General features: G+C 42.2%; 1 protein-coding gene and 1 long non-coding RNA gene across 2 annotated transcripts; one reads left to right on the top strand and one right to left on the bottom strand.

Annotated features, from left to right (window-relative positions):
* Positions 1-22,807: 22,807 nt before the first annotated feature.
* On the bottom strand, positions 22,808-37,257 carry NPTX2 (neuronal pentraxin 2). The gene is made up of 5 exons (XM_048867439.2): positions 36,566-37,257; positions 33,693-33,909; positions 28,322-28,566; positions 26,366-26,545; positions 22,808-24,589 (listed from the first exon to the last, which is right to left on the bottom strand). The coding sequence occupies exons 1-5, from the start codon at positions 37,025-37,027 to the stop codon at positions 24,362-24,364; spliced, it is 1,332 nt and encodes a 443-aa protein (XP_048723396.1). The 5' UTR covers positions 37,028-37,257; the 3' UTR covers positions 22,808-24,361.
* Positions 37,258-37,543: 286 nt separating this feature from the next.
* LOC125643741 (uncharacterized) lies at positions 37,544-60,034 on the top strand. Its single transcript, XR_007358806.2, has 5 exons — positions 37,544-38,290; positions 41,936-42,003; positions 48,436-48,491; positions 50,251-50,398; positions 57,515-60,034. It is a non-coding gene; the product is annotated as an uncharacterized LOC125643741 (long non-coding RNA).
* The last annotated feature ends 12,055 nt before the right edge of the window (positions 60,035-72,089 follow it).

Consider the following 72,089-nt stretch of genomic DNA (forward strand, 5'->3'; position numbering starts at 1 on the left):
GCCTAGTAAAAAGGTGACTTTGTGTCCTAATTAATTCCAGCTTACCTTCTCTCAAGTTTAATTATTTATTAAACACCAGTAGTGTTTTCAGACCATTGATTGCAACTTCCAGAGAATGGGCTATCTGAGTAGTAAGTACTTAGCTAGGAAGGAAGGACAGAAAATTAAAAAAAAAAAACACCACACTATCTAAACATATACAGCCTCACTCTAAGAACCTAGGCACTAGGGTGATGGATGCATAACGAAGACCATGATTCAGCAAGGTGCATAGTTCCCCTGAAATCATATCCACAGTTTCACTCAACAGGACTCCTCATGTGCTTAAATTTAGGCAAGTGCTTGAAGACTCAGTTGAATCAGGGCCAAATGCCTTAAATAGCTAGGCAGACCAAAAGAGAAGATAAGCAATTGCAAAATAAAAACCAAACCACCACACACACATTAATCCTAGGTCAAAAGTTTGCAAAAAGCATTTGCGAAAAAAGCATTCCCTTTTTTCTCATTAAAAAAAATGTGAAGTTTATCAGCCAGCTCTATTGAATCTCCCTCTCAACATTAGTCTTCATTCTTTTCAAGTGAATATTAATAAGACAACCAGACCATATAGTGAAGGCTCAGTTATATTATTTGCTGCTTAATGTGAGCTGCACAAAAGAACAGTACACAACTCTGTTGAACACACTGTTTTTTGTTAGGCTTAAAAGATCCTTGAATAGCAATCAAGATGTAATGATACTAGCAGAAGAAACCCAAGGATAGATAGGGGTACAGGGATAGCCTAGGTTCACCACAAGTGTGTCATTTAGGGTCTCTAATGAAAGCCTGTGTCACACTGCTCACCATAATCATTCTGAGAGGTACTTATATATGCATAAGTATTTTCTCTAGGCCTCATAGTTAAGGACACATCACTCAGAGGTAGCACACCTTGAGATAAGGGTCTCCTGCCTGGAGAAATCTATTTTCCTGGCAGACCATTCCATGCCTTACAATGGAAGTCTTTTAGGATACTAACTCAAATGCTAATATAGAGCTTTCAGAGACTTCAGAAGGAAGAGGTAAACAGCAGGGGGATGGGAAGGACCCTGTTTTCAAAGCATAGTCTGGGATATCTGCAGGTGCACAGGAATCTGGCATCCTTCAGTCTGTGAAGACAAGCTGCCAGCAGGCTCGATCTTATTTCCATAGGGTACTTACCACTAGGGCACCTCCTTCTGGCCACCCTGGGAATTAACCCTCCACAAGTCTGATGCCTCCATCTGTCAGCTTCTCAACCTGTGGTCTCTATCTTTCTCTGGGATTCAGGGTGCTCCTTCTTCATGACTCAGCCCTCCAGCCAGATCACTATAGCTCTCCCCTTCCTGGGTATCAAAGTCCCATTGGCCATTCCAGTCAACCTTCCAGCCCAAGGCCAGGTCCAGTGCTGCTTTTCCAGCAGCCAGTAGGGAAACCCAGGCTCACCCACAACTCTGGGTTCCAGTCCAGGGAACCTTATACTTGGCAGCTATGGTCTGCTAGCTCCCAGATCCTGTTGCTACTTCCCTGGACTTCTTCCTACTTCCCTCTTTATCCTCTGGACCTCCTTTGAGTTTACCAGCCCAAACTCCCTGCTCTCAGGAAGGAGCTGTAGACGACACCATCTCTGGCTTCTTGACAGCCTCCGTAGCCCCAAACACACCTCTCTTCTCCCCAGGAGTGACTACAGACTACCTGCAACCCCCTTCCGGTCTTAGCTTGCTGGCTTTCTACAAGCTCAGCCTGCTCTGCCCAGGTAGGCTTCCTCATCAATTAGTGTTTCTGGCTCTCACCCAGGTGTAGGCTATCAGATTAATTGTCTTAACAAACTGCTCTGCCCAAGGGGGCTGGAACAATTTGTATAGTGGAGGTGCTGAGAGCCATTAAACCAAACTATAAACCCTGTGTATGATGGAAACCAAGCCAAACTTTTTACCCCATGCCCCCCCTTACTCCTGTTCAGGCTCCCCTGCCCCTAGATCTTGGGTCGGGAGCAGGGCTGTGGCTCTGGGAGGGGAGGGGAGGGGAGGGGGGACACAGACAGGGGTAAGGGGGCCAAGGCTGGGGACACAGCTTGGGATGGGTGCAGAGCCCTGGGTGTAGGGCTGGCAGCCGGTACCCCACATGCAGAACTGGGAGCGGAGCCCCACGTAAAACCCAGGGGTGCTACAGCACCCCCCACTTCCCTAGTTCCCACACCTACTGTGGTAAAGTGCTTCACAGACCTTGTACCCTGAGAAGTGTCACACTCACTCTGAGGTTTGGTGGAGAGAGCAGGGTTCAACTAAATATAAAAGAAGGAGTGCAAACTCTGATTTGGCAAGATCAAGCTTGATTCTGATTTCTCCCATTGTACATCAGGAGTAATTCCATTGAAATCTAAGGTATAAATCCAATGTAAGTGAGATCAGAGTTAGGCCCCAAACAGGCAAATATTTATAGGAGAATTTTTTTAAAAATTCAGACCATGTTCTCTCTTTCCCCAGTCTCCATCCCACCTCTTCAGAGCTAATCATTTCCTCAAGACCAGGAACTCTTCCATGTTTTAACAGTCAGAAATCCACCCAAAAATGCTGGATCTGAAACCTGTATCTAGAGCCTCATTTTTAAATGGCTTTGTCTCTGTGAGAGGAAGAACTGACCCTCCCGATCCAAACATTTAAGTGTTTGAAATCTGCCTTAGTGTTTTGTGATCTGATCCTATCTCTGCTATTTCACTCACACAGCTACTATAGAAGGCAGAATACCTCAATCCCCTCCCAAATTCTACTCACCTCTTTTGCAGTGCTTGGGGCCTGAAAATGAATTGACTTTACTTGTGTCCATATTGATTTTGTTGGGTAAGAAGATTTTGAGGAGACAAAGTCTACAACTCAAATAAAGATGATCTGATTAAGTCTGCAAATGGACTTATTGCTCCTGGATCCTTTTTTATTTTTAAAAGTGTTATTGATTTGGAATTTGTAAAAGACTTCAGAGTAACACCAAAGAATGCTGTGCACAAAGGGATAAAGTCCGGGAAGATTGCACTGTCTTACGCAGCATTCATCTTTCACTAGAATTACAAAATAATACTTGTCAAGGCATACAAATTAAGATATGCAGATCACACAGCCATGAATTTGTCAAATATCTTCTTGCAAATCATTGGGGGCCACATGCCCAGCACTGATCAGAAGGATAGATGTTGATTTTCACTTGACAGGTTTAGGGCTAACTTCTCCTTCATGTGCGTGCTCATGTCTCTCATCAAATGCAAGGACCGCCCAACAGTTTGAACACTGGCCTGAGATTTGGTGTTATGTTAAGAGTATAAAATACTCTTTCTGGAAGCTGCAATGTAACACTAATTTTTCTCAGAATCCCAGAACTATAACAGCCAGGAACCAAAGAGAGAGAGAGAGAGACAAAGCAAGCTGCTCCCTAAGGGAGACACAATTCACTCCATCTTGCTTTAGGCTGGCTCTTTGCAAACTGTCTGCTGAAGACCCCACCTTGCATGCCTCCCTACACAACCCACTATCCTGCAAACAGGACCAGGAAAACCCCATAGAATTTAAAGTGATAGCGTATAATGCTAACACAGTTTCCCCCCTTGGAAGACATGGATTCAATTCCTGTGCTGCCACAGACTTCCTTTGTGAGCTGTGGCAATTAATTTAATCTACCGGAGCCTCAATTCGCCACTTGCATAAGGGGAGTAAAATCACTCCCCTACCTCACAGGGGTGTTGTGGGGATAAGTGCATTACAACTGTGAGGTGCTCAGATTCTACAGTAATGAGGACCATAGCAGTAGAACTTGGAGTTCCCAAACTGAGTTCTGAGAACTACAGAGGATCTGCTGAGCACTTGCTGGGGATGTGCCATCTGCTGGCTAGTAATTCTGGTTCTCCTCCTTGTCTTTAGCTGCTGCATTTAATTAAAAGACAGCTAAACAGACACTAAAGACTTTCCTAGTGTAACTTTCCCATGACCGTAATTCATGTCTTTGCCACAGGGATACTGTAGGACCATGAATGGCAGGGAAAGCATCCCACACAATTTTAAATGGGATAATCACTCTAATGAGAAGTGGTGCAGGGTGTGAAACAGCGTGAAACTCCTGTTCTAGGCAAAAACCCTGCAGGAGACAATAGTTCTAGGAACAATTCTGTTCTCCTTATTCAAAAAAAGCTCTTTCTTCACAATTTAGAAGGAAATGACTCTTTCAGTGATTTTTTACCATTGTCATATGACGCAAACTGACTTGAAACCTTGGTTTACACAGTTTTACCATATAGACGGCCCAATGCTTTTCTGACTTGCACCAGTTTTACACCAGCGTAAAGCTATTAATTTCAGTGGAATCAGTCCTGATTTACACCAGTGTCGGAGAAAAGGAAATCAGGCCAATAGTGTTTCTTAATTAATAAATTAGATACTTAGAAATCCAGGGTATATTAACATAAATTGCTAGTTTACACATATGATGTATATATACATAGCACCTAAAGCACTTTGAAACTGGAGACATACGACATCACTGAAATGTAGCCATTTCTGGGATGGCATGCAGCAGCAAACTCAAGAAAAGCGTCATTGATTTCAGTGACGTTATTTGAACCTTTACATGCAACTTGCACAATTCACCGGGCATATACCCAGGCAGGAGGGTTCCTTAAAAGGTATAAGGTTTGATTCTCCTTCTTACACCAATATAAAACAGGAATAAAGTCCTGGAAATTAATGGAATTACACTGACGCAAAACCAGTCTAAGGCCCCAATTCAGGAAAGCACTTATCCATGTGCTTAAAGCTAGGCACGTGCTTAAGTGCATTCCTAAATCAGGGCCCATCTGAGATCAGAATGAGGCCCACAGTATTTAATAAAGCTGCAAGATACTACATGCATTCAAATTCCCATGAAAGACAGAGATAAGGCCACATACAGCTGAAGAGGAAAAGAAAGGATGATTGGTAAAAGAGTTCAAAGAGAAATATTGAGTAGATAGTCCAAACAGAAACCTGAATTCCCTATAGAACTCCCGCACAGAAGGTCAATTTGGAGACCTACCAATGGGGGAGGAAACAGTATACACTTTATTGATCGAGTTACCTAAGCTATCCAGCTACTGAAAAATGACAAAATAAAAGGGAATAGGTATTGATCTGCTCTCAGGGAAATGTGGAGAGGAAAAACTTGCTGCTACTGAAAAAGATTGAGATTTTAACTTTTAGTGTATTTATTGTGGTACTTAGTAGTTTCAAATAAAGCACCTGTAAATGGATTAAAAACTGGCTAACTGATATGTCTCAAAAAGTAGTCATCAATACAGAATCATCATCAAATGAGCAGTACTTCTAGTGGGGTTCCTCAGGGATCAGAATTAGAACCAACAGTATTCAATATTTTCATCAATGATCTGGAAGTAAATATAAAAATTTGCAGATGACACAAAGATTGGTGAAAGGGTAAATAATGAGTATAAGACAGGCATACAGGGGGATTTGGATCACTTAGTAAGCTGGGCGCATTCAAGCAAAATGGGTTTTAGTATTACAGCCAAATGCAAAGTTATACATCCAGGAACAAGGCATGCAGGCCACACCTACAGAATGGGGGAACTGTAGCTTGGAAATCAATGACTCTGAAAAGTATTTAGTGACCATAATGGACAAGCAAATGAATATTAGTCCCAGGGCAATGCTGTCACAAAAAGCATTAATGCGATTCTTGGATGTAGAAACAGGGCAACAGTGAGTAGGAGCAGGGAGATGATTTTACCTGTGTGTATGGCACCGGTGAGACCAATATGGAATACTGTGCATGGTTCCGGAGTCCACATTTTCAAACCAATATGGAAATACTAGACGGTGTGCAGAAAAGAGCCAAAACAATGTGCAAGTAAATGAGCCTCTGATGGTGTGGTTGGGTCCTATGATGGTGTCACTAGAGTAGATAGGGGGACGAGCCTCGCTTACACACAGCCCTCCAACCTGAAGCAAATACTCACCAGCAATTACACACCACACCACAGAAACACTAACCCAGGAACCTATCCCTGCAACAAACCCCGGCGCCAACTCTGTCCCCATATCTACTTTCATCAATTATTGGCCTTCAGCATTGGTTCTCCATTTGTAAGGTAACTCCCTTCTCTTCATGTGCCATTATATATTTATGCCTATATCTGTAATTTTCACTTCATGCATCTGAAGAAGTGGGTTTTTCTCATTAGAGTGATTATGCCCAAATAAATCTGTTAGTCTTTAAGGTGCCACTGGACTCCTCGTTGTTTTTGTGGATACAGATTAACATGGCTACTCCCTCTGATACTCAATCTGGTTAGCTTATCAAAAACAAAAATTGAGAGGTGACTTGATTACAGCAAATACCAAATACTAAAGAGCTCTTTAATGTAACAGAGACAGGCAGAACCAGAACCAACAGCTGGAAGCTGAGACCAGACAAATTCAAATTAGAAATTCAGCACATATTTTTAATAGTGAGGGTAATGAAACATGGAAATAAATTACTCAGGGAAGCATTAGATTTTCCATTTCTCATCATCTTCAGATCAAGACTGGATGCCTTTCTAGAAGATATATTTAAGACAAATGCAGGTTATTGAGCTCAGTACAGAGTAACTGGATGAAATTTAATGGGCAGTGTTATACAAAAGATCAGACTAGATGATCTAATGGTCCCTGGTGGCCGTAAATGTGATGCATCTATGAATTCCATACCATAGTAGTTGAATGTGTCCTGTCAACACCACAATTTAAGGCCGGATCCCCATTGAAGTCTATAGGCCTTTGGCATTGAGTTCAATAGGAAAAGGATCAGGCTGCTTGCTCATCAACCAACTTATTCATAGCTGACATATGGAGGAGGGATAGCTCAGTGGTTTGAGCATTGGCCTGCTAAACCCAGGGTTGTCAGTTCAATCCTTGAAGGGGCCATTTAGGGATCGGGGCAAAAATTGGGGATTGGTCCTGCTTTGAGCAGGGGGTTGGAATAGATGACCTCATGAGGTCCCTTCCAACCGTGATATTCTGTGACCTGGTTTACGTTTCCCCTGGGTTTTAGTTTTCCCTGTCTAATTGCCTTCCCCTCGTTTAACTATCATTTCAGGGAAGTTTATGAGCCCTGAACTGCAATGGACACTTGTTCAGCTGGTGTTGTAGCTGAGTGGTGTTAATTGTTCTGTCCCATGGTCCCATGTGAGCAGGAGGGGACACAGTGGCTCTGTAGAGGCCCTTCCTTGGTGCTGCCACAAGCCCTAAGTATTTCATGGTTTCCCTGTTTTCTTTGGATTTTTTCAGTTGCAGCTTTCTTCTGTGATCGTTTCCCTCAAAACAAGAGCTACAAAAGGATCTCTCAAAACTGGGTGACTGGGCAACAAAATGGCAGATGAAACTTAATGTTGCTAAATGCAAAGTAATGCACATTGGAAGGCATAATCCCAACTATACATATAAAATGATGGGGTCTAAATTAGCTGTTACCACTCAAGAAAGAGATCTTGGAGTCACAGTGGATAGTTCCCTGAAAACATCCATTCAATGTGCAGTGGCAGTCAAAAAAGCAAACAGAATGCTGGGAATAATTAAGAAAGAGAGAAGTAATAGGACAGAAAATACCATGTTGCTTCTATATAAATCTGTGGTAAGCCCACATCTTGAATAGTGTGTGCAGATGTGGTTGCCTCATCTGAAAAAAGTTATATTGGAATTGGAAAAGGTTCAGAAAAGGGCAACAGAAATGATTAGGGGTATGGAATGGCTTCCATATGAGGAGAGATTAATAAGACTGGGACTTTTCAGCTTGGAAAAGAGATGGTTAAGGGGAGATATGATTGAGGTCTATAAAATCATGACTGGTGTAGAGAAAGTAGATAAGGAAGTGTTGTTTACTACTTCTCATAACACAAGAATTAGAGGTCACCAAATGAAATTAATAGGCAGCAGGTTTAAAACAAATAAAAAGTATTTGTTCACACAATGCACAGTCAACCTGTGGAACTCCTTGCCAGATGATGTTGTGAAGGCCAAGACCGTAACAGGGTTAAAAAAAAAAAACTAGATAAATTCATGGAGGATAAGTACATCAATAGCTATTAGTCAGGATGGGCAGGAATGGTGTCCCTACCCTCTGTTTGCCAGAAGCTGGAAATGAGCGACAGAGGATGGATCATTTGATGATTATTTGTTCTGTTCATTCCCTCTGGGGCACCTGGCACTGGACACTGTTGGAAGACAGGATAGTGGGCTAGATGGACCTTTGGTCTGACCCAGTAGGGCCCTTCTTACGTTAAATCACAAATGCCTCATTTCAGTCTGAACCCTAGTATAATGAAGATTTTTGTCTGTGTGTGTATATGTGCACTGTTAATTAATATAAACCCTGGATACAGTGCATGTTATTAAAAACTCATAATAAATATTATTGCCAGGTGCTGAACAGCAGATGTTAAGCAGTATTTAAAGATTACGGGACCAAGGTAGGTCAAGTTATTTTAGTTCCACTCTCTGGAATCTAGGGCCTTTTAAGCAGATTATGTGAGGGGAACATGATTGCCTGCTTTCATTACCAGAAATTCACCATATCTAATCCCCTTGTTTTATGTGGCAGAGTGTGCTGAGTGACATTTGAATACTTCTTCTGGTTCATTTTAATCCACCATTCATAGTGATGGTCAGGCATCTGGGCACTCAATTGTTTGGACTAATTAATATATTAATATGCACCAGCGGGCCGTAAGTGCGGAAAATAATTCTGTAAAGATGATGAAGTCGGTGCTAAAGCCACTCAGACCTGTATGAAAGTACAGCATTTGCTCAGGCCACCCCTAGGAAATGTGGATCATTAAAAATGATGGACAATAGAGATGAACTAATGCAACTTGAAGTTTAATGGACAGGTACGCAGACTGCGCACTAGCTGCCAAGGAAGCTTCCGAGATGTCCGTTCGTGAAGGTTGTGTGTATCCTTTGCTCTGAAGAAGCAACAAAGTCCCAGGTTCATCTGGAGAGCGGACTGATGGGCTAGTGCTTCGATTAAAAGGCTCAGGTGAGGTCTACACTACAGACCTTACAGCTGTACAGCTGCAGCTGCACTGCTGTCAGGTCTTTTATTATAGCCGCTCTATGCTGACGGGAGAGAGCTCTCCTGTCGACATGATTCTGTGTCTGATGCTCTCCTGCCGACATAAGAACGGCCATACTGGGTCAGACCAAGGTCCATCTAGCCCAGTATCCTGTCCTCTGACAGTGGCCAATGCCAGGTGCCCCAAAGGGAATGAACAGACAGGTTATCATCCAGTGATCCATGCCCTGACACCCAATCCCAGCATTCTGGCAAACAGGGACACCATAGGGACACCATTCCTGCCCATCCCGGCTAATAGCCATTGATGGACCTATCCTCCATTAACTTATCTAGTTCTTTTTTTGAACTCTGTTATAGCCATTGATGGACCTATCTTCCAAGAATCTATCTAGCTCCCTTTTGAACCCCGTTATAGTATTGGCCTTCACATCACCCTCTGGCAAGGAGTTCCAGAGGTTGACAGTGCATTGCATGAAAAAAATACTTTCTTGTGTTTGTTTTAAACCTGCTACCTAGTCATTTCATTTGGTGGCCCCTTGTTCTTGGCTTTTGTCAGTGAAACTTATGTCAGTCAGGGGTGTGGTTTTTTCACCAACAAAAGTTTTACCGACAAAAGTGCTAATGTGGTATAGACACAGGCTCAGTTGTCCCCCTCAGAGTGTGAACAATAGCTCAAGCTGTGGGTTTGACTGCTAAAGCAGTGCTTCAGGGCGGTTTCTCTGCTTCTCAAAAAGAGAGAGACAATGAATAAAAGATTCTAGATGGAGACATTGAGCCAGATCCCAAGCCCATTGAAATCAATAGAAAGATTCCAATTGGCTTTAATGAGCTTTGGATCAGGCCCTTTGTTATCCTTATATTTCAACCTAGGTTTGCTTTGGTTGGTCTCTTTAATCATTTGGATTCTGTATTTCAAGTCCATTTCCATTCTCCTTTCCTATTTTAGTAGCTCAGCTCTTATCAAGTCTCAGTCTGTAAATAATTCTTTTCTCACTCCCCGTTTTTGTTAAAACTGAAAGTAATAATATCCAAAGGGGGACGGGGAGGAGGATGAGAGGTGAAGTGGAGGCCAATGTGACCATCTTTGAAGCATGACAGTCACCATTATCTAAGAAACCAAGGAGTTACTCTTAGCTCTGGGTAAGCTTAAGCAATTACAATAAGAGTTCATTTGATAGCAACAAAATCCTATTTTATCCACTATTTAAAGATCCATCACATTGCATCACATTCAGCTGATCAGATAGTAAAGTTATAGTCTAGCCCTATCTGCCCTGAGTCAGGGGTGGCATAGTAGCTCTATCGCACCAGGAGAAACCCATGGACCAGGCACTGAACTGTGACTCAGAATTCCTCTGCTGCTCCCCCCTTGATCTGAGGGGAGACTAATGGCAAGTCTACACTTAAAATGCTATGTTGGTGCCGATGCTGTAGCTCTTTAATTAAGACACTCTAAGCCGATGAGATAAAGCTGTCCCATTGGTCTGGTTAATCCACTTCCCCAAGAGGCGGTAGTTATGTCTCCTGTCAACATACCACTGTCTACACCAGGGGTTAGGCTGGTATAACTGCATCCTTCGGGGGTGGATTTTTCTCGCCCTTGAGCAATGTAGTTATACCAATGTCAGAGTATAGTGTAGACCTGGCCTGAGTAAGGGCAGTGAGATTCTAGCTCATAAAAACTAGAGCTGAGCTAATAATGGAGTTTTTGGTTCCTTGACTATTCTGAAAAATCTGAAATAAAAATTATATTGGGTCAAACTGAAGATGAATGTTTTAGAAATTTCCAGCATATCAAAAAGTCAACAACAAAAAACCCAGTTGTTTTGGATAAAACAAAACATTGTGTTCAACCTGAAACAAAAACGTTTTGTTTTAATTTTTTAGACTTAACATTTTTAAGTGTTTTAAAATAAAATGAAAGGAAATGTGTCTTTGTTCCCACAATAACTTCTAATCCACTTGTCTTCGTTATCGTTGGGGTTTATTAGCTAGATCAACTTCCATGAGCAGTTCGCTTCCAACACACCAGGACAAATTATTTGTACACTTCAAAATTCACCCCTGTGTTGAGAGCCACTACTGATGTATGCACTGCTTAGCTCCCAGTTAAGCCCTCTGGACAGAGATGAATTTTGCTCAGAGGAATTACATAAAAATTCTGGGGACAGATCCTCAAATTGTGTGAATCTCTGCAGCTCAACTAAAGTCAATGGATCTATGGCATTTTACACCAGCTGAGGATCTGGTCTCAGAAACTAACTACACAATTATAAACTGGCTGTCCAGTTTATGGCTATTCTGCTTTAGCCTCCAAGGCACATCTCAACAGATATTTAAAGAAAACTTCCCAGAGCGTTTCGCTGGCTTGGAAGTCTTTTTTCCGTCTTTATAATCACTGGGGAGAGGGGGGGGAAAAAAAGCCTTTTTTCATTCCATGTGATTATGCAACACACTTCAGAACTAGGCTGTGAGAGCTAAAAAGCCTGTAGGTCTTAGACTGGGATCAATCTGACAGCCACTAACCTAACATGGCTGTAATCTGATACAGCAACATAATCATGGAGGAACATATCAGGACTCCACAGATCCCTGCAAACCTCGACTTAATGATTTCAAAGCCAAGACAACTGTTACAATCAGGATGTATACATGAAATATTCTTAAAAATCCATATTCTCATTAGTATTAATTATTTTTCTAAAGTACCAGCCAGAAGCTGCAGGCTGGTCCGGGGCCCCACTGTGTTAGGTGGTGACATGGTGCCTGCCTCAAAAGGGTTGCAGTTTTTATACAGTGCAAGGGAATATGATGCATGATCTGCATGCAGTTCTCTACATGCAAAATGGGGTCAGCTGCCTCCAGGCAGCATTCTGCTCTTCCATGGGCCAGAGGCCCATTCAGGGGAAGTAGGGACAGTGGACAGGCCATGGAGGAATGTGTGAGCCATGTGAAGCAAGGGGATTCTTGCCTAACAGCCAGAACACACAAATATCATTTCCCCCGCTCCCCATAGGCCAAGCTTACTCACAGAGTCATATTACAATGTGATGCTGTATTGATTCTCCATACCCCTCCTATCCCATTCATGGCAGCTCTGGCCAACTGGCCATGGGACTTCTTGACAGTACAGCTGCAATGGAACCATACTGCTAGCAAATCTGTATAGGGGGAAGTCCTGGGATACTATAGCCAGCAAGGAGGCATAAATTCTCTATGCTGGTGGCCCTGGTTCCTAGGTCTTTGGCAAACAAAAAATATTGTCCCAGAGGAACCATTCGGTAGGGACTCTGCGAGATTTCCTTCTCCGCAGCTCCCTCCCATGTGTTTTACAATGTGAGAAGGGATCAAGCCCAGAATTACGCACTTTATCATACAATCTCTGCTCCATAATGGCAGCAAAATATAAAGCAGCTGTTACTTTAGTGACCATATTAAATAAGTTTTGTCTCTTAGGGGATGTTTCAGAAACTCAGCTAGATCACAAACAAAGGCTCTGATTCTCCCCACCCACCACCACCACCTCAAATTCAGGAAACGTTTTAAATTCCAGGAATGCTAAATTGGCCTTTTCTCCTCTCCTTCCCAGCTAATTAGAGTTTAATATTTGGTGCTTCTAGTCTTTCATTATTAGAGAACAGAAAATGTTGTGAATCACTAAAAATCAAAGAGCTGTACTCTGCTATCACTGTTTACCCAAACCTGTACCCATCTCAATAGCAATTTTGCAGGCAGAAATTCTAATGATGGCAGATTATGGCCCAACACTAAGATGAAAATAATATAGATAAATCTTCATTTGTGGTTATGTCAGTCAAGTATTTCACGTCTCAGGAGGGTTCATTATAGAAATCCAGGGCTGGGACAAACTGAAGAATAACCTTTCCAGCCTGTTCTAGCGCTTTAAGTGATGTAATCATCACAGCCGAAATTCTGTTCTGTGAAAATCCAGAGTGACTTCGATGACTACCAGCAACATTTACATCTTGGCCAAGAAAGTATAATGGGTTCGCAAACACAATGGCTACCTGACGCCATTGATTTTTAACCAAAGATTTATTGCTTAAAAATTGAGGGTGCAAAGTATCCCAACATCTTTTCTGGAAAGAAAACACAGTTTTTTCCTCTTTTCTTTCCCAACACAGTAGGGAAAGAAAAGGGGGAAAAAACTATTAGCCTTTTAATGTGATTTGCTGGGTTTTCAATCAAAGCCATTGCGGAATACACACTGTTTATTATTCAGTGCTCTGGGAAACTCATTTTGGGCCATGTTCTCTATTTAGAAGTATAATTTGATGAAACACAGGGTTTTTTTATATTTTGTGTCATGGTAAAGTCTCTGAAATTGTATTCAGACTATAGGAGAGTATAGTTATTAACCAAAGCAATATTGCATCCAGATTTGTACAACTAATTGTAACAGCATGCCTAACCCAAGAAGATAGAAATAGCATCTAAGGAACTGTAAGGTTACAGATGTACACGACAGTGCTTCTCAGCCAGTAGGCAGTGACACTCAGGGATCAGAAAAGACAATCAGGTGTGTCCTGAGACATTGAAAATGTCATTACAATCTAAAGCAAAGAAACTCCAACTCCCTTCCCACCCTCACCCTTCAAGGTCAGGTATTCTCTGTCAACCTCTCAAAATACACATACAAATAGATTATGTAGACACAACATTGTTATCCCGGATATATTTACTGTACGAGTAAGAGTAAAATCTAAGGGGGGTGGAGGGTCACAACACATTTGATTTTGAATGAGGGGCTGCCAATATGAAAAGGTTGGGAAACACTGGTATCATAGGGTACACTTTACAGTGGGCCCAGCAATAAACCTACTGAAGTCAATGGGATTCTTTCCACTGACTTCAGCTGACTCTGGGTCAGGCCCAGCACAGATCATAGGACATTCTTTGTGGTGGTTTGAGCTTTAAACCTTGTCTGCACTACAGGGTCTATAGCAGTATAGCCACAGCCCCATAGCTATGCTGGCATAAGCGAGTAGTGTAAACGCAGCCTGCAGCAACAGAAGGGTTTTTTCCTATCACTGTAGTAACTCCACTGATGGGTGGTAGCTAGGTCAACGGGAGCAGTCTTCTGTCGTCCTAGCTGTGGCTATACCAGGACTTTTCACACCCCTGAGTGATATAGCTACGTTGATTTGCATTTTAATGGTAGACGTGCCAGCCTTTTCAAGTCAAAACCTTTTCCTTGTACCACTGAAAACAGAAATAGCTGAAGAAAGATTTTACAAGTGACACAACCCTCAGACTCTACAAACAGCCTTTGCAAGTCTGACACAGATTTCTACAACAACCTGTTTTCACCTTGGCCTTTATTCAATTCAGATGGCTCTGCGGAGCTCTGGTCTGTCTCTGGAAAAGCAAATGATCATATTTCCAGTAATTACAAGATATTTTCCCCCCAGCCCATGGGATAGTATAATGAAAATAAATATGTCTGAAGCCAGCTGCTGCAGTATTGTTTCCCAAAACATGAACCTGACCTTCAGGCAAAGTCTGAGTGAGAGATAGTTTTTTCTGTACCCATGAAGATCAGAATGATTTAGATGTGTCCTGAAAAGCCAGTCGAACAGCCATTATTTCTGACTTCTACTGTTGAGTTCAGAGACAGCTTTTTCCCTTATCACATTTTTAATATTGTCACAGGCACTAGTTCCTTTCACAATTTTTTTCCATTCTTAATATAATGGATTATGTTATTTCATTTTGGATGATTTGGATTTTCATTTTTTTTCCCAGTTGTGACAATGTGGCTACTATAAGCTGGGGAAATTATTATGTAAAGAAAACTGCCACCGCTCAGATCAATAGCTGCTACTAAAATTAACATCCCTCACATGGAAAACAGTTGTGTGGGGTTTGCTCCTATGCATACTGATACAGAACAGAAATCTGGGGCCCAATCCTGCTCCCATTAAATGTTAATGGCCACTTTCCCATTACTAATTACAGGGGCTTTGCTTTTATTTTACTTTCCCACTCCAAATGACAGCAAACTCAGGCTCTCAAAACGCTCACTAAAAACAAAACCTTGTATAGAAAGTGTTTAACAGATGAATTACCATCAGCCTTTTTCCTCCATGCCTGAAAGTCAGCTCAGCAATTTCACAGCATCCAGCAAAAACAAAACACAAACCAAGGAATCGGAAAAGCTCCCTGACACCCAGAATGCGGATCAAAGGCAAATTGCCATCCTGTTCACCACAAAACAACCAAAAGAGAAAAAATTAGATGGAAACTAAACATTTTGGTAAAGATTAATTGCCTTCCTTTTTATTTCTGTAGTGAGTTTATATAAATTCCTTTTGTAATGCATTTGGTATACCAGGCCACTTTCTGATCCTTTGCGGTGATAATTATTGTACTCATCAACACTGGCACATTCCCCCTTTAACATGTGTAACCTATCTTTTAAAGAATCTCCGCTCCAGCACCATGCAGTCTTCAAAATTACTAGGTGTCAGAATAAAAAAAACAAAAACAAAGAATATAACAGAGCCTGGGTGATTCAGAGTAACCATTCTCCCCTGTGATTTAACGTCACAGTATATTTTTCACTTCATCCTTGTAACTTGTTTTTACCAGTATGCCTAGACTTACCATAACAAACAACAGCAAGCCTAGTGTCTGATCTCATTCACATTTAACTCAGTGGGAATTCTTCCACTGAGTCAGAGTGTGATTTTCACCCTGGTGACAGCTGGGTAAATTGACCAGAGCAATATAAAGGGGGTTCCCAGTGCAGATACTGGGAAGAAACCCATAAAGTTGTCTTTCAAGGGCCACTTTCAAGCCCTGCTGCAAGACACGTCCCATAGGGGCTACATTAACTTTGGGTATGCTTACACTTCAAGCTAGAAGGTGTAATTTCCAGTTCGAGGGAGATTCCCGCGCTAGCTCTGATCAAAGTAGAAGAGTAAAATAGTATGTAGCCATAGCGGTGTGAGCAATAAGAGAGGCTAACTGTCCTGAGTACATGTCTCTGACAGGCTAGCCCTTCCTGCCACCTATGCTACCACAGCTACACTCTATTTTCAGTGCCCTAGCTCCATCAGGGCTAGCATGGGTATGTCTCCTGGAGCTGGGAATGACACCCCGAGCTCACAGTGTAGACAAACCCTTAGACAGACAGACAGGGCTCTCTAAGTTAGCCTGCAGGCTTCTCCAGCCCCCAGAGCAGCCCAGCATCGGGAGGCTTAAATCTCACTCCTAGATGTCTGAAGTTGAGCACCCACACATCAAGGCACCCCAAACCGCCAATTAAATTGGGTTGAGACGAAGGAAATATTTTTCTGGTTCTTTTTTAAATCCCAAATATAGACAAAAGACAGCATCTTCTGTATAATGTATGAGAGACCAGGGCATAACTTAAAAAAGGAGAACTGCACACAGTCTTTATCTTCGATCTTGAATCCAGAGTGTAAAGCCCTGTTCCTAGCTGACCCGTAGAGTCAGTGATGGCTGGGTAACCATGGCAGCATATTTGAACAATGCCAAATGCTTGTAAACTGAGAGACAGAAGTCCAAGGAGTGAAATATACAAAACATGGAGCTGACTCTGGTGTAAACTAGAAAGAAGGCCATTGACGTCCCTGGATTACACCGCTGTGAGACCAGGGTAAGTGAGAGGGGAATCAGGCCTGCTTTGTTTCTAAGAGACTGAAATGAGGTATTTGAACACTGCATCTAAGATGTATTCAGCATATTTAAATCCCACTATAAGTTGTGCCCACTGGGCGAAATTCAGTAGTGGTGTAAATCAGAAGTCATGGGTGAGTGAGAAAATGGGAGTGATGGTAAAGGCTTGGTGTCACTGGAGATAATGCAGATTTTCACCAGTGTAACTGGTAGTGGAATCTGACCTTGGAACAGCTCCAGAATTGCTTTGATGGACAATGATCAACAAACGGTTGTTTGATCTGCCCACTTTCAATGCCGCTAGCAAGTCCTGATAGCTCCTCTCACCACACCATGAATAGCTATTTTCCTAGGTGTGACAAGGATACCGTACCCAGCCAAAAACAATCCTGGATGTACTAGACTATACCTTTGTGCCGCAAGTATTTACCTATCATAATTACCCCTGAAGCTGGAATCAGTTCCAAGACCTGATGAGCCTTGAGAAACCCCAATTAACGCACTACCATAAATAATTTGATCTCTTAGGACTATGTGCACTCTCTAAACTATAACAAACAGCTTCTTTAATGGAAAAAGGGATGATTGTATTGTCTGTTTTTCCCAGCCGCCTATAATTGGCCATAAAGAACCTGACTCCTTGCTTAAAACAAAAGCCAAAAATAAACCCCAAACCCCCCAGTATCCTGCCTGCTAGTCAGAGTGTGCTTTTGAAGTGAGTCCAGCCCTGCTCCACTTTGTTAACCAGAAACTTCACTACCTGCTTCTCTGGATAGAAGACATTATACATAGCATCAGATGAAGACCTGATACTCACATGAATTCGCCCAAGCCTCCTTCAGGACTAGAGGCACTGAAATGGTTGCACTGGGCCTTCTGCTTCCAACCTTCTGGAATGATTTGGGAACAGCCATTTTCAATCCATTTAGCCAGTTTTTAATCCATTTAATGTGTGTCATGTTAATTTGATTTCATTCTAGTTTTTTTAATCAAAAGTTAGGGAAGTCAGCAATTTTGAAGCTTTCTCTAAAATTAATAGAATCCAATATTTATTACAGAAATTAATAGTTTCCCACACATACTCTAATGCTGCATGGAGTGAGCTCAAACTGTGCATGGATTATCAGACAGAAAGATTCACAGAGCATACAGTAATTTAAGGGGGAAAGCAGATCTCTCTTTCACAATAAGACCTGTGCAGACACGGGCCTTTGTAGAGCATCCTGCCTATGTAACAATATTTGGCTGCATCTTTTGAACAGAAAAACCTTTTCTGGCTAGACAGTGAATTTACAGTGAATTCCCTCATAAATAAGAGATAAAAACTGACCTACATGATCTGTGCTTACTGATGCCCTGCACATTAGCCAAAATCCCATAAAGCATTAAGTGACATCATTTAGACATACACACTGAAGGCTAGATTCTCTGCTGTGCCCAATATCCACTAGACAAATCAAGTGGGAAGAGCCACAAACAAGATAGTCCCTGATCCAAGGGTTGGTTCTACACTGGCTGCAGTCCTGGCATACCGTGAGCGATGTCACCAAAGGGGTCATTTGCCAGGCAGGGATCAATGGAGCCCAGTAACATACTCCTACTGGCCCACCATTCCTGCCCCACACCCATGTCTCCAGTATGCACCTACACCATGGCTGAGATGGACGTGGTGTAGGAACCAACTGAGGACTGTTCCAACTCAAGGAGATCTTCAGCTGGAGATACCTAGCCTGTTTACAGCCCCAAAGGGGCCATATGAGGGACAGAGGCTGGCTCATGAGTACTTTCATTTCTTTGCTCACAGCAAGTTATAGCTTTGTGTGTTTTAAAGTGGAACAGATTTCATAGAAATCTGCATTATTGCATGTTCCAAGTGCTATAGCTGTCACTCAGCTCCCCATAAGTCATTACTTCCACATATTCAAAGCTTTTTGAGAAATGAAGTTTGTCATGTCACTTTCACACTCCATAAACAATATAGATGCCGGAATATGGTAATATTTACTCCTGTTTTGCCATCTGCTTATATATGCATATAAAATGTGAGACTCCCAGGAATCTGGAGCTGAAGAATCATATCCCTTTTAGATGCAAGAAAAAGGTTAAAAATGCAATAAATACACTTTCTTCTTTTTAATAAAACAATGTAGTATTGCACCCATTTAGAGGAAAGGTTATCAAACAATGTAAAACCACTCTCAGTGGATAATATGCTGTTCAGTGTCATGCCTTTGCTGAAAAGAACCGTTCTATAAAATAACACCATTTTAGTTATGTAATCAGTCAAAACACAGTGGAATACCAGTTGTTTATCTTAGGCAAGCAGAGACATATCCATCCCTGATATAATTCCATTGCAGTCAATTTATCCTAGGGAAGAGTTTCAGCCCTGAAAACACCCTTACCTGAGTATTGAGCCATCTCCTTTAAAATGCTAACACTTTGTTCTTTGATTTCTGCACTGGAGATGCAATCCAACCCCTTCTTTGTAGTTTTAGAATCTTTTCATTCCCTCCACTGCACAGCAGAGATGGAACTTGTGCAAGAAACAGTCAACAAGTAAGGGCCTGACTTTCAGAGCTGCTTATCCACACCAGCTCCCACTGAAGTCAGGAGCTGTGAGTAGGATGCCGCTGAAAATCAAATCATAAGTATGGAGGAGGCGGGTGGTGGTGGTCGGGGACTCTCTTCTCAGGGGGACTGAGGTATCTATCTGCCGCCCTGACCGGGAAAACCGAGAAGTCTGCTGCTTGCCAGGAGCTAGGATTCACGATGTGACAGAGAGACTGCCAAGACTCATCAAGCCCTCGGATCGCTACCCCTTCATGCTTCTCCACGTGGGCACCAATGATACTGCCAAGAATGACCGTGAGCGGATCACTGCGGACTACGTGGCTCTGGGAAGAAGGATAAAGGAGTTTGAGGCACAAGTGGTGTTCTCGTCCATCCTCCCCGTGGAAGGAAAAGGCCTGGGTAGAGACCATCGAATCGTGGAAGTCAACGAATGGCTACACAGGTGGTGTCGGAGAGAAGGCTTTGGATTCTTTGATCATAGGATGGTGTTCCAAGAAGGAGGAGTGCTAGGCATAGACAGGCTCCACCTAACGAAGAGAGGGAAGAGCATCTTCGGAAGCAGGCTGGCTACCCTAGTGAGGAGGGCTTTAAACTAGGTTCACCAGGGGAAGGAGGTAAGTAGGGATGTGGGATACAGGGAGGAAGCACGAGCAGGAGAATGCGAAAGGGGAGGGCTCCTGCCTCATACTAAGAAACAGCAAGTTATCTCAAGTGCCTATACACAAATGCAAGAAGCCTGGGAAACAAGCAGGGAGAACTGGAAGTCCTGGCACAGTCAAGGAATTATGATGTGATTGGAATAACAGACTTGGTGGGATAACTCACATGACTGGAGTACTGTCATGGATGGATATAAACTGTTCAGGAAGGACAGGCAGGGTAGAAAAGGTGGGGGAGTTGCATTGTATGTAAGGGAGCAGTATGACTGCTCAGAGCTCTGGTATGAAACTGCAGAAAAACCTGAGTGTCTCTGAACTAAGTTTAGAAGCATGAGCAACAAGGGTGATGTCGTGGTGGGAGTCTGCTATAGACCACCGGATCAGGGGGATGAGGTGGATGAGGCTTTCTTCCGGCAACTATCGGAAGTTACTAGATCCCAGGCCCTGGTTCTTATGGGAGACTTCAATCACCCTAATATCTGCTGGGAGAGCAATACAGCGGTGCACAGACAATCCAGGAAGTTTCAGGAAAATGTAGGGGACAATTTCCTCGTGCAAGTGCTGGAGGAGCCAACTAGGGGCAGAGCTCTTCTTGATCTGTTCTCACAAACCGGGAAGAATTAGTAGGGGACAATAGTAGCAGTGACAATGAGATGGTCGAGCTCAGGATCCTGACACAAGGAAGAAAGGAAAGCAGCAGAATACGGATGTTGGACTTCAGAAAAGCAGTCTTTGACAACCTCAGGGAACTGATGGGCAGGATCCCCTGGGAGAATACCTTGAGGGGGAAAGGAGTCCAGGAGAGCTGGCTGTATTTTCAAGAATCCTTATTGAGGTTACAGGGACAAACCATCCCGATGTGTAGAAAGAATAGTAAATATGGCAGGCGACCAGCTTGGCTTAACAGTGAAATCCTTGCTGATCTTAAATACAAAAAAGAAGTTTACAAGAAGTGGAAGATTGGACAAATGACCAGGGAGGAGTATAAAAATATTGCTCGGGCATGCAGGAGTGAAATCAGGAAGGCCAAATCACACCTGGAGTTGCAGCTAGCAAGAGATGGTAAGAGTAACAAGAAGGGTTTCTTCAGGTATGTTAGCAACAAGAAGAAAGGCAAGGAAAGTGTGGGCCCCTTACTAAATGGGGGAGGCAACCTAGTGACCGAGGATGTGGAAAAAGCTAATGTACTCAATGCTTTTTTTGCCTCTGTCTTCACGAACAAGGTCAGCTCCCAGACTGCGGCACTGGGCAGCACAGCATGGGAAGGAGGTGACCAGCCCTTTGTGGAGAAAGAAGTGGTTCAGGACTATTTAGAAAAGCCGGATGAGCACAAGTCCATGGGGCTGGATGCGCTGCATCCAAGAGAGCTAAAGGAGTTGGCGGATGTGATTGCAGAGCCATTGGTCATTATCTTTGAAAACTCATGGCGATTGGGGGAGGTCCCAGACGACTGGAAAAAGGCTAATGTAGTGCCCATCTTTTAAAAAGGGAAGAAGGAGGATCCTGGGAACTACAGGCCAGTCAGCCTCACCTCAGTCCCTGGAAAAATCATGGAGTAGGTCCTCAAGGAATCAATTCTGAAGCACTTAGAGGAGAGAAAAGTGATCAGGAACAGTCAGCATGGATTCACCAAGGGCAAATCATGCCTGACTAATCTAATTGCCTTCTATGACAAGCTAACTGGTTCTGTGGATGAAGGGAAAGCAGTGGACGTGGTGTTCCTTGACTTTAGCAAAGCTTTTGACACAGTCTCCCACAGTATTCTTGCTAGCAAGTTAAAGAAGTATGGGCTGGATGAGTGGACTATAAGGTGGATAGAAAGCTGGCTAGATTGTCGGGCTCAACGGGTAGTGATCAATGGCTCCATGTCTAGTTGGCAGCCGGTATGAAATGGAGTGCCCCAAGGGTCGGTCTTGGGGCCGGTTTTGTTCAATATCTTCATTAATGATCTGGAGGATGGTGTTGATTGCACCCTCAGCAAGTTTGCAGATGACACTAAACTGGGAGGAGAGGTAGATACGCTGGAGGATAGGGATAGGATACAGAGGGCCCTAGACAAATTAGAAGATTGGGCCAAAAGAAATCTGATGAGGTTCAACAAGGACAAGTGCAGAGTCCTGCACTTAGGACAGAAGAATCCCATGCACCGCTACAGACTAGGGACCGAATGGCTAGGCAGCAGTTCTGCAGAAAAGGACCTAGGGGTTACAGTGGAATAGAAGCTGGATATGATTCAACAGTGTGCCCTTGTTGCCAAGAAGGCCAATGGCATTTTGGAATGTATAGGTAGGGGCATTGCCAGCAGATCGAGGGGCATGATTGTTCCCCTCTATTCAACATTGGTGAGGCCTCATCTTAGAATATAATCATAGAATCATAGAATATAAGGGTTGGAAGGGACCCCAGAAGGTCATCTAGTCCAACCCCCTGCTCAAAGCAGGACCAATTCCCAGTTAAATCATCCCAGCCAGGGCTTTGCACCTGCTCATGCATATTATCAGTAGGTCTGGCTCCCTGTGCCACAGTGGTGAAAGAAAATGCCTTTTTACAAAAGACTTTACATGCCACTTAATAGTGACTGCAGCCACCTGGGTGTATAGGTTACATACACATGTCAGTCAGTGCAGGATTGGGGCTGTAGTTTGTGTGTCATTGGGGAATAAAGGAAATAGAAATATAATTTGAGAAGACCACCTTTTTTTTTTTAGAGGCACAGTTTATAGGTCTAAAAAATATGATTAAAATCATAGCACTGTGAAGTGTCAGATGGTACTTTGCAAGAATATAAAGGAAAGTAGTGATTTTACAGTGCATTTTTTAATTAAAAGTTGTATGAATTTTTCCTTTAAGATCATACTACATTAGTGGGATTATGTAACTTTATCCAACAAATGGAACTGTAACTATAGAGATTCTTACAATTCAAAACATGAAAAATAAAATATGATATTTAACTTTATAAATTTCCTCTTTTAAAAATCATTTTTCTTTAAATCAATAAGTATTAACTCTTTCTGGTACAGTACATATGCTATCTGCAAGCCACAAACCAAAGAGTCACTAAATACCAAGAAAATACAACTCTGTCCCCAAAGTATTAAGAAAAAAGCATAATAAAATATACTTTGTAAAGTCAGCTCAGTGCTTACAGAAGTCATGACAATTAACAAGAATTGAAAGCCAACACATTAGTCATAGCACATAGGACCATCATAATACAGGAAGTGTCTGCAATAGAGACTTATGTTGGAAAAATATATATATTAGTGATTCTCAGCAAATGGAAACTGAACTTTGGCACTTGCTTATAAAAAGGCCTTTCAGAGTAAAACAACTGAAATTCACTTAGAAATATTTTATATGTATTTAGAAAAGAAAAAGACTAGTGATTGAAATCAGAGAGAAATGCAGCACACTCATTAACCTACATAAAATACAAGTACAATCATTCAACCATCACCTAATCCATGGGAGTGGGGAGGAGCAGAGGGAACACATGCAGACTGGGGACCAGAACATCAGCTGGTATAAACTGATATAAATCAGCATAGCTCCATTGATTTCATGGAGCCATGCTGATTTACATCAGCTGAGTATCTAGCCTGGTCTCTGAATTTGGAGTGGAATAGCATTTGCATTGTATTATATAGTCCCTCATGACCTAAAAAAGAGGCAACAAGATGTGGGGGGGTCGTCATCTTTTATTGGACCAACTTCTGTTGGAAGAAGGTACAAACTTGTGAACTACACAGAGCTCTTCTTCAGGTCTGGGGAAGGAGGCAGAGTGTTTCGGTCATGACATACCACAAGGCAAGGATTCTAACTTGTCTAAATTGTAGAGCAATTACCTTCTGTAATGCGGGTAGTGGCTACTCTGCTGCTGCTCTCTGCAGATCTCAGGTGTGTTGAGTTAAGGTGTGGTAAATGCAGTTAAGGATTACCTCATTTCTTTAAAAAGGTTGTAAAAGAGTGTTGAATACGGGGGGGAGATTCAATACCAAGGTGTACATTTTGCCTGTTATCAGAGAGAAGCAATTTTCCACTTGATATAGGTAACATTTGCAAAAGAGATTCCCCTAGAAGAATTAATGTACCAAGCAAGAACCTGATCCAAAGTCCATTGAACTCAATAGGTATCTTTGGATCCACCTTAAGACAACTGCTATTTGAGCTTCTTTCATCTTCAGGATTCATGCCAAGAGCTACCAGCTTTATTTGTCCCCAAGCAGTTTACTCAGGATTTCCCCCCCCCACCCCGACCCCTCAATTCATTTGGTAGGGAAATAAGTGTGACAGACCTTACAAGGATTGTCCTAATAAAATGGGGCACTTAAATAGAAAAGTGATTGTAGCTATAAATCTAGCAAACGCTCTTCACATGTCTCCACAGGCCATTTAGTTGCACCTCCAAATACATCAACATTGTTATCAACCCAGGGTATGATGTTGCCAGGCATGTTGGTAGAGCAGTTAGCAATATTCATGATATCTTCTGCTTTTAAGACCCTGTCCCAGATATTGAACTGGCTCATCTCCCCAACGAAGGCTTGAGTTGCATCAAATCTGCCTCCAACCGTGTCCTTTATGAATAAAAAATAAAAGAATTAGATGAACAGGTTTTTCCATGTGCTTTAAAATTACAGAAGCCACCCACACTACCCGCAATAGGTGAAATGCAAGTGCAAAATGCTAGTCACCAAGATTTCTAAATGGTCTTTGTTTTACTTTTCACAAAATATTGCTCTTTCAAGCATTTAGAAGCTCATGTCTCAAAGAACTGGTGTGCTGTATCACAAGAGTGTGAACGCCATTTCCAATAGCAAGAGGGTGAAGTCATAAATCAGAGGAGCTACTCATGCTCACCTCTGGGAGCAAGGCATACAGATGCTGGCCTTAAAAAAAAAATATTAGAGCTGATTTAAGGCCTGATTGGGTAGTGCTTGCCCAGACTAGATTTTGTTAACTTCAGTGATACCTATGCATGTGTAAAGTGTGCTGGTTTGAGCCCTTATGCAATTATAGTAGTAAATATAACCATGCCCCTGGACCAGTCATCTGCAGGGATTGAACCAGGACCTCTGGGTTTAAAAAAAAAAAGTATAGCTTCTATTGCCTGTATTAAAGGACCAACATCATGTTGGAGGTAATAGCAGTCTGACTCCTTAAATGGTCCAGCCACTAGCAAGCGGCAAAGAGCTACACGGAGTTGGCATGATTATACAGTGAGTTGGTAGTACAGATTGGAGCCAAGTATAGTATGAGTAGGCAGAGGGAAAGCTTTACAGAAGAGCTCGCCAGTGCTTTAATGGTGAACTTGAGCATCTACTATGCAGCGACTGACATGAGCAAGGAGCAATTAGTTTACAGCCAATAATTTTAGTGAATCTCACTTCCTTTTCAATGGAAAAAGATCACAAAATCTGTCAATTTATTCCTTAGGTAATTTGACAATTTCATAGCAAGATGTCTTCTGTTTTACAAAAAATATTAGTAAAGGCCATTGCCAATATTCAAATATCACAATTTGCAGCGTGTTGGTTACATAAGTCACTGTATAGCGAGTGGTCGGATGACTTCTGATTGGAGAGCTCCGAGTACCACAGAGAAAAGTGGCCTATTCTTCCCCTTTACAAAGGCATAGCATGTGCTTCAGCCTCCAGTGGGTTTGCCTCTGGGACAGGGCAGGAAGGGACCCCGGACACAGCCACAAGCCTCTCCATTATGCCCCCTACTTGGGTTTAGTGCTCAGTTGCCATAATAGTTCGATTCCTCTACGCATTCATAGAGGAACAGTGCCAATATTCTAGCTATGAAGGGGGTGGAAGGAAAAGGAAGGGGCTCCTTGTGCTCTCCCCGAAAGAGGGCCAAATTGCGCTGGCCTGAAGATTGGAGGCACGGCAACTACTGTTGCAAGCAGTTGTCCATCACTATGTGCAGATGCATCGTAACTGATCCAATTCAGCCTATTTCCACAGAGTATTTAGCCTCCATATAGCTGCCAGCAATCAGTTTCAAAGGATTCATATCTGACTAATGCCTTGAATCACTGGCAAAAGTAACAGAACCAATGCTTCATATTTTAGCATTAAATTAAGACTTGCAATAGGAAATATTAAATAAGAGAAATACAGCATGGTAATAGGTACTGATTCCACCAAATATCTGTTGCTTTGTCATGCATCTCTCAGATGCTACACATGGAGCATGGGGAATGGTATTTTATAACTGGACAACGGCAGTCCTATGAATTCCAAATTCACTTTATTTGTAAATAGTAGGTTTTTCTTTAATTTCTGCTTTTAGAGAAGGGAGAGAGATTTGGTTATTTTTATAAGAAAAATTTTTCTTCAACTCACCTGCTCCTGACCCAAAATCAGGACCCCTCCAGGTTTAATTGGGTGCCAAGGGGCTAAATTTTCCCCAGTGCCGAGCTTCTCTCCATCCTGAAAAGCCTCCCACATTCCATCTCTAGTTGTCCACGTGACACAGATATGATGCCACTTTCCATCGCTAATAAAGAGAGGGAGCTGGGCAACCTACATGTAGATAACAATAATGAATACCGGAGACCTGTGTCTGGCAGTGCCAGCCCTTGAATAATGGCAACCGACCAAGGCTTTATTACTATTCTAGTGTCTTCATACACTGATACAGGACAGACATTCATTCCCACAGAAAATTTAAACAAGTCATTCTACATTGTCCCAGGTTTACAGCTACACAGCAAATGGCTAAAAAGAGAATCATCTCAATGAAAGGAGGGGTGGAGGTATGTTCAATGCACTGGGAATTCAGCAAGACAGACATGTTTTCTGCTCCAGTTGTGGCTAAATACCACAGGTACGAGAGCCTGGGCTACCACCATTCCTGCTGATGCTGCAGGTTAGTCCATAGCATTTCTTTGTTGTTGAAATCCCTTCATGCTTAGCTCTAACCTTCCATTCAGTTTTCGTGCTAGGATAGTCCTTCAATCCTGGGGCTTGCCTGTGGCATTTGTAGAAAATACTGCTGCACTCTACTTGCCAAGATCGATCTTGAGCCCCTCCTACTCAAACTGTCTATGGGACCTTTACTGTGGGCTTCCAAGGGCACAGGATTAGGCCCCTTTATGGGCATAATCCAACACAGAAGTCAATAGTAAGACTCACTGGCTTCAGTGGACTTTGGATCAACCCTTAGCGTAGAAGAATATTTTTAGCCTTGCACAAGCAGTTAACAGTGTAGGCTAACAAGCCTACAAATGGGGAGAACATTAGAGAGAACTTAACAACCTCCTTTCCCCCTCCCCCCACATACACAAGCCAAAAATATTAACAAGGTATTTTTAATAAGTATTTCTTAACCCACTACATGGACTGTGAACCATCTGAATTGTACTGTAGGTATCTTAGCAACCCTATCACTATACTCCCAGGGATTAGGTGTTTATGAGATTTCCACCCCTCTGTGCACACAGTACAGTGCCTGATGCCAAGTTTTGATAAAACTCACTTCAGCCATTGTTGAACAATCTAGTTTTTACTCAGGTAAGTAGTGTAATGACATAATTTGAGGTTTACAAGTTCTAAATCAATTTCTTTTGACAGCTAGCCCAAACTAGGGGTGGGGGTCAGGGGAGATGTTCAGGGTACTTAATTTTGAAAAGTTGGGTTTTAGTATTTCTTCTCAGGCCTGATTCTGCAATGTGCCGAGCACCTTTACTGTGTGTTTGACACTTTGTAGGAGAGGTCCCTGATAATTAAACTTCTTATAGACAAAGACAACAGTTGGAAAAGTTTGACATAAATTGAAGACCTAGTAAGTAGAATACTTTAAAAAATAAAAAAATAAAAGTCTGACATATGCCTTATTCTCTTTGCTCTCAGAATGAAACTGGCATAAAATTAACCTGATATATTAAATTCCTATTAATTTAAAAAGAACGTAATTGGTTTGACTATGATCTCTTTTATACAGGCTCTAAACTGGTTTAACTTCAAAGAGGTTACTCCTGATTTAAAATGGTGTGAATGAGAGGCGACTCAGACCCAGGATTTCTAAATGTTTGTAATTGTAATGTACAAGCATAGGTGAAGCCTATCCAGCTATACCACATTACCTATTCTCATGAACAAAAGCATCACCTAATTTTATTCAAAGCCATTCTGTGAAAGTACGTACATTTTTTATTTTAAACTTTAGTGCCCTGATCTTGCTGCCATTGAAGTCAGTCGAAAAGTTACCTGAGATTTTTTATAGTGCAGATTCAGGCCTTAAAATATCTCCGTTTACCTGGGCTGTCTATTCTAGACAAGAAAGTAGTTAGTTCTCACCTTGTCATTAATTAGTAATTCGATTGGATTATTCCCCCATTCTATCAGCACAATTTCATTAGCCTGCCCAGGGACAGCATAGGAGAATGGTGTTCCAATTCCAGGAGAAGCACTTGACCTCAGCCACAAGCACACAGTGAAGGCATACAACTCTGGCAGAGTCTTCTTGATCTTCCCATATAAATAATTTGTGCGAAGAGGGAGACCGACCTTGAATTCGTCTGGTGATTTAAAAGCACTGCTTCCTATGGTTATAGAAAGAGAAAAAAAGCTTTACATGTGTTTTAAATGACTTCTTATCTAAAGCTGAACTCAGTTAAGACAGGTTATTTTCTAACTGACTGATTTAAGGAATTACACACAGGCTATGTTCAAATAGCATGTAGGTTGCACAAACCTACATTAAGGTTGAACAATTTGCCTCCCTTGTGTGTCTGTTCTAATAGAGTCTTTAATTATATGATCACATACTGTTTTTCCATAGGATTCCTGCCTCATTCAGTGCACAGAATGAACAGCGCTCAATAAGCAGCTATTTATATTTTGAATTCTCCTTGTTGTCCAGTGTGTGGCCTAGACCTAATTTACTCCCCATTATTCAAAGGCAGCTCTAAAAACTAAATTATTTTCCCCATGGCCTTTTCTATGGCACTCACCACTTTAGTATCTGAGTGCTTCACAAACATTAATGTATCTTGACAAACCCCCTGCAAGATGAGATGGTATCATGGTCTCCATTTTAGAGATGAGGACCAAAAGCACAGAGAGATTAAGGGGAAGTATTCACTAGGTCTGGGAGACCAATTTAACATGACTAGATCCAGATCTCAGAGTACCTACTTTCCAATCAGGCCTACTATTTCCATTCTGTGGAAGGTGGGGTTTTTTTGTTTTGTTTTGTTTTTAAGATTCATTCTGAACTGGAATGAAGAAAGTTTGAGGCTTATTGTAGAATTCACAAAAATTGGCACTAACAAGACACTTCTCTTTGATAATTTTGGTTTATTTCATCTTTTATTATACAACATAATGTAGATATATTAATGTAATACAAAAGTCAAAACAAAATTGACTTAAATTATTTCAACTTTTTCCTGTTGAAAGTTTCATCAGAATCAACATATTACTACAATAGGTTTTGATTTTGACTAAATGGTATTGTCCAGTGGAAAATTGTGTCCAAATGTTTTTGATGAGCTCTAATACTTAGCATTATACAGCACTTCAAAAGCACAGCTCCCATTGCCTTCTGTTACAGCCCTGAGTGCTCAGCAATTCTGCTAATTAGACCGCAGGGTCCAGTTGGGCACCCAGAAAGAGGAGGAAAACAATTCATGACTCCCTGTGAAAAGATTGGTTTGACTTACCCAGCATCACATATATAGGAAGCAGGGATCGAATCCAGTTCTCCAGGGCAATATACAATTGCCTTATCCATCATACCTTCTTTATTCTTCCTGAAGTCCTCTGCCTCATTTACTCACCTTCAAATTTCTGTAATAGCCTCCTTCACTACACAACCCCAATTCATCCCCAGAGAAGGTCTAGTCTGTGCACTGAACAAGGCAAGGATCATGTGGAAATAATAATATGTGAGCATGTAATTAAAGACTGTATCTAGCACATTATGCACAAGGGGACCAAATTAGGGTTGCCTGTGCAATCTTAATTCTGGTATTTCCTAACTTCCTTGACTTTTAACATGAGTTTTTGTAATTTCCTAGGTTTTTTTTTAAAGCAAACTGGGGGAAAGAAAAAGAAAAAGAAAAGAATAAACCTCAGAAATTCTACCTGGCATCATAATCAGCAGGGAACTTTTAGATCCACCACACAGACCTCTGCCACTTGTGCTAACAAAGTAACTGATAGCAATAGTAGGAACCATCCACTATGTGGACCAGCACTGGAGAGGGTTGAGACATACTTTGCCAGTGTAGGTCACAGATATATGCTGCCAGCAGGGGAATGGCAAGACTCAGGAATGTTGGGTTCCATTCCAGCTCTGGAGGGGGGGTGCTCTAGTGGGCACAGACTCTTCTGTGCATTTTCCCCAGAAGCATGACCCCCTTCCCTGTCCTACTCTTCCCCACCTCTGGCTCATTCTCCTACCATTCCCAGTCTTCATTACTCAAGATTTGTGTCTCAGCCCTAATCTCCTTGTCCAGACAGTTGTAGGTCTCAATCACCCCCTCACCCTGCCGCACAAACACTCCTAATCTCCCCCTCCCTACACTTAGGGCTAGTCTCCTTGCCCAGCCTAGTTCCTCCCCCCACCAACTCCTCTTCTGATCCATCTCCTCCACTGTCTCCCAGGCCCAGTCTCCCTCTCCAGGTTCCTTATCCAATCTCAGTCTTGCCCCTACCCATAATCCTCCACAGCTTCTTGCCCCAGTCTCTTGGCCAGACAATCCCAGTTCTCCCCCACACACCAGCTCCTCCTCAGTTCGGTTTTCTCCTCCCTTCTGCCCTGGTTCCTTCCAATTCCCTGACACACTGATTCTCGGTCCCCTTGTCCAGCCAGACTCAGTCTGTGTTCCCCTGACCAACTGGTTCTGGTTCTTCCACTCCACCCCACCCCTCACTGCCTCCCAGTCCCACTCTCCTTAGCCAACCAGTCCTAGCTTTTCCCCTCCTTCCAGAGGGAGTCTCAGACTCCTTGCCCCAATCAACTCCTTTCCCAGGTCTGGTTTTCGTCCCCTCTGCATGTGGATCACATGGCTTCCTCCTCTACATTCCCCTTGATAGCAGCCAGGCAAAGGTGGGAAGGTCACCAAGAGCACAGGAGAGACAGGCTCCCCGCTCTTGGTTCCAGTGCCTGGCCCCAGCCATGACCAGAGCAGCTCGGAGCAATAATTACAGGGAAAGTCTGGCTTCACCCCTGTAGCTATGGGCTCCAGGGAGCATGTTCAGTTTGTCTGAGGATAGTGCATGCACAGCCTAGTCAGCAGGTGCTCCAAGGCTCAAGCATGCTCAGTGAGGATGGCATCTTCAAAAATGTAACTGCTACAAATCAAAGAATTCACCACTAAACATGTGCAAACTGATTTTTCAAAGACGTATAACTTGGCCAGACTTTCCTGGGGGCTATCAAAAGACACATGCTTGACAATGGTCATGCTTCTGACAAATTTCTCCAAAGCATGGGGAACTAGAATTTAACATGGCCAAATTAGTGTATTTTCCCCTACCCTCGATCTTCAAAATGGTTGATTTATTTATTTATATTTTTGAGAACTTCAGCCAAAGCCATTCAGCATGGCCTGGAAAATTGCAAACCCCAAACAGTTGTTTGGAAAAGCCAAAAGCAACTAAAAACAGGGTCTTATCCTGGGGAGTGTCAGGCAGCCTCTCATAGGTGGTGCTACCAGCCCTGACTATGATAACGAACAAAAAGAAAGACATTTGCAGCTGTAATGGTAGGTGCTAGGTTACATATACATGGTAAGAGACAGTGACTTGCAGTCTAACTAAACGTTCTCTGGCACATTTTAACATAGCACTATGTTAAAGTGTCCTATGGAGCCTTTGGTGTGCACCAGCAGGGTCTATACAGACTAATTAATGAGCCACACATCAGTGTGCTTTAGAAATCACCCTTAGTGTGCTTTACTTCACCAGGTAGGCAAGTCCTTGGAGTCCACAATCATCTGTTACACCTCCATATCAAAAAATCAAGAGCCAGTCAGAACTCTTCCAGAGTCTCCTACTACCCTTTACAAAAGATTCTTTTGCCAGGACAAATACAAGGTCCAGAGATTGTGGCACTGTGGGATGGTTGACAATCTATTGCCCAGAAATAGATTGCAAATGGACCCGCATTTTAAAGTTAATACTTGGCACTTGTACTGCTCCTTTCGTTACAGCATCCCAAAGGGCTTCACAAACATTAATGGACTGAATTTCTCAGTCTCCAGAATTAAACACAGCAAGTATTATCCTCCGCTTTACAGAAGGAGAAAAGTAAGGCACAGGAAAGGCTAAGTGAGTTGCATCAGAATTGTAGAGAAAAGTAACAATGCCAGGATAAGAACCTACATCTCCCAATTCCTGGCGCCAAACACATCAACACTTTTAAAAAAAGCTGATCTCCCAAAGATTTCTAAAGTTCTCTCAGCTGTTTTTAGTCCCCCAAAGAGTTATAAGCACTGGATATTGGACTCTTACTTCTCTCTGAAGACCTGTGTCCTATAGGGACACACTATTTCTGGCCCAGTATTACAAGTGTCAGTAAGTTTGCAATTCAAGGCACTTTTATAGACAGTCTTTGTTAAAAAGGTTCTAGAGAAACTTGTTAATTTGGAAGGGTTCATTGCTCCAAGCTTATTACATCTCAGACATTTTCACTGCAGCTCAGACTTCAGTTTTGATATTGGGAAAATGTTAAGTGACTAGTTAGACATCTTTTTGCACATTTTTAAATGAAAAGAATATGCCCAGTACTGAACAAATGGATCCATTAGTCTGTAGTTTAAAATTCATGAGATGTGTATGTTTGTAGTGGGTATATTTTCAAAAACGTGCAATTTGTTTTTAAGCAGACAGCCCATTCACCCAAGCAAGTTCTTGTCCAACCCTGCTGTTCTTATAAAGATTATTTAAGAATAATCTAATGCTATGCAATTCTCTGTTGGTATATTGTCCTTACCGACAGTTTCATTTTGTCGTTCATTGCCACATGCATTTGTAAGTTAAATAAATGGAGTACTCACACATGCAGTCCCCAGTAATAATTAATCTACATATCTGATTAAATGATTAGGATTAAAAGTCTCCCAGTGGCACCACGTGTAATCCATTGTAAAACCTGAAGGTTGCACATTTGGGATAGGACACATGCTTCAAGGTCTGCTGAATCTCAGAGGCAATGTTCACCACTAATGAAAACCAAAGGTTGTGTCTCAATGGTGTATTCAACAGAAAAAGTGGAGAGGGGCTAGTGGCATAATTAGTGCTTGCAGATCTAGAGGGTGAAGCTAGCTGCAGCAGCCTATGCCAATAGGCAACTTGTGTTCACTAACTTTATCTGCACTAAAATCATATGATCTAATAAAGTGTGTCAAAAGCACTTTTGAGGAGAATTGCCTTTTTCCCCTTCTCCATTTAGATGGCCCCCATATCTTAGCATCCAACAAACTTTAAGGGATCATCTTCAAAACCCTAGTATTTTTTCCAGTTTAGAGATGGGAAACTGTACGGACAAAGTCACTTGTCAAATAAGTCTGTGACAGAGGCAGGAATTGAACCCAGATCTCCAGATACATAGTCCAGTCCCTCAGCACAAGACCATGCTGAGTTCTAATACTGCAGCAGAAAAGGAGAAAAGCTAAACAGGAAAATTCAGGGAAGGATTTAAATTCTGTTTCTAAATTACCTTTCTCCAGTTCAGAAACTCTTTCTAGCAATGCACTCAGGGCTGTTTCTGTCTTTTGCCGATGGGCTGAAGTTTCATTATGAAGCAGGGATTTCTCATCCTCAAGTTCAGCCACTTTGCTTAAAAGCTGGCGCTCTAGATCTCCAAGCCTCCTTTGAAGCATCTCTCGAAGCTCATTAGGCAGGGCTGCATATGACACATTGGCTCGGAGTTGATGCTTCAAGGAAAAAAGAAAAGAAAGATTTCATGCCATATCTGAAAAAGCAAAAATTGTGAAATGTGGGTCTGCTCATGACCAAGGAAGCAAGCAGTTTTCAAACCCAGAACACTAAGCTCTCCTGAAAGTATAATAGAAATGCTAAAAAGCAACGTCATGTTCAAACCTTTCATCAGGCTAACGAAAGAAATAGACTCATTTCTTTAATACCAATGTATTTGTTTAATGCTTCCCTTGTTTCATATCAATGAAAGGTCATACATTTAAGAAAGATCGTTCAATAAAATAAATTCAAGAAGCCAAGTTTGATGTATTTCAAATAGCTACATGTTGCACATTTTCAAAAAATGAAAAAAAAAATGAAAAATGACATTACCAGACACTAAAGCAGAGTAAATTATACCAAGAAAATGTTTTGATTACTTTAAAAAAATCAAAATAGACATTTGGGGTATTTTAATTTGGTAATAGTGAATGATTTAACAAACAAGAGTTCAGATGTTTCATCAAATCAATTCTGAAAGTGACCCATTATGGAAGTTATTTGTTTAAGCTGTCAAAGTGGGCTAGCCTTTATCCCAAATGACTCTGATTTACTTAAATTACAGTTAGAAACCAAGAGTTTTATCTTCTATGGACATTTTAGTGCCAGAGCTTGTTTTCCCCACCAAAATTATAATGCCATCATGAGATGCTTCAATAAATAGCAGCATAATAGACTAATGTTTCACTGAACAGGAAAAGCTTTCAAAGTTGTCCTTGAGAAGCAGCCCTTTTTAAAATTTTATTTATTTTTTATTGAATGTTCTCTTCCAAAGAGAACAGGAGAACTAGAGAGAACAAAACAAAGAAACGGAAAGGGAGGGTAAAGAAAGAAAGGAATCGGGCAGAGGGGAGAAAAGAATGACATCTCAGTTTCCATCTGCTAGAAATTAAATCAAAGACCAAATCTTTTCAAATTTACCTGAGGTCCATCTTTTCTGAAAGATTATGTGCTCTCTAGCTGCCAGGTCAGCCGAGTCACTGTGCCAAGCATCTATCCCTGGAAGCAGTCCGGTCGTCCTCTAAGCAATGCAAGCTGTTTGGCTACAAGCACTGCTCTAGAGAACCAAGCTTTCCGTGAATTGGAGAGTTTCCAAGATGGTGGGTTAGATCCCAAAACACAGTTCTGGGAAGTAATTTTTAAGCAGATATCTATTACCATATCAATCCTCCTGCCTACTTCAAGCCAAGTGAATCATATTCTGGGACAGTCCCATAATATGCTAGACAGTGTGACTCCAGAAGAGCCTCATCTCCAGCAGCAGGCAAGGCCCAAGCACTGTAATCTATGTGGGGAAGTAGCCAATGAGGGAATGCCTTGAAAAATGTTTTAAAACCTATACTATTGGAGGTATTATTAAAACAGATTCAACAGCCATTCTGGTTAAAGAACAGCTAGTAATGGTTGACTAGACATGAACTTTTAATAAATCATTTTAAATCCTCTTGGGAATCACATACATCAGAATGGGGTGGGGGAAGAAAACACCTAGAATTCTGTCATGGTCTGGGGAAAAAACCCCAACACTCTGCTTGGAAAAAAAAAGTTTCCATCCAAGCAAACGTTGCCACAAGTGCTGTGTCTAACTGTGAGCCTGACCCAAGCCTTACTGAAGTCAATTAGAGCCTTTACACGGATTTCAGTAGGCTTTGTATTTGTACCGTTCTTTGAATGGCTGGCTTTCACTCTAGACCAGCTCTCATGAAAGCATCCTATGGTCTTTATGACCCACACTTCACAACTTTCTCAAGGGCCTTGCTGTTTTGTTCAGCACCCTATGTCAAGGTCATATGGCCGGACATGTCGGCATCATAGTCCAAGCCCTACGCAGGCACGTTCTCAGCACTAGCAGAGATTTAAAAATATTAAAAACAGATGCTAAGCTCATAACAGCAGGAAAATAAAACCCACAAATCTCTTCTCTTCCGTTTTAAGGGCAGGGACATACTAAGAGGGATACTCGATTTTCCATTAACTAAAAACAACAAATCAATTCTCTGTAGCCTCTCCTGCAGCGTCACTTCCCCTCCTCCCCCACCCTTTAAATAAACACATAAGGAATTCATTAACAATTTAACATGCACCCAGCACAAGGGCTTGCACCGCAGATTGCCGGTCTAAAGCACCCTTTTATTCAGAAAGTACAGTCCCCACATCCAGTTCTCTTCTCAAACCTCCCCTCCTATGCCTCAAAGGAAACGTGGGCCCTCGCTGTCACTACACTAGGGTATATATTTAGAGTCGCCCCTAAGAAGAGAGGGGGGAGAATAGATAACTGATTGACCCAGAAGTGGACTAAATAAAGGCTCTTGGCGAGCCCCAGCTGCAGGATGAACCATCTGTAGCTTCTGGGAAGCGATGCCGGTTCCTTTCAGTCTGTGACTGGGAGCAACTTCGTGAATTGCCCTTCCGAAAGAGGCCGTGTATTTTCAGTGGGTGACATCAGTCCCCCCCAGGGCTATTCGTTACAGCCTGGCGCTGCCGTGGACATGGCACCGCGGATTAAAAGTGCTATACAGACATACACAGCAGCCGCCGCCGCCGCCCTCTTTGCAGCACCAGGGACAGCTCCCCATCCAGCCGGGCTCTAGCTTGTCCCGGAGCATCTCCTACCTCCAGGTTCTCCAGCCGGTCCTTCAGCGTCTGCATGGTCCGGCTCAGCTGGTCGATGACCTGGGTGTGGTCCCGGGGCAGGTCCCCCATCGTGTCTTTGCCTTTGGCAAACTCTTTCCTCCACCCTCCAGTGCCGGGCTTGCCGTCGGGGCCGGGGAAGCTCTCGCAGCGGCTCAGCTTGCTGGTCAGCTCCCGGATGGTCTCCCGCTGGTTGCCGATGGTCTCCTTCTGCTGCAGGATGGTCTCCCGCAGCTGCAGCACGGTGGCTTTCAGCTCCTCCTCGGAAGGGAGGGCGCCCCCCTGCATGGGGACAGGGGGCAGCGGGCAGCCTGAGGGGGCAGCGTCCAGCGGCAGGGAGGTGCACACGAAGCGGCTCCCCGGGGGGCTCTCCTGGCCCCTCACTCCCCGCCAGCTGGCCCCGAAGGCGAGGGAGAGCAGCAGCCCCGCCAGGAAAGCCAGCATGCCGGCTCACGGGGTACAGAGCCCCCGGGGGCAACGAGCCCTTAAAGCTGCGGGGAAGGGGGTGGGGACCACTTGGGGGACCTGGTGTAGCTCAGCCCCCGCGCGGAGCTCTCCGGGGCGGCTGGGACCAGGCGCTGTCCACGCCCTCCTCCGAGCACGGTCGGCGGCGGCCCCGGACAGCTCGGAGCAGAGCCCGCTCCAGGACCTGCGCCGCCCTAGCTGCGGCGCTCGGCTCCGGCTCGCGGGCTCTTAAAGGCAGGTCGGTGGGGGAGAGGCCGGTGGGCGCTGGGTGAGGCGGGCGCTGGTTGGTCGGGGCGCGGGCTGACGCCACGCGGTCCCCCGCGCACCACGGAGCCGGAGTGGGTGTGGGAGGCCGGGGAGACTTCCCATTGGCTGCTCGTCAGGACTGGGAGACGCGCGAGCCCGTTCAGGCGGGCCCCAGGCAAGTCAAGGGAGAGCCCCGCCGCCTGAGTCATTAGCCCGCGGCTGGGGCTGGGGCTGGGGCTGAGGCTGAGCCTGGTGGGGACACGCAGGCGGCACCGCTGACGCTGCTTCGGGGGGCGGATTGCAGGCCGGTGATGAGTACAGGACGGCGCGGGGGCTGGCAGAGCCTCAGCTGGATCCATGCTGGACGCTCCAACAAAATAGCCCGCTCGGGGGAAAAGACAGCCACGTGGTGAAAGCACCGGATCCGCAACTGGGTTCCTGTCCTGTCTCCAAGTCACTGTCTCTGGATGCCTCCGTTTACCATTGTTAGGATGGGCATCCTGCTACTTCCCTACTTTACGCCATCCATCTAGTGAGGGTAAATTACTGCAGCCACAATTTTCAAAAGTGGCCAGATGTTGAGATTTTTGGTTGCTCAGCCTTTGATCTGGTTCTTCAGAAGTGCTAAAAGGCTCACAACCCCCAGAGGAAGTCAATGGGAGTGGGGGGTGTTCAGTGCTCATGTCTGTGCTGAGATATTCCATATAGAAAGACACTATAACTTTGAAGTGATACTAGGGACTTCCCCTTTCTCCAGTCAATGTTGTGTTGACTGGTGAATTGTTCAGTGCAGTTCATTTTCAGGCAGAACTGAATTTAAGCATGCAACTACTTGCATTTCAATGTGTGTAGTCATCAGCTATCAGGAATACCCATCACCCACTGCCTGGGGAACAGGTTTCAGAGTGGTAGCAGTGTTAGTCTGTATCAGCAAAAGTGTTCCTAAAGTATCTCTGCTTGTAGGTGGAAGCCCTAGGACCCAATTCAGAAAAGCAGGTAAGCACTTACTTAAGACAATCCCATTCAGGAAAGCATTGGCTTCTGTGGGACTTAAGCACATGCTTAAGTGCCCTTCCTGAATTGGGATTTTCTTCTGAATTAATGCTTTAGGGCCTGATCCAAAGTCCATTAAAACTAAGTCCTTCCACTGACTTCAGTGGACTTCAGATCAGGTATTTCATACAGAATATTAAAATTTCTAAGGCAGTGACTCTCAACCTTTCCAGACGACTGTACCCCTTTCAGGTGTCTGATTTGTGTTGTGTATCCCCAAGTTTCACCTCACTTAAAAACTACTTGCTTCCAAAATCAGACATAAAAATACAAAATTGTCACAACACGCTATTACTGAAAAATTGCTTACTTTCTCATTTTTACCATATAATTATAACATAAATCAATTGGAATATGAATACTGTACTTACATTTCAGTGTATAGTATATAGAGCAGTATAAACAAATAATTGTATGAAATTTTAGTTTGTACTGACTTCATGAGTGCTTTTTATGTAGTCTGTTGTAAAACTAGGCAAATATATAGATGAATTTATGTACCTCTCCCGCCCCCCCTCCCCGCCCCCGGAAGATGTCTGCATACCCCCAGGGATACACATACCCCTGGTTGAGAACCACTGTTTTAGGTCAATAATGTCATGTCTTCAGACTAGATAAAGAGTAATTGGTTAATGTCTGTATTATACTATGAAGATGTAAACTATTAAGGAGTATTCATTATTAAAAGCATGAATACAAAAATACATACTAAAGGTCTGATGGATGTTTGTGAGGTACCATGCATCTGTAAGTGCAATGGCACAGGGAAGAGCAATGTTTGGCATTTCAATGAGCTTTAAGTTGGCACCACAACACAGGCACAACACTCACAAGCTCTGCAGTGCATTATACCAGATACACACTTATTTGCCTCTTATTTTTAAGGAATACTGTTCAAGAGTAATTAGTCTTGTTATCTCTAATACTATGTATAAATAGATTTGTCATTTCTATTACAAAGCCAGCAAACAAAAAATTATTTTGGCAAAGAATTTCATTAACATTAAATGAAATTATTATGAGGATATAAAACTGAATGCACATACAATTGATTGGGCATCCTGCTTATTATATTGATTCTGTGATGTGCAAGGATGGTGCTTCATAACTATATCCAAGTGATATAGGTCATGTTTAATTCTTTCATGATTTAGCAAGATCAAGTTGAATAATTTCTGATCAATTTAAATAAGTAGATATCTCATGCAAAGAGAAATAGGATGCAATATCCTTAAAAGAATTGATTCAGAAGTTTCTAGAAAAAAATCATGTTAAATGAAATTCAGACAATCAAAGAAATATCTCAAATATAATTGTTTGGAGTATTAAATGTTTTCATATTATTAAGTTCCAATTGCAGCTTTAATGAATATTTATCCAAGACCAAAATTGCCATATTTCATCTGAATGTGTTGTCCAAAATTTAAGTCTGCTATCATTTTCAAATGGTAATCTCAATCCAGAGTGTTTTTTACCATGGCCCTAATCTGGCTGCCATTGACGTGAATGGCAAAACTCCCATTGACTTCATAGATTCAGGAACAGATCCAACACACAGCAGCAAATTTTGCAGTTTGAACCTAGGCTCTTTAAATTAGTGTTTCCTTTTATTTGTTGTAAACTGACTAGCCATTTAAGCCTTAAGATGAGATGGTGGAAAAAAGTTTATCATATTAGGTAGCGGAGATATTTTAACATTTATGGTCCTTTCATCACATACACAATCTATCCTCCTAGGTTTGCTTATGTCGCTTGACAGGTGTGTACTGTTCACATTATTTTGTCCTTGAAATTGGAAAGAGCTTCATATTTGAAGTGGTAAGAAGAGAAAGAGGGAATTTATCTGATTTGCAGAAGACCGGGAATTTCAACCCTAGGAAATGGTCCTGCAAATGCTCCATAAACAATAGTTGCATTGATTTTAATGGACCATTCTCTCTAGTGAGAACTTGAAGGACTGGATACATAGTCACAGAGATTCTCAGTTCATACAGAAATAAAGCATGATAGCAAAGTCCTACATCCATAGAATCCCTCATTTGCCCATCTGGGAACAGAGACTATCTATCCACTTTATTCTCCGAATATCCTTTCCATCTACAAACCCAAGTAGTATCATCTGAAAAACAACTACAACATTCAGTACATTCACAGGACTGTGTAACCCTGTTGGAGTTCATCAGCCTGAAGAGAGAAAACAATGTTGTACAATGATGGAGAATGAACAATCCACACCCAAAAGGGGCCCCAAGAATCATCTATAACTGGTTTTTATCTTTCCCTGAATGCCCCCCAAAAACACAGTTCTTCCAGAGATGTCACGTGTGACCCACCTACCAGTAGGAGGTGGCCAGCACTTCCGGACAGTAGTATTGAGCTGTCTTGTGGCTCCTACCTATTGAACTTTAAGTTAGTTTCTTTTATATGTTGAATTATACCAAGCTAAATTTATCCCTGATTTACTTGCTCTGAGTTAAGGGGACATACACCACAGATGATTTTGGCCCATAAATGCTGTTATTCTTACCCGGGGTTCTTTCAACCCAAAGCTCTTGGTAACTTTTACTCTGTGCAAGGTGGTGTCAGGAAATAAATCAGGGGAGACATGGCCGTCCAACCGATAGATGGCTGGCACAAACAGGACAACACAAGAGTGCTTTCACTTAAAGCTAAACTTTACTTAGTCTCAAGCACTTATACACAGGTCTGCAACAGGTTAGTAAAACTCCCCCAACCCTTGATAATTATCAAAGCTGAGTGTGGCTCTCGAGTGGCACAACGACAGCCCGTCTGCTAGTGGGGAACACAAAATGCATCCAGAGGGAGAGTCCAGTCATGAAGAGTCCCCCACCTCAAACTTTTCCCCCTTATTTATACATTAGTAATAGAATGACATGTCCGTTAAAGCAAACTTGTTAAGTAAGCAGTTTCAATGGTCAAGCGAGAGGTTCCTTCTGATTATCGATTAACCAGGTGTGAGTTTTTCCAGAGTTTGCAGCCTTGAGGCCCCAATAGACATTCCTGGGGCACATCCTGCTCTTCTAAGATGCATGTATCAGCAACTTCAACACAATTCTTATCAGGAAGGATGCGGGGTCAAGCTGCCCTTTCTGTGGCACCCAAAACCCCCCCTCCCCTCCTGCCTTGGTTAAACTGAGACTGCTGAATGGCCAATTTACAGCCTGCTGTCTTGGCTGCTTTTAGCAATAAGCCATAGTGGTTTACTGCTTTGCCAAAGTCTCCCCCTACATTATGACTTTAATAATAACATTACCACAGTGTTTGCATTGACATTTGCAAGCAATTTGGGGGAGGGAGGGAGAAGGAGGGAAGACCATACAAGAATGTTTTCACTAAAATAATATTAAAATGATCTAATAGAGCAAAAATTTAAAACTTGGGTGCCCAATGGAAGATGACAGTACATTTAGATGCCTGTCTTTAGGTGCCCATTTTTTAAAATATTTACCTCAATAGTTAGCACTTTTATTGATAAAGTATTTTACATTTTCAAAGCCATGTACAAACATCAATCATTGCAAATCTCCTGTGGATCTGTTGTAGGTAAATATTATCCTCATTTTGCAGATGGTGAAAGTGAGAGAGAGATTTTTATGCCTGAATACAGGTTCTTCTACCTCGCTCTATAACACAGGGTAAGAATGTACCTCTAACATGCATATTATAAAGCAATTTAGTTTTTAAAATATTTAAATATAAAATTAATGATATTTTGTGACAGAACAAAAAATAACATTTGTTTACAATAAATAGTGCAACTAATAAATGTTTGATAATGCCTAGGTACTGTGAAAGATCTTTAGTTCTATTTGATTAATGCGTAAATTGCTAGATTTTTCAGAATATTATGGAGTTTCAAGAAGTGTGTATAAACAATGATATGATTGTATCTGACTTCCGAATAAAGTCCAGAAGAACTGCTTGCTGATATTAACTAAACCAGGAATTTCTCTAGCAATATCCTATTTGACTGAGGATCACATTAGTCAAAGCTAACCAGGGTCATCCTTAAGTCATGCAACAAAAATATGATTCTGAGCTTATTTATTCAAGAGGAGAAAGTTTGCAGAATTGATCTAAGTAACATCCAAAAGTTCAGATGCTTGTTCAAAATATCCCTTTTGTCTGGGGACAGAGACTCATGCTGTCCTAGTTTGGACTGGGATAGGAATAAGCACTCAGATATTATGAAGATGAGGGCCATATAAGTACCCTGAAATCATCATGTCACTCATCTCAGTATCTTTTTTTCCCAGGTAAAGTCAAGAAGTGTAGAAATACATACACAACTTAGCAAACTTTTTCACTCTGAAAGTAAGTTTGAGTTTGACTAAATCCGAGCTTTGTTGGATAGGTACAGGTTTCTTTTTTACAACTGGTTCCTCACTCCTTAATAGGAATGTTGGTGATATTTTATGGAACGACCTCATTGTAACCAATGATAGGCCAGCTTTTCAAATTTCAGATCCAGATTTTTAATTCCAGCTCTGGAGACGACAGGTGTTTGCATCCAGGGTTTTGGCTTGACCCATGACAGGGGTAGAGATAACAATACTGAATCCTCCTCAAAGTCCAGCAGTGTTTGGATCTGGGTGTTTTGTTTCTGGCTCTTCTTTAATTGTAACTGGATTTTGGCACAGAGATAATGACACATTTCGGCAGGTTGGGATATAATACTCCTGCCAGTAGTAAGCACTGCATGTCTGACTTCCAAAGTACTGTACACTATATGGCAGTAAATTGGTTATGAGAACAAAAGCATTGTCCCATAATCCAGAACTGTACTTTATCTTTCATTTTGACAGGCAAGGTCAATAAGATAGCAAAGAATCCTAACATAGAGAATATAAGAAATGGCAGATTCCATGCTCCATGAATGTAACCATGGAAGGAGGCCCGGTGAAGGCAGAGAGGGAATCTAGTAGTAGCCATATTCTTCATTAATGTTATCCATATTTTTATTTGGCATTTCAGTACTAAAATAACCCCATCTTCTAGATTCCAAGGCCTTAAGTGAGATAAATATTTGTTAAATGCACTACTTGCAACTACAGCGGTTGTTTTGATGTTTAAGAGCATATAAATCTTCATTTTGAGTCACTAATATGCATCAATTGATTATTGGCTTGGAAACAACCAAACCAAACAGAGATAGTCTGCTGTCTTTGCTGCCGATTTGTTATTAGATGATAAGGCTTAAGCAAGTTCCATAGTTAATCACTGGAGTTGTTTTAATAAGGACAGTTGAGAGGAAAATATTTTTCTGCTTTTAAATGAGAGGTACGGGTGTTCATGTACAATGGCAATATATTTCACCACAGGATAAGTGTTTTCTGGGGAAGCAGAATCAGATTACTATTTCAGTCAAAATGATTCTAAAATTTCTTGACCCTAAGGACTGTCTCACAGTCTAACTTCTCTGCAGCCCATAGAATGGCTTCTTAATTTTTTATTTAACTTTGACAATTTCTCCTGCCTTCAGAAGGGTGTTATTCTCTTCAGATACAGCATTTGCATTCTGGCTGCTATCATTATTTATCTTTGATGCACAATTTCATAGAATCATAGAATATCAGAGTTCGAAGGGACCTCAGGAGGTCATCTAGTCCAACCCCCTGCTCAAAGCAGGACCAATCCCCAACTAAATCATTCCAGCCAGGGCTATGTCAAGCCTGACCTTAAAAATATCTAAGGAAGGAGATACCTCCACCACCTCCCCAGGTAACGCATTCCAGTGTTTCACCACCCTCCTAGTGAAAAAGTTTTTCCTAATATCCAACCTAAACCTCCCCCACTGCAACTTGAGACCATTACTCCTTGTTCTGTCATCAGCTACCACTGAGAACAGTCTAGAGCCATCCTCTTTGGAACCCCCTTTCAGGTAGTTGAAAGCAGCTATCAGAGCCCCCCTCATTCTTCTCTTCCGCAGACTAAACAATCCCAGTTCCCTCAGCCTCTCCTCATAAGTCATGTGTTCCAGTCCCCTAATCATTTTTGTTGCCCTCCGCTGGACTCTTTCCAATTTTTCCACATCCTTCTTGTAGTGTGGGGCCCAAAACTGGACACAGTTCTCCAGATGAGGCCTCACCAATGTCGAATAGACGGGAACGATCACGTCCCTTGATCTGCTGGCAATGCCCCTACTTATACATTCCCAAATGCCATTGGCGTTCTTGGCAACAACAGCACACTGTTGACTCATATCCAGCTTCTCGTCCATTGTAACCCCTAGGTCCTTTTCTGCAGAACTGCTGCCGAGCCATTTGGTCCCTAGATTTAGATTTAAAATATCTAAGACCAGAACTTTGATATGTTTTTAAAATGCAGTTGGACTCTAAAAAATTCGGATGGTTTTGTGGTTATGGTATTGGACTCAGATGCAGGAGCTGTGGATGCAACTCCTGGCTCTTGCATTGATTCCCTGTGTGACCCTGGGCAAATCACTAAAGGTAACATTTTCAAAAGGACCATTTTCAAAGGTGACTTAGGCACTTAGATGTCTAAGTCCAATTGACTTTCAATGAGATTTAGGTCCACATCTTTAAAGGTATTTAACCATTGCTGAGTTCAGTATTGCAAGGCCTAAGTCCCATTTTCAAAAGTGATTTAGGCACTTAAGATGTGTCTACACTGCAATTAAAAACCCACAGCTATCTCATGCCAGCTGACTCAGGCTCACAGTGCTAGAAGCCCTGTGAGATGGGAGGGCCCCAGAGCCCAGGCTGCAGTCTGACCTGAATGTCCACCTTGCAGTTAAACAGCCCCTTAGCCTGAGCCCTGCAAGCCCAAGTCAGCTGGCATGGGCCAGTCTGTAGACATACCCTTAGGAGTCCATGTGTTACTGAAAGTCAATGGCTCTTAAGTTCTCAGTCACTTTTAAAAATGGATTTAGCCCTCTGTGGTAGGGCCCACTTCCTCCTGCCTCTGCTCAAGCATACAAACAGCTCAGAGCCCTTTTTGTTGGTAAAATACCTGGTGCGGTTTATTTACAATATTAATATCCACTATCCTTATTCACTATACAGCCTAACCCCTATAGTCCTAGGGAGCCCTCAGCTCTGGAGGCAGGCAGGGAAGAGTGATGGATCTAGATCTCTCATACTTCCTTTCCCACTTCCTTCCTGTGCCTTTTGTATGCCCTGCCTAATGGCCTAATTAGCATCTTAGTTCTCCTCAACCCATCAGTTAGGCACAGCTCTTCTTAATCAGGTCTGCTCTACAGTAATTAAGTAGAGGTGCAGTGACCAGAGGGCTGGCTCAGCTGCTGTTGCCCAGCACTCTGTCACACCATCTAAGTCATTTAGGGCCAGATTTTTAAAGGTATTTAGGCACCTAAAGATGTCACTAGGTGCCAAATGGGATTTTCAGAAGTGGCTAGGTGCCTGGGGCCTCTTGAAAATCCTTCTAGTCACCTATCTGCATATTTAGACACCTAAAGACCTTTTAAAATTTGGCTTTTGAAAATTTTACTCTTAATCTCTCTGCTTCATTTCTCCATCTGTAAAGTGGGGATAATATTCCTTCCTTTCTTCCACCTGGAATAGAGCAGCCCTACCTAAAGTTCCTGAAGCTCCTGCATTAGCCACCCCAGTTTTCCCTTTCAGAGTCCTCAATAACCACACAACTCTCTTGCCTTAATGATTCCCCCTCCTTGGGGCCTGTTAATTACCAAAAAGTAGATCAAATAATCCCCAACAAGAAGTTCCCACCATAATCCATTTCCCACAGGCCACCAATTAGGCACAGCTCTTCTTACTCTAGAGCAGACCTTATTAAGAACCCTGCTCTTCCCTACAGGCACTCAAAGTAGCCTCACTGCTGGGAGTCCTTCCATACCATACCATACTCTGATGTCTTCCACTACACCTAGGCTCTTAGTTGTTCCTCTTCCGTACCTCTGCCAGGACAGACACTCCAGCCGCTTCAGTCAGAAAGGAACTCCAGTCTTCTCAGCAGAAACCGCTACAGCCTCTCTTCTGGAAGATCTGGGGGAGCATCCCTCTGTTCCCCTGGCCTTCTCCCTGTTCCCCTCGGTCCAGCTCATGGGTGCTCATGGGAAGCCCCTAGGCTGTTCCCTTGCTTTCTGCCTTTTTTGACCCTTGGTTTTGGCTCTCCATCTTAGATGTCAGCAAGCAACTCCCTCTGCTGCTCTCTGGCCTTCAGCCCTCTAGATCTGGCCCTCTGGCTCAGGGAAGTCAGCTGACAAATGCTTCTTGCTGCTCTTTGGCCTTCAGTCTTCTCCCACGAACCAACCACAACTTCCTTCCAGGACTTTCCACTATCCCTCTGGTCTCTGGCAGCTCTCACTGGCCCTGACTGACTGTCTGTGCTCTACAGTAACCCTCTCTCACCAGGTGCCTCTCCCTTGAGGGCCCAGATCCGTATTTTAAGCCCAGTTGGGAGGCAGCTGATGATCACTGGTGCACTGACCCTGCTTCCTCTTAAGGCACATCCATACAGGGAGTGGGAGCCCACTGCAGCAAGTCTGAGGGGCTAGATTGAGAGACTCAAGCTCATGGGGCTCATGCTCCAGCACTAAAAATAGCTGTGCAGACTGTGAAGCTTAGGGTCTGAAGACTATTGAGGTGGGGGGCTTCAAAGCCTGAGCTAAGACCCGAGGTGCAATGTCTACATAGCTATTTTTAGAGCCATAGCCTGAGCCTGTTGACCCGGCCTGTGAGACTCATTGCCACAGGCTGCCACTAGCTATGAAGATGTACCCTAAAAGGTAAAACCTTTTGCTTATCTTGCCTATTTAAATTGTAAACCTCCTAGGCAGGGATTATCTCTTACTATATATTTATACATCACCTAGTATAATGGGACCTGATCTCATTTGATGCCTTTAGGCACTACTCTAATACAAATAATAATAAATATGTTCTTTAATATATGAATCTCTGAGAAGGTCCTACCTAGGCCAATGATGATAATTTCTAGAGGTTATGCATACAGAACGTCCTTCTCTCTGGTTTCTGATGACTCCAGTGACAGTTTATTATTAAGAATTAACATAATGCAGATCTATCTTTAGAATGTGATTAGCCAAACCAAAGCACGTACATAATTATCAGGAGAAATCGATTTCTCCTGAGTTCAGTGTCAAGATTTACGGAGAGGAAGGCTTGATATTGAATCTTAATTTTAGTATAAGGCAGGCTGTCCAAAGCAAGGAGAGACTATTAGAATCATAAATGGCACAGAGTTTGGAAAGGTATGAATAGAAAAAGAGTATTTTTCACTAAAATGATTCAGGAATTTCTGTCAAGTGGACAGATTTTCAAAACTGCTCAGCACCCCAGCAGACATGGTTGCTGCTAACTGTTGAACGCTTTTGAAAAACTCGCCATTTCACTTCTCCCTGAATGGGAGATGAATTCTTTGGAAAATCTGGCCCTTTCTCTCTAAAACAGCCACAGTGTTAGCCACAGTGCTTAAATGTGTTTCTTGGAAAGAAAAGCAGATGTTTAGGTTATTATTGTATTGTAAAGATACATTTATTAAAAAGTTCTGCATGTTGCAGCCAGTAATCTCAGGGGAAAAATACATTTATTAACAAACAAAAAAATCTTTCCTTTGGTTCTTGCATTTCTTTTTTCAACAAAAGACCAAGGACCAAATTAATCTCTGTTGTAACTCCAACAAAGTCAGTGGAGTTACACCAGTGATAAAGCCTTAACATATGAACTTAGTTCAGTGTCCTTGATAATGTGCTTACTGAGATGATCAAAGCTATAAACAGCATCCTTGCTTAAATTTGAATATATACCTTTCAGAGTCTGAAATTCATAAAATGTAGGGATGTTCAAACATGAGCTTTGGTTTCAGCCCATCCCTATTTTAGATTTTTTAATTGATAAAATAAAGATGAAATATTACAAGAAACTAACAGAGAAGGGAGATAATCTCTCATTATTTCAGTTTCCAGTTCTGTTCTAATCTGTAAAACTATCGAAAAAATCCTGGTCCCACTCAAATTAATGGGAGTTTTGCCATTGATTTTAATAGGGTCAGGATTTCTTCTGATATCCATGGATACATATTACTTTTCTTTCATTTTTCCTCAGTTAATGACTCCCACCATTCAAGACCCAGAATCACAGTGAACTTCCTTCCAGCAGAGGTGGGAAAAGTGTGACTTCCTTTAGCGCTAATCAGTGTGAATCCTATTTGTCATATTCAAAGGCCATGAGACATTCAACAAATGATCTGGCTGCCTATAGTGTTCCTATACCCCATCACTGCCTCTTGATAGGAACAAGTGACTGTGTCTGGAACTCAGAGCAGCTTTTTCACCTAGTAACACAAATCACCAAATAGAGCAGTGGTTTTCAAACTTTTTTTCTGGCAACCCACTTGAAGAAAATTGTTGATGCCCGCAACCCAACAGAGCTGGGGATGAGGTGTTTAGGGTGTAGGAGGGGCTCAGGGCTGGGGCAGGGGGTTGAGGTGTGGGCGGGGGTCAGGGCTCTGGGCTGAGGGTGCAGGGTTCTGGGGTGGGGCTGGGGATGAAGGGTTTGGGGTACAGGAGGGGGCTCTGGGTTTGGGGGGGGCTCAGGGCTGGGGCACAGGGTTGGGGTGCGGGAGGGGGTCAGGGCTCTGGGCTGGGGGTGCAGGCTCTGGGGTGGGGCTGGGGATGAAGGGTGCAGGAGGGGACTCCAGGTTCAGGGGGGGTTGGGGTACAGGAGGGGGCTCTGGGTTTGGGGGGGCTCAGAGCTGGGGCAGGGGGTTGGGGTACAGGAAGGGGTCAGGGCTCTGGGCTGGGGTGCAGGCTCTTGGGTGGAGCTGGGAATGAGGGGTTTGGGGTGCAGGAAGGGGCTCTGGGTTTGGGGGGCTCAGGCCTGGGGCAGGGGATTGGGGCTCGGGATTGGAGCGCAGGCTTACCTTGGGCGGCTCCTGGTCAGTGGTGCAGCGGGGGGTACTAAGGCAGGCTTCCTGCCTGTCCTGACGCCACGGACCGCGCTGCACCCTGGTAGCAGCCTGTAGCAGGTCCAGCTCCAGTCAGTGCTTGGAGTCGGTGCTCAGGATGGGGGCAGTGTGTGGAGCCCCGTAGCCCCACCGCCTAGGAGCTAGACCTGCTGCTGGCCGCTTCCAGGGCACAGTGTGGTGTCAGAACAGGTAGTGACTAGCCTGCCTTAGCCGGGCAGCACAGCCACCAGGACTTTTAATGGCCTGGTCGACAGTGCTGACCAGAGCCTCTGCAACCCAGCGCCTTATGTTCCATGACCCAGTACTGGGTTGCAACCCGCAGTTTGAAATCACTGAAATAGAGAACCATTAGGTCAGCCACTTCAAGACCTTGTTGCTTTCCTAATGCAGCCCAAATATTTAACCAAAAATACCACCTCTACAAAATACAGTAGGGAAGTAGGCCAGTTTTCATGGGGCCAAATCCTGAGGCCCTTAGTCACTTGTTACACAGTTCTTATTGAGGCAATTTCCTGTGGAGTCCTAAGTCCAAAGGGAGTATGAAACTCAAGATTTGTCACATGATGTAGAAAATCCATCTTGTGACATACATTTAAAATCCTCAGACACATATTATGCAATACTGCAACATGCCACACATCTTCATAAATTCAGATTTTGACATATATTGTACAAGTACCTTCTCAAAGCTCCCAATCCCTATTACTCCACGCGCAGCAAGACAGATATGTCCCATGAAGCATCTCCCTTTGGGAAAAGACCTAATGGCTCTCAGTCTGTATATAACTACAGCTGAGATGCAAGCGCAAGATTGGAAAATTCCTTCCTCTCTTCCGATCTACTTCTCATTGTTAACATCAGCCAGCACCATTATAGCAAGGATTATAGCTTGCAGTGTAGTAGCTGTGATAGCTGTATAGATACATAATTATTAAATCTGCTTTTAATTTCAGGGGCCTCATTGCTTTGCCTGAGAACAGAATGGATTACCTTGGGCTACCACAGCTACAAGTACATTTAACTACCATCTGTATAATTATTATGACTCACATAGTGGCCCTGCTTTGCTGGCATTCTAGAATCACTGAGCCTTGACCCTTGGTAAGTCCTTTTCGCTACCCCAATGTAGAGCTGAGGTTTCCCCTTTTGTAGATGGTGGAATTTTGTCCTCAGAGTAGGTAGTTCACTAGGACTGTGATATTGACAAGGGATTTTGTGATACAGGGGGTGCAGACAGACAAATACAAATAGATCATCATCAGGTCCCATGTTCACGTTTTTAAAAAAAAACTCCAAAAACTTATGACTGAAATCCCCGCCCCCCTCCATAACTATACACTTGAATTTATGTCTAGGAGCCACAAATGAGACTACTATTCAAACTATGCCCCCATCTTGTCATATAAAGGATGAAAGAAGAGAATACATGAGAAATCTTGGAGAAAAGGCAGAAAAAAACCTCTTATGCCTTTCAGTAACGAACATTACTATGGAAGCTTTCATGTAGGGAAGTTAGGTTTTCCATTCTTTCAGAAGTGCAATGATAAGCTTGAGTTATATCTACAGGGTTTTTTTTTTCTCCTTTCACTATTTCCATGTCTCGCTCTGTGACTGACAATTAGAGATTACATCTTGACCCATATGACATTTAAAATGCCAAAGCATCAGGTATCCTGAGATGATGTTAGAGTGACTCAATAGACTTCATCGCTATTTCTAATGACTGCAACAAAAGAGTCTCTTGGTTTGCTGGGGGGGGCGGGCGGGAAAGTCATTGTCGGCATCAATTGAAGGCCCTTTTAAGAGACACTAGTCTTATAAGGGTGCACCTACATTGAAGCAGACTTATGAGGGAGAGAAATTATTGGAGAATTACAGATAGTGGATTTCTTACATTTTAGCTAAGGATTCTGCACCTAAGATTTGTTATACTTTATAGTTAAATTTCTTGAGGACAGATTGTGGAGCCCTTACCCTGGTGAACATTTACTCATGCAAGTAGTCATGCTGGGTGAAATCCTGGTTCTGTTGACGTCAATGGGAGTTTTGCCATTGATTTCCATGGGGCCAGCATTTCACTCATTAATTTCCATCAGGCTATTTGAGCTAATACATGCTTATCTGTGTGACAAAGGGTTAAACGGTCTATCCTTTTTCAGATAAGATTTGTCAAAAAGGATTTGATTGCACTGCATGAACTCTGTTGGCCAGATTGTGATCTCATTTCCACTGGTGTGACTCCAGAAGAACTTCTCAATGCTCATAATACCATTACGACCTCCTCCTCCCCATCCACGTTTGTTTCATCCATCTGTTGTGTCTTGTCATTTACCAAGATTGTCAGCTCTTTGGGACAATGACTGTCTTTTTACTAGATTTGTACAATGTCTAGCACAATGAGGCCCCAATTCCTGATTGAGGGCTCTAGGCACTACTGCAATACAAATAGATAATTAATAATTTGTATAATGGAATTACTCTAGATTTGCTTATGGTCAATGAGATCTGATCCTATCACTAATTGTTCTATTCAGCTTCAGTTGTTTCTTTGGTACCTTGCACACACAGTGACATAACAGATAATACATTTATTTCTTAGATTGATGTAGATTTGCTAGGGGAACACATAGACCAGTAGTAATTAAACTTGCAAATTTTTGGTGTTTTGTGTTTGATTTAAATTGGTTGATGCCACTCTAAATATTATGAAACATTAGCATATTCATTTGTTCAATAGACCAGAGTTGAATATTTTCATTTCTTTAAGCAATAAAATTGTGCAGTAGAAAACTAATTTGATACAATTTCCAGATGAACTGAAAAATAATGTCTCAATAATCCACGCATTTCAGTCTGTGAAAAATATCTTGCACTAAGAACAGCATGTTCTGGTCCTTGCTGTGCATCATCTAGTCTGGACAAAGGTCTAAACGAGTTTGTGAGTAGTGTGAAAAAAAATCACAGATTGTCTGACTAGCTGTCTGGAGGGCAGAAAAAAATCTTACTTGTCTAGGTTTGATTGAAACCTGAGTTAACTGCCAATGCTCACACAAACCAGAAAAACAGGATTAAAGGCCAAGGAGATATTAACAGTAGACATCTTGTACCTCTACTTTGACAGATGATTTTCACAGTTCTCCGATTTAACAGCAGTTCTGACAAAGGCAAATGAAATAATTAATAACAACTCAGGATTAAAGAATCAAAGTCTAAACTCCCATAAAACTATCTGAAAGATTTATAATAATGACGCATAGAGATACAGCAGTTCACTTAGCTATGAAATTTTAAGTTGAGTAGATGTCGGTACATTAAAATCCAATTAATTTCATCTCTTTGTACAATGCTAAGATCCTTAGTCATCTATTTATTTCACTAACACTGGAGCGTTTTAAATGTGACCCAGTCCCATTGTTATCTGGGATTATGGAGCTACCATAGTGATTCTATAGTTAAAGTTGTAAGGAGGGGGACTGAATCATTTAATTAATGTAGCCTCTTCCTACTTGCAAGCAGATCATGACTTCCTCCAATTTATTTATTACTTGAATTTACTCAAGGAACATGTGTATGTATGTGTGGGGTGGTGGGGGAGGGTTCATTTCCTTACTCTATGGACTGATCACAAACAATTCAGCGGGACTGTTGACTACTCCAAATGAGCTATGTTGGTTAGTTGTGATTGGTCACGTAAGTCACATGGTAGTGGGTTTGTGCCCTGATTGGATAAGGAGTGCATCTTTTTAGAATCAGAATGAGGGCTTGGATTCTTTCAGAAAGAGGGAATAAATAGTTATTTTATTTTAATTTTTTCACCAATGATATTAAAACATTTTCCTTTGTGGGCACGCAGGCATTGCTCAAGATCAATTAGTCCCAGAAAAATTAGGTTGTTGTAAGATTTATTAACTTGGGAGCAGAGTTTAAATGTTATGTTCCTTTGTCACAGTTACACAAAAGCAATTATGCGTGGGTAAGAAGTCCTAGTTATGTAGGGTATGGTCTCAAAATCTTGTCTATCTTATATAATTGCCATTATACAAGAACTTTGTATAGTGTTCTACAATGCATTACAAGGGGTTTAATTGCCAAACCTGCTCTTTCACTTTCCAGGTTGGAAGGCACAGGGTGATTCAGAGATATCATACTTAACAGCTGGAAAAGGCTCAACAGTCACCCCTCCTGCTGATTTAAAAAAAAAGATGGTAGCAATAGCACAGAGATTTAAGAGTGAGGCAGTTCAAGGGAGGAAAAGGCTAGTTAGCTCTTGGCACTGTCATTTTTTGCTTGTGCATAGAGTTTAATCAGATATTAACTCTTGTTAAAGATATCTTATATGATAAATACAATGCTCAGGATTAAAGACAGCGAAAGCAAGAAAGAATGAGAACAAGGCCAAGTGCCCCTACAGCGTGGGGCACAAATATTAGGAACTCCTAAACTTCAGCTGCTGTTAATGAGGCTCACGACACATTCAGCTCTCTTCCACAGCTTCCATCTGATTTCTGTCATTAAAAGGCAGGATCCATATGGACTCATCAGTACTGACTACAGTGCTGAGCCTTTAGAAAAGAAGGAAAAGAAAAGGTTTGATCCTTGTAGTCATTGTAAATGAAAGGTAATTTAGTGCAATCAGGAATAGCTGAAGGAAGCAGCAAGAAGTCCTCAAACTACAATGAGCGGGCTAATAAGAGTCAGTTGAAAGGCCATTTTAGCCCCTAAGGATTCTTCTGAGGACATCATGCTGGTACTTTGTCTTCTTTAGGGCACAACTGGTTGTGTCTGCTGAGGAAAGTGGCCACAGTTGTATGGCTGTCTAAAAAAAAAAAAAGGGAAAAATACTGTACAGCATTACAAATTTAGTCTCTTGCTAAGTGTTAAGTCTTTTAAACATTAGGGGCCTGCTTCTCCTCTCATACTAGTTCATTGTGATGGTTACTTTTAATATACAGTGCTGAGAGAGGAGAATCACACCTGGGACCTTATAACTACAAACACTGGTCCATATGTGAGAGTGGCTGAGTTTCATTCTTAGCATGGTCAGGGACTACACCTAATTGCTCAGTAGGGAGTAGTCCAATCCTTTGAGATGTGTGGTACCCTTAACTCTGATTGGCTCTAGTGGGTTTTGAGGGTTCTCAGCACTTTATCGGACTGGGCCCAACATAAGCAAAAAGGCACATTTGGCAAGTTTCACTAGTGATTCAGGAACCTTCCTGTGAATCTGTCTAGCTTTCACAATCAATGTCTTCATAACAGGATGATGAAAGCCACATAGCCTTTTTTGCTGTGGATCTCTCTCATTTTTGGTAGAAGATTTTGCTGCTAGCCACTTGGGAGTGGTGGATCATTTTAAGTTGGTGTCATAGGTGACTACCAGTAGCCTTAGCCACAAAAAGGGACATGTACGTTGAAAAAGAACACGATGTCCAGGGGAAGTAAGCATCCTCTGAAATAGGTCTTCATTTAATAAGTGTTACTTATACTTCCCTTAATGTTAACCAGATCTGCTGCCTAGGCTGTTGCTAGTGCTGTTATGACTTGCACTGCTGTTGGCTGCATTTTCTGCTCTCCTTTCAGTTAAATTGCGTTTTGATTTACTTACATCTTTTATGTTCCTCTGGCTGCACCAGCTTCAGTCTGACAAAAGTTGCCATTGTTTTCTCTGCACTTGTGAGTTTCAAGGCCAGAGTTATTTTCAAACTCTCACAGTCACCATTCCATGTACTGAGATTCATTTTCCAACTTTCTAATGCGCATCCTTCAGTAATGCTGTGGCTCTGCTTTTCTTAGGACTTCCGTCACTCCTTTCTTTTCTCATGTTTCATGTCACTGACGTATGAAATAAAGACTCAGTCTTTATTATTCTGCAGTTATTTGTTTTGAACTTCATTGTCTGTTGTTTTTCCCTTGATCTAAGACTTTTTGTAGATATGTGCAGAGTATTATAAGTATGGAGAAAATCCCTGAGTACTGCCAGATGTGGCATTAATTCCTAGAGTACCCAAGGCGCATCATGAAAATTAGAGGAATAGAAGTAGTTATCTCTGAACTGTATTTATCTTCCATTAGCTTTCACTTGCTCCAACTCATTATTTACAATTCTTCTGTCACCCATTATTATAACTGTGCCCCCTCTCTAATTCTTCACACCAAATACAGTATCTAAATATTGAGAGGCTTAATGTAAAAAGCTACTTTACATTACTGTTTTAAATGTAAGTCTTCATTTTAATAAGCATTATCCTTTTTAAATATATAAAATTGCGATTTTTCAGTGACTGCCAGTTCAATTACTCTCAGAGGTGTTGGATTGTCTCTCTCATTTAGGGTATCCTAGAAATGGAATGTTCCCATTAAGTCACCTCTTGGCCAATGCAGAATTGTGTTTTTTTTACAGGACATTTCCACGTGACATTTCACACACATTTGAAAGTAGGACATGGGTAATGCCATGGTGGTTTGAGGATAGTGAAATTAAATCCTGTGTAAACAATAAAAGGAGTTCATGTACACTGCATTATGTGGCCACCCTCTAAGGGGACATCTACTATGATGCCTTCTTTCTTTCAACATTCATGCTCATGAACAACCACCTTGATTTATAAAACTTAATATGACTGTGGGATAAGTTGTGATAGCAAGGGCCTGCACTTTTCTCCATGGTTATAGCGAGCTGGTTGACATAACCACTTATTTCACCTGGCAAGTGTCAGGCCAACTTTACAAGGTCCCCTTCCTCCCTACCCCCAATCAATTTCCTTTCATTTTCTTATCATTGTTTTTTAAGATAACCAGACAGTTACAATTTTTGTGCACTTCCCATCTGTAATATCTGAAGCTATTTTAAGGTACAAATCTTAAGCTCAGTTTTTTTCAGGGGTAGACACACCTGAGCAGGACATGAGTGCAATATTTATTTTCCCTTGCTACCTCTTGTTCAAAAGGTATTCATATCTCCCAATGATAATTCAATACGTCTCATACATTTGTTGCCAGACATTCTGTGGACTTAAATATGCATCCTAAGAAAACAAGAATGGCTCCATGCTCAATTAGGCAAGGGAAAAAGTCTCTAATTAGTCTGGAGCCAGTCAGGAGTGTCTGGAAGCATTTTGCCAATAGGAGCTATAAAATTAAAGTGTTCTTTTAAATCACACATGGGAAAATGAATTAGGAATAGTGTGTTCCATGGGATGCACACTGATGGAGCCCAGAACAATTTTAGTATGTGCGAGAAAGTACTGAACGTACTGCAGTGACAGACCCTAATTAATCCATTGAGCACCATTAATACAGATGTCAGTGTGAATTGCTCCTCTAACCAATAATTTGGAGGTAGCACCTTTCATCTTTTCAATCACAAAAATTCTTCTCTGACATGGGATTTTATACTATGTGACACCATTGACTTTAATGAAGCTAACCCTAATTACATAAGCATAGAACAGAGGACAATCTTGACCAGACTTCAAATCTCTCTCTCCAGTGGTGTTGGTTGAAAAGATCTGAAATTTCAAAAGCTGGAAACAATATAAGGACAGAACTTTAGTTTTCAAAATATATTTTCTCTCCAAAAGCAGTTCCAAGAAGTCAGAAAGCTGACCTAATTTTACCTCTTTTCAGTGATACCCACTGGCTTTTTACTTTGGCCGGGATTGTTTTCTTAAATAATAAATTAGTAATCACACTTTGCACTTCTCACCAGAGACTCTCAAAGTGCTTTGCAAACATTAATTTAGCTTCCTCTTACTCTTCTGAGTTAAAGACAGAATCCATAGAGTTCATTCCATCTACCACTGAAATGCAGCTGTTTTTAGGGTAGAATGTTGTTTAACATGCTGTATAATAATTTAGGAAAGAAAGGGAAGAAAAATAATACATGAAATCCTGGCCCTATTGAAGAGAATGGCAAAACTTCCATTGATGTCTCTGGGGCCAAGATTTCATCCAAAGCATCTAAGCACAATGACAGAGAAAGGGGGTGTTAGAATATAATTCCTCATGCTGGAATTTGGTCAGGACACAGGAGTTAAAAACTTACACTCTTATGAAAAGAGCCATGGAATCATTAATGACTACAGGTAACTAGGACCTCCTTTTTTAACTTCCCCTCTAGCAGAATTATGCTCCCTACTTCCACACTGAGACATTGGGTCAAAAAGGAGTCAAAGACCATAATGCCAATGACTAAATCACCAACTCTGTGTTTTTCAGTCCCTTGGAAGTGCTCCAACCTGCTTTGCCTCTTCAGTCAAGTCCATGTCTTCCGCCTCCAGGCCCTGCAGAGACTCCTTTATGGTGCAGGTAGCCAGCCTGGAACGTGCTGGCGCACACCTTCCTCTGCCACCTCCAAGAGCTCCGATACAACTGGCAGTTCTTCTACCTCCATCTGAGGGGTCTCCCATGAGACCTCTTCAAACTGCTGGTCTTCTACCAGGATCTCCTCAGGACCTGGAAGCTGGTCTCGGTGACCAGGTCTGCAGCGGCCACTAAGAGGGAAGATCTCCTCACGGAGCCCGTGCTACACAACCTCGATCTGTGTGGTTGGTGCAGTCCCACGCAATATGCCGGAGGTTGGTCCTGGCTGGTACAACAGGATCGGAGACCTCCTGGACTACAACTCAAGGGACAGGGTAGACCCCTGGTGCTCCACCGGCACCTGGGGCACTCCATCCCTCACGTCTTCCAGAGTATACTCCAGGTGGTGAGGGCAGCCTTACCACCCGCCTCTCAGGCTTTCCTCAAGCAGCTCCTGCAGGAGGGTGCTCCCCATCCACCCCTGGCCCTGTGGGCCTCACCATTAGGCCCAACCCCATGAGCCTCCAGTCTGTCTCTGAACCATGCCTAGGAAACATCTGTGAATGGTCATACTCCACACCCTTCACTTTCTCACCCTCCTATGCCACCCCAGCACTAAGTGGTGGATATGGCAAATCTCCACAGGTTTGCAAACCCAGGGGTGATGTGGAGATGGTTTTCATTTGATCCCACCAAATTGGAAAAGGGCACAGAGAGATGCATAAGAGATTCTGGTTTGTACCTCTCTCTACTTAATAAAATATCCCTGTTCCCCGCCCCTCCCCCTGAATATGTAAAAAGCTACCACAAAGAGAAATGGAAACTGTAAGCTGTATGGGCACTGCATCAGGTCCAAACATACTCCTTCCTGAACCTGGATTTCAATATTAACTTCAATAAACAGATCTCAGCCCAAACCTCCTACTGAGCTTGGCTGCCTCTAGCCCTCATCCCTGTTTCTCCTTTCTCTTAGAGACACTCTCGACCCTTTATTCTCCTAGATTTGACTTAACACAACTCCCTTGATCTGCCTTCCAGGGCAAGTCAGCAGAATAGTTCTGTGTCTCTGCTGAGCCCTGGCATCTGAAACCTTGCCACAGAAACAGTCGTGTGTTGCAATGGTAAGGGATGTACCATAGGAACTCTGATGTATATTTGTGTAAAACACACAAAAAACAGCCCAAGTTTCCTTAGCCAAGCTAAGCAGTGACTGGAGAAGTTTTCCAGTGAAAGGGCTATTCCTGAAAGACTGTGAGAAATCTGTTGAGGCACCAAATGATCTCTGTATATAGGAACCAATCCTAAAACACCACCATGCATAATGCTTACTACTGTGAGTAATCTCATTGATTTAAGGCATAGTAAGAGTAGACCTGGGAGGAAAATGATCTTCCCATCAGAATTTCAGATTTCAAAAAAATTTCCTGGCCTCAAATCAGGACAAAGTCAAAATTTCATGAACCTATAATCTGAAAAACCTTTTTAATCAGGTGAAATCAAAACATTTCATTTTGGTTTTGACCTTTTTGACCTTTTAAGTATAAATTAACAAAAATTTTGAAAAAGTCATGTTGAACCAAAAAAATGAGATTTTTCAGTCGAAATTTGTCAAAGCGGGATATTTTGACTATTTCAAAACTTTTTTCAATTTTTTTTTCAAATCAGGGGACTAGTCAAAACTGACCCTTTCCTCTGAACAGTTGTTTTCAGCGAGTAGCCATTTTCCAATGACAAAATGTTTAGTTAGAAAATTATTTCCCAACCAGCTCTAGTAGCAAGCACCATGCTTGTAAAAAGTGTTTTCAGGATTGGGCCCTTTGCTGAGACCAGAAACCTAGCTGTTAAAGCAATCTTTCATGATAATTGCTTTCAGTGCCTTTATGACTCCAGGGAACTTTAGAGTTTATCATGCTAATAATACTGAAATTACAGTTGTTTTATGGGATGTCAGCTTCCCGATACATGGAGATAAGCATAAAAATGGGATTGAATGAGATGTCTGGCATTATCTTAAAAGGGCATAACATTTAGATTTAAAAACAAATATTTGTCATATTAATGTATTATATCCTTTGCCTAGAAACATTTTGGAAGACATTTGTTTTTCGCGTTTGCAACCTAGTTAACTCTTTCAAACAAAATGCTTATCAGTCATTCATCCTCTGTTGCTGAGGTTTTTTTCTTCTCCAATCTTCATCTGGTCTCTTTCAACATAACCCTGTCACTCAGCCTCTCTTTGACATCCAGTCCATCAGTACTGATGATATCTTGTCTGCTGTCAACCTTCTCTTCCCTGTTGTCCATTGATATGGTTATTGATTTGTTCTTTCCGTAGCTCACGAAAGCTCATGCTCAAATAAATGTGTTAGTCTCTAAGGTGCCACTAGTACTCCTTTTCTTTTTGCGAATATAGACTAACACGGCTGCTACTCTGAAACCTTTTTGTTCTGTGTTTGTACAGCTCCTAATACAATGGGATCCATGACTAGGGCACCTAGGCAGTATGGTAATAAAAATAATAATAATAGAGCCTTTTGGAATATAAATATGCAGAGATCACACTTAGCTGGTGTGATGGGGTGTACTGGCCCCGCATTGGAGTGGAAGGGGTTAAGGCAGCGCTCTTAGCAGCAGAAGCCACGCCCCCTCAATTTCTGCTGGGCATGCTCCAACTGCTGCTGCAGCATAAAAGAGAGCAGCCTAGCTCAGTGTGGGCAGGCTGCCGAGGAAGAAAGATTCACCTTGCCGGCTCCAGCCGAGGAGCAGCCAGGATCTCGGACTGAGGGAGCAGGAGGTGCCGAGGCCCAGGCAGGCACCCAAGCACCCACAGATGCCCTAGGGAGATTGCAGTCAGCACCGGAGGCCCCCTTAGACCCCTCAGACACCTTAACTTCAGCTACAGGAGTCAGAGTAGGAAGCAGCCCAGGGAGGGACTAGCCAGTGTCCCTGCAGCCGTTGGTGTGTTGTGGGCAGATTACCCACCGACTTTGTGGCAAACCCCCTCCCAGCCCAGGGCCCGGTGGAGCAGGGAGGGCCCAGATCCCCCTACCCAGCTGTCCCTCCCACCTTTTTGGGAGGTAGCCCACCAAACATCCCCTTCTATTGACTCTGGTCCTTGGGCCACACTTGCCTGCAGCCAAGGGGAGCCCTATTGAATCTGGCCAATCGGCCGCACTCCCCCGCAGATGAGGGGAGCCCTATTTGTGCCAGCCATTGGACCACACAGCCCTGAGGCTGAGCGCAAGCAACTTAACTGTGGGGCTACATGCCCTTGCCCCACCCTAGGGTGACAGAGTGTAATGGCCCTGTGACAGCTGGTCACACCAGTTTCTTCAATGGTTTGAGAGAGATATCCTTCATATGCAGCTTTTTAATCTCTCTTCTACAACCACATGAATAAGTTATGATGAATTTATTCAACACATTTTGGCTCTTTTTGTTCATGAATTCTCATTACAGGTATGTCTACATTTTGCAGCTTGGAGCATGACTCCAAGCCTGGGTAGACAGACACACACGAACTTTGCTTCAACTAGGGTGCTAAAAACAGCAGTGTGGACATTACAGGATGGGCTTAGCCACCTGAATGTGGACCCAAGGGCTCAGGTGGGCATGTATTTGAGTGGCTAGCCCATGCCGCAACATCCACACTACTATTTTCAGTTTTTAGCTCAAGCAGAGCTAGCGTGTGTCTGTTTGCTCAGTCTGGGAGGCACACGCCCAGATGCAGTGTAGACATACCCCATAAAATCAAGATTTTTTTCAAATTTGTTTTTCTAGTGCATTTGCCAAATAATTTCTGCAAATACTTCTTGAACTGTAGATTCTTTTGTGAGATTTTTGTTGCAGGCATTGGGTGTTTGAAGTTTGACGTGGATTGCTTAGGTTGGATTGGTCACATGGTATGTTTCTGATATAAGATTGCAGGACCATAACTTGTACAACCAGGTCTCTCCAATGTGGATATTGTTTGCTTTCCAAAATACTCTCAAGTATTTTCTGTGAACATTCCCATCAGTGAAGTTGTTGGCTAGAATATTTATAGAAAGCAAATATAAGAAGCACCAACACAGCTCAAGTAAATTCATTTCAAAATTCAAACAAATAATCCCAGGATAGTTTTTGGCAGTAGCTCTACTTCTGTTGTTGGTTTGCCCAGCTCCACTATTTCATTTTAGCTAATCAGCCAGTTGCAGAGTTCTGAAGCTTTTCAAATTTGGATGCATCCGTATTTATGTGCTTCTAAGCTAAGGTGTAATGGCAGCATCGCCTGGGTGAATGCTGTTTTTCAGCAACATGACTAGCATATCTTTTAAGGTTTTAACAGCACTCCCTGAGTTACTATGTGTTTGGTCAAGCATTAAGTGTATTAAGACTCATTGTTTGTACAGTACCAGTGATGTGTTAACACTTTACTGTCTCTGCCCCAAAGATCTAGTCTCAAAGGAGCCAAATAGAGTAAAACTGTGCTGTCTAAACCAGTTGTAATAAATTTATTTGGCTGAAGAAATCCAATTCCAGCTAGACATTAATTCCTGATTCCATTGTTTTAATGTTAGCATACATTCAGGGAATCACATCCATTTAATCCAAACCAGCAATAAAGACTGCAGCTAAAACATATCATTTTTTTGACACACAAGAGTCACATATTAAAAGGCACATACATTTCCTCCCCACTAACCTTAAGCTGTACTTCAATACTAGTAGAACATGATGGTGAGGTAAACTAGTTTTCTCTTGAAACTTCAGTGGAAAGCAAAAGTCCTGAGAGACTCTAGTTCAGGGAGAAGGAGTACTTGTGGCACCTTAGAGACTAACAAATTTATTTGAGCAGAAGCTTTTGTGAGCTACAGGGAGGTGACACTCCAGATTTCAGAAACATGATGCTTTCTGAATCCAGCCATATGTCAAGTGAAGAAAACAAAACTGACTGAATGTTTAAACATTTTTTGTAATTTACAAGCAGTAGAATGAACTGCATTTAGGATGATAATCACTGTATTAGACTTGGTTCCCCTCCCACTTACACTGGTGTCAGTGAAAAGCAACTTCACTGAAATCAATATAGTTACACTAGTGGGTAAAAACCATTTCAGTATGGAATGAAATAATATTTCAGAGAGGGAAAATAATAGAATCCTCCCTACCCAGCAGAACCATCACAATTCCACAGCATATGGGGGCTGCTGTAGTTGTGAGGATTTGCCCTTTCATAATTATCTCACAAAATACCACTTGATATAAGTACAATCTTGAAGTAATGGGCCTGACTCCCAGTGGTGTTACTCCGGTTTTAAGCAGGTGTAAGTAATTCCCTTGAGTTCACTGCCTGGTATTCAATTCACTGACTTCTCTCTATTAAATTAAATGGAGGCACTAGCAATCCAAGAAATATAGTGATGAATAAGACCCAACCATTGCAGCCGCTGGTTAGTAAATCATAGTATCAAAATACAATGTTCCTGATACTGAGCTTACAATTTTTCCCCATGAAATATTTGCAAAATTATTAAAATTATACCTAAAATTACACAAGATTTATTTCTGTGCAAACTGATTTGTTTTCAAAATTGTGAAAAATCAACATTTTCCACTCAAAAATAGGATTGCTTTGGGGTAAGTTTTCCAACTTCAAAGGAAATGCACAAAATCTTGTAGTTTGCTGTTCTGAGTTTTGGCAGGGGGGCATTGACTGGTCTGCAGATCTGCATTAGCAGACTCTTACTCCCATGTGGATCTCACTGAAGTCATTTGTAGTCAATGGGATTAGGACTTTACCCATGCAGATCTCTTTGCAGGAACAGGCTATAATTGGCCCAATTATATCGGCACTGGGGAGGGATTGAGTCTCAAAGTTACAATTCTCCCCATGAGTACATCTTTGTTTCCAGGGGAAATAATCTACTGCAGCCCAGGGAAAGATATAGTTTATGTCCCCCTTTGATCCCCAGCCAACTATGCTGAATAGCAGGCTGAGGTAACAGAGCTGCAAGGCTCCACATTCACCCCAACTTTTTGTGAGGACTGGTGCAGCAGCAGTGCTTGACTAAGTTCAGAAGCCATGATGTGAGCAGCCCTAAAGCCATGCAATAATGTCTAGGCCCCTATTTCTTGTTACTGCTCTTCCTGGCTGTCATAGTTTCAGGGTAAATGCACCTGTTTTGCCTCTCTCTGTGGTCCACTCCAGTTGTACCCAGTCAGGTCTGAGGTCGCCAGCTGTCGCCTGTCTCTGGGCACGTACCCTTGGCCATCTCCCTTCTGACCAGGGGGTTTTAAGGCTGCACAGCTCCCTGCCTTACATTGTGATATCCCCAGCAAACCAATCTGCCTAACACCCAGTGCATGTGTGTATTGCTTCCTCACCGAGGGCTATGAACAGTGTATTTCCAACAGTTACAAGTTACCATACAACTCTTTCTAAGCAAGCACATTTATTCTTAAGGTAAAAGCATTACAGAGAAAATATGTAAAATAATAAAAGTTCCTATACGCATGTTAACAGCTTACCAGAGGTCAGCCATCTGTCTTTTGGGACCCTAGTATCCCAAAGTCTTTCCAATCCTTCTGCAAAAGGTTGAGGCTCCCCTTGGACAACAGGTCCTGCCCATTTTCTGGGTCGGTTTAAATGCAGCCTTTTTTGTATAAAAAGCCCTTTATTTGTCCATTGATCTCTGGAAAACCCTGTCTGAACTAGTATATGCAAGCCTCTTCAGGTACCTCTTAGGAGGTGCTTACAACCTAAGAAATGCACCTTAATCACTTGCTACTGTTCTTAGTTCCTGGCAGAACTGTGGCAACCCTCACCCCTGGAGCTGCATGCAATACATAATACATTACCCATTCATAAACTTAATACAATAAGTTGCAATATCTGTCACAATGGCATAGTCAGAATCTAATAGTTAATTAGTAAACTAGTACATTTCCTTATGTCTTTTTTTTTTAAATAAAGAAAAATAGTATGGATAAAACCTAAACTACTTGGAGTCACTTAGGGAAATTCTCACATGAACAGAAACTAACATGTTTGACCCTTTTTCTCATTTTTATACCAATTGATAGCAGTTTCCTGTGACCATGGACACTCAAATATGTGTACACTGTGTTGACATAAATAGTAATCTATGGATCTTTCTTTCAGTTTCCAGTTCTACCTCTGAGATATCACAGTAGCATTAAAAGATTTGTCATTGTAGCATATTATGAAAGAAATAATTGTTAGCATATCAATTACTGGAGATCAATTAGTTGCCAAGTACCAGTCTAGACACAAACAAGTGACATTTATAATAAAATCAAAGCAAAGCTAGACAAAATGCTACGTCTAGCCCTCCCAGTATGTCTTGGTACAGCACTCAGAGCAGAAGCAGAAATGTTTATGCATTCCCCTCTGCACTACAGTCAATTCCTACACTATCTGTTTCCATTTGCTATTGTTGATTCAAATCCTAAATGAGCACACAGCCCCAGTAACAAGTCTGCCTGCTGCCATGTTCCCCAGGAGTCATGAGAGAAGGAATTTGCTTCCACTCCACAGTTGCTCCTCTCCAGGCAGCACGGCCAATGGAACTGCTTAGTTGTGGATCCACGGACCCCAATTCCCTCCATGCTAAAGCACAGAGAGTTTCTGCAGAGTACCCCTGTGTAAAATCCTAGCCCCTGTACCCACTGCACAGGTCTTCATGGCTCTGAAAGGGTTTGGGCAGGATTTGATTTGTGATGAAATAGAGACAGAACACAGTGACTGGCACTGCACAAAGCAAAGACCTTTGCCCTACAAGGAACCATGAGAAATGGCAAAGAGTTGCAGTGTGTTGGCAAGCAGAGAATCAGCAGCCTGAGGTAATACATGTCCAGAGAGCAGGATCTACAGTAGAGCTATAGCTAAGCATCTCGCTCTATATTCAAAGCATGGCCCATTTCTCAAGAGATTTCCCCACACCTAAAATAGGTTTAGAAAACTGTGGGCTTCAGCCACACCCCACAAAAATTTAGGGATTGCATTAATAAAGGAAACACTGAGTTTGGAACAAAAATTAGTTTATCCCACTTTTATTAAAAGTGGACACAATTAATTATGGAACAGAACTACGCAGTTACACCATTTTCAGCAGCTATTTTATTCGTTTACCTCCAGCCCCTCCCTCCTGCAAATAAAAAAGTTGTCTGTGCCCCTCCCTGAGTAAGGGAGGGAGAGACTTTCTGAAAAAATAAAAATATTTAAAATTTTAAAAATCCTCTAATCTGAATTTGTTGTACAACTGCACGTAAAATATACTCTGGCAGCCAAGATTTTCCATTCATCACTGAAGCTTTGCTTCTGCAGAATTTCTTGCGCTTTACAAAGGACTTAATCCTGTTCTCGTTGAAACCAATGATGCAAACACCCATTGACTTCCATTGGAGCATGAGCGGGTCCTCAATATGCAATTATCAGATTCATTTCCATTTGCAGACACTACAGAATACCGAGTCACATGATATGATCACGCAGCCAGGAAATGAGAGCAACTTTCTTTTACTAGAATTTCATTTAGGTTTTAAAGCAGCGGCAGTTCAGGGAAGGAACTGTAGACAGTGGTTTCGCGGTAGAATCATTGTTAAAAGGATGAGACTACGCAAATAGTACAGCTCATTGCTATTAGGTTACTTTTAAAAGTACTATCAAACTAAGTAGGATTTTCTATCTCATCACTTCTTTCTCCTCCATCCAAGGAGCAAATAACAGTCATGATCGTATTTAATTGAAGCCTACGCTGGTTTATTTTGCATTGCTTGTAACTGCAGTGCTGTATCAGAATTTTGGCAAATATGATAATATATGATTTGTTTGTTTGTTTCTGGTTAATGTCAGTTCTTTACTGACTAGAATAAAGAGTCATTTAGATACTTGAAATTACCAGAGTGGTCAAGTTGAAGTCGATATCTTCCCCTCTATTGGAACGTGCAGCATGCCTGCTTGTATTTTAAATTCAGTAGAGACAGAATAATTACATCTTTTCAGAACTTCCTATTTCTACGTACAAAACAGCTGCTGTCTGTTAGTCAACTATGGAATTAACAACTTGCAGCTCTATGCAAGATCTGTAAATAGCTCTAATACCATAGTTGGGGAAAAAACACCCACTAAACCACATCTTTTCAGCTGAGGATTCTGCAGAAACATATAGGAGCAATTTCAGTTGTCAACTTCATTATGCCTTTGGGAGGGAAAATGTGTGGCCACAAAATGATAAATTGGTGTCTTATAGTAACTAATATTTTTATTGTCGTTTTCAAAATTCCTTACAGGCATTAACTAATTAATGCTCACAAAAATACCGTGAAGTCATTAAGTTTATCCCTGTTTTATGGAAGGCAGACAGGATAAAGGACTCCCCCAAGGCCACAGAAAGGGACCATATCAAAGTGGATTAGAAGCACAGAGCACCAAGTGACTTCACATACTTTTAGGATTAGAAGTGATGGACAGTCATAGGTTCAAATTCTGCTTTCACTTACTCCACACCCATGCAACCTCCTTGAAGTCAGTGAGCTGTCACAGACGTAACTGAAGGCAGAATTTGGCCCTCATTATTAGACAAGTGGAGACAGATGGGACTGGTTTTGAAATAGAAAAAGAGCCTTGTCTATGCTCTTGCTTTGTGGTTCATGATTTGTTGTTCATGTTCATCGACAGCAAATTTTGGAAAGTTAACTATAAAGTTTTTTGATATTCTAATAGCAGGTTTTCATTGTACCATATCCCATATTTGCGGCTGCCTACTAGAATATTACGTAAACTTCCCAGGGGCAGCATCTTCTGCCACCGAGAGCGTCCATGGGTTGTGGATAATGGAATGGCCTTCACATATGGAAGTTAGCTGTGATGTAAATGGGAAACCTGTAGAATAAGCAGCCATGGACAATTTGACAACAGTACTGATAGGGCGTGGTAGAGCAGCAGATGGCACTGCTGCCCCTATAAAATGCCACAGATGTCCAAAGATAGTACTGTGACATGGCAATTGCAGGCTGCTATTCAATAAGCCTGCTGCCAAAATCCCTGCTGCCTTGTGAGTTAAGCCTTTTGGCTAAAGGCTAGGGTTCCAACCTGAAAAAAACTGGCTGTGCTTGATTCTTGGGGTCATTGTGGACTATTAGCCCCAAATGTATACCATGATAATAGAATATTAAATCATATTAGCAGCACTTTTTATTATATAAAGTAAAATCCTGTTACTATGCCAGCCTGATTAAATACTGCAGTAGCATGACAAAGTACAGAATAGTTAATCCATCAAGGAATCCACTAAGAGAAGAATAACATTCTCTCTGCCTGCCAACAAGTTGTATATATGCAGTGCTGTCATTGGTCCCAGGATATTAAAGCGACAAGGTGGGTGAGTCAATATCTTTTATTGGACCAACTTCTATTCGTGACAGATAAGTTTTCAAGTTTACCCGGGGCCAGGGCTCCGAGGTGGCATCAAATGTTCTTTTTCTCAGGTGCCTGGCTGGCTGGTTCTTGCTCACATGTTCAGGGTCTAACTGATCGCCATATGTACCGTCAGGAAGGAATTTTTCCACAGCTCAGATTGACAGTGGCCTTAATGGGTTTTCACCTTCCTCTGCAACATGTCAGGATTATCTGGGTATACCTCACTTAATTATTTCCTTGCCATTGGAGGGGCTTCAGGCATTGGAGCACCTTGGTCCCTCTTATTCTCTGCCTGTGGCACATAATAATCTGGTTTCTTGTGGGCTGTAATACTTTGGCCTAATTTCAGTTGTTGCATTTAGTGTGCAGGTGCTGGATGGTGCTAATTGCCTGTGATATACAGGAGGTCAGACTCAGTGATCTGATGGTCCTTTCTGACCTTAAACTCTATGACTCCATGACATGCCTGCAGGGAAATTACCCTCCAAATCCCCATTAGTTAGAGGCTGGCATATGCCTGAGGCATAGGGGTTTGTATCACTTTCAAAACTTTTTTCCCTAGAAAGAGCCAAAATGCTAATAACCAAGGCTGTTAGTGATTATGACAGGAGAAGTGGGACGTGCGCGAAAGTAAATATATCAGCCTTTTCAGCGTTGCCTAAATGCATATGTTCCCTGGCAGCAGTTTTCAGTAGAAACATCCATTTATTTCAGTGAAATGGCAGGATAATAAAAACAACTTGCTTTGAACTTACAAAATAATAGATATGTTTCGTAACACAGGGTGAATGGTAAATTTGCTTGGTTATTTCTAAGGTACCTATTACAGTGGTATCTGAGAGCCCTGGGAAGTCCCAAATGCACATAGTTGTAAATCAGGTATCGTAAGCATATTAAAATTACCATATTAATCAGTCTCATGAATACATTAACATGACTTAGACATTTGGAACATAGATGTTTGGTACTTGTCAAGAACAGGAAATTCCAAAACACCTGTATTTAGCTAATGTAATAAAATCCTGCTAACTGCTCAGAAATCCATCCAATTTAAGTGTTTAATTTGCAGAGCAGTTATATGAATGATGAATAAAGATATAGCCTGTTACAGTATTTGGCAGGTGCATAGTGCAATGTAATGATGTGATGCATCTAAAAGACAAAAAGCTGGCTCAGTTTTAAAAATGTAAAGCTCTGTGTGTAGCTAGGATATACATGTATTATTTACACTGTGCATTGCTTTTCATTCGCATATAACAATAACACATTCTCCATTTAGAATGAAGGCAAATTAACAAGGCAAAAGCCACAGATGTATATTTATTCTTCAATAAACTTGAAATTCAGTGATGTTTAAGGTAACCATACGGGTGTCCAGCCCAGGAAAGGTGTTTGACACCTAGTTGAAAGATTATGACTGAGAAGCCATCACAGAGCAATCTAGGACCATCAGCTTTTCCAAACCCATGGAACAAAGGACGCTCTACAAAACAGCCTGAGTTGGGGAGGGGCTTGAGTTTCTCAGCCTGGGAACATAGAAAAAGGGACAGAGACTGTATTTTTTAAAGAGTGCTTTTCTGTGGAGGGGGGCAGTCTACTACCACATGCAAGAAGAATGGCTGGAGAGAGAGAAGACAGGCAGGATGCTGTCTAGTGCCTAAAATGCTGAGAAAACCTCAGACTTGCAGGTGGGTGAGATCAGACTAGGGGAGGGCATGTTTCAGGATTTTTGTTGTTATATTGCAAAGATGTGTAAGTCCTTTGTAAGAGTAAAGAGACTGTGGTTAAGAAATTCCAGTGCTAAACCTGTGTTCCTTGCTTTCCTGTCTTCTTGTCCCCAGAGGAGTTACCCTAGAAGCGCCAAGTAACCACAGTCTCGGAGGAGCATGTGTAAGCAATGAGGGGGGCTCAGGAGGTCTGAATCACTAGTTACAGGTTCTGGGGTGACAGGACTTCAACGTCCAGTTTCCCGAGAGCTGAGACGGAAGGGCTGGGCCTGGGAATGTACCTTACAGACCCAGAGCTAGAAAGAGTGACAAAACTTTGCTCAGAACCATCTGGCTTAGAAGCAAACAGAAATGGGATCCAGTACCTGGGTCCACTTACAACAGACTGGTGTCCCTCCAGAGGAGGACTGTGCCAGGTTGTCACATTCTGAATAACCGAATTTCGGCCTACAACGCATTATGGATGGTAAATCTCAACAGGTTTGAAAGTCAAGAAAAGGACCCCAAAGTCTGTCCTACCTGCACAACTTGGGTCTGCAAAAAGGACTGGGAAATCTCAAAAGGCCCTCTCCTTGGATATCAGTTTGTTTTCATATTTCCTCTCCCATCGACTCAGGAAGGGTAGAAGTATGCAAGTGTGAGAATTTGGGGTGCTGGATGGTCATATGAGTTAATTCAGCCCTTTTGGACCTGAAAAAAATCATTTTGTTTCCGTTCTAGTGAAGGTTTGAGAAAGGGAGGTTCAGAAAACTACCTAACTTTAAGTAGATTACTCCAGACTAGTTCAGATTCATAGGCCAGAAGGATCCATTAGATCCTCTAGTCTGAGCTCTAGTACCATATAGACCAGAGAATATCTTCTAGTATCAGGGATCAGTTCAGTAGTAACTAGAAGGTACTTCGGGATACTGAAGCTCAGAAAGGGAATGATGATGGATCTGAGCCCCTGAAAATCAGCCCACTAAGCAATATAGATAAAATATTTTAATACATGTATTTTAGCAATACCAATTTTAGATGGAGCAGTGAATTCAGTGTTCACTCGATGTATTTTGAAACAATCATATTATCTGTCTTTTTTGCCTTGTCTATTGTTAATTAGCCTTCTGTGTAATTAATGGGATTCCCTGATTTTCCACCTTCCTTCCCCGTTTGCTATGTAATAAAAACATACAGAAAAATGGATGCAAAAATAGAAGGTAATTCTGGTGAATGAGGAAGTTGTAAGCATGACATGGAGGCAATCCTGATTACACTGGATTGAATTTCTGAGTGGTGGCTTTTAATCCCTCATGAATACAATATAGGCAAAAACATTGGGTTTTTTGATTTAGCTGTAATTTGAATGTTTGTGATTTAACTAAGAAAATGAAGAAATGCACTGATTGGAACTCATACAATAACCAGGGCCTGCAGCCTAGGAATTTTGTGTTGTTGGGGAACAAATCCGATTAGTGGGTATGTGCATCTTTTCCTCCTCTGTTTGAAAAGGCAGAGATCCACTGTTACCAAACAAAGTAATTTCTCTGGAAAAGCTGAACAAACAAGGATTTATTCCTGCTCCCACTTTCTTGTTTTCTGGAACATGTAAACTTGTAATTAACTTTCTATTTTCTCTGTATTCTGATAAAAAAAATCCCCAATGATTACTTTAAAAAAAATCTGCTCTAATTGAAATGGGTTTTGACAATCATCTGGGGAAGTTATTCACTTGCACTTTTCAAAGAACAAACCTATAGGCCTCCCCCAAAGTCCACTGACAAGTAAAGGAGTCTTTCCATTTGTCTTCAGTGGGCTTTGGATGAGGCTCTATGTCCTCAAGGAGGGCAGAGCAAAGTGATTGTGACAACCCAGGTAATTATCAAGGATATACAATTGTCTTCAAAAGAAGGGCTGCAAAAGGACTGCTGGGCAGAGGAGGAAGGTGGTGAGAAAATTCAGGATGCGAGAGTCTTTGTCACAGACTAGACAGAAAACATGTCCCAAAACATGTCTACACATGGGAGTTATTCCAGAATAACTATTGGACTTGAAAGTTAATTCGAATTAAAGTAAGGTGTGAATTTAAAGTGTAGACAAGCCCTTAGGATGTGCAGAAAGTTAAAGAGCTTGTTTGAATTAATCCCATTATCCTCTTAATTTTCGAGGCTCTTCAAAGTTTTATTACATTAATTTATCTTAAAAAGAAGCCTTTTACCATGCTACTGCTAGAAACAGCATTTTGTTCAGTGCACATTGTATTTGATTCATTATTATATTTCAAATTACTATAAAAGTCAGATCCAGCCCTGGGTTTTCTGAAACTCTGTGCAAAGCAAAACTTATACATTCTTGGGGCAGG

This window comes from Caretta caretta, chromosome 10 (genome assembly GCF_965140235.1).
Source record: "Caretta caretta isolate rCarCar2 chromosome 10, rCarCar1.hap1, whole genome shotgun sequence".
NCBI lineage: Eukaryota > Metazoa > Chordata > Testudines > Cheloniidae > Caretta > Caretta caretta.

Coding starts and splice junctions, on each gene's coding strand:
- NPTX2 (XM_048867439.2), bottom strand. CDS start 37,027: ATGCTGGCTTTCCTGGCGGGGCTGCTGCTCTCCCTCGCCTTCGGGGCC. Junction 33,910..36,565: donor ACCGGCTGGAGAACCTGGAG/GTAGGAGATGCT, acceptor TTTTCCTTGAAG/CATCAACTCCGAGCCAATGT. Junction 24,590..26,365: donor TGATTTTGGGTCAGGAGCAG/GTGAGTTGAAGA, acceptor TTATTCATAAAG/GACACGGTTGGAGGCAGATT.